At 43.0% G+C, this 72,089-nt stretch overlaps 2 protein-coding genes across 2 annotated transcripts; both read right to left on the reverse strand.

The window, feature by feature from the left end:
* Positions 1-4,087: 4,087 nt before the first annotated feature.
* LOC146831341 (uncharacterized) lies at positions 4,088-15,075 on the reverse strand. Its single transcript, XM_085603882.1, has 3 exons — positions 15,027-15,075; positions 14,149-14,366; positions 4,088-4,822 (listed from the first exon to the last, which is right to left on the reverse strand). Exons 1-3 carry the CDS (start codon positions 15,073-15,075, stop codon positions 4,361-4,363), a joined length of 729 nt encoding a protein of 242 aa, XP_085460008.1. The 3' UTR covers positions 4,088-4,360.
* A 3,200-nt stretch (positions 15,076-18,275) lies between these two features.
* Positions 18,276-58,166, reverse strand: MRPL15 (mitochondrial ribosomal protein L15). Its single transcript, XM_085605618.1, has 5 exons — positions 58,010-58,166; positions 44,250-44,407; positions 43,839-44,004; positions 25,847-25,970; positions 18,276-18,919 (listed from the first exon to the last, which is right to left on the reverse strand). The coding sequence occupies exons 1-5, from the start codon at positions 58,112-58,114 to the stop codon at positions 18,582-18,584; spliced, it is 891 nt and encodes a 296-aa protein (XP_085461744.1). The 5' UTR covers positions 58,115-58,166; the 3' UTR covers positions 18,276-18,581.
* Positions 58,167-72,089: the final 13,923 nt, after the last annotated feature.

Genomic DNA, 72,089 nt, shown 5'->3' on the forward strand with positions numbered 1-72,089 from the left:
CGACCAGTAGGGTGCAGGAGGCCATCGGCCTCAGAGATGACTTCACTGAAATTCAGGACTGAGGCTGAAAGATCAGGATCATAGCCTGAATGTTCTAGACTCTTTCAGAGGGTAAAGGCACAAATCCAAACCGCGTCTGGAATGGCTCTGATGAAGGGAAGCGTCAGAGAAGTAGTCTGGTGTCACTTTGACACACCGATAGTAAACCCCATGGATGACAAGAGGATCACTGTTGTGTGGAGGTGACTGATCACTGCATTGGACGAGCCTGCTTTCAACAGCCAGTTGTTGAGGTAGGGGAATACTGGCACCCCTGATCTCGAAAGATGGGCTGCCACCTCCGCCATCACTTCTGTGAACACCCAAGGGGCTCAGTGTAGACCAAAGGGAAGCACAGCAAACTGGAAATTCTCCTCGTCCACCAGGAACCACACGTAAAGCCGATGGGCTGGCGGGATTGGAATATGGAAATAGCCGTCCTGCACATCCAATGCCGCCATCCATTCTCTGGGGTCGAAAGCAGACAAGACCTGGGCCAGGGTAAGCATTTCAAACTTCCCCTTCCAGAAAAAGAGATTGAGAGGGTGCAGATCTAGGATAGGCCAAAGACCTCCATTCTTCTTGGGAACCAGAAAGTAGCAGTTGGGGGACTAAGTAAAACTGCTGGGCAGGGACATGCCACCTCATCTGAAGCCACGAAAGGAACTTTGAAAGTGATGCTGGTGAGACTTGGTGAAAGTCCCAGGGCGGGAGCATTAGCCCTACTCTCCTTGAAGTGTTTAAGGGTAGTATCAGCCTGGTTTCTAAACAGGCAAGATCCATCGAACATCATTCATCAGGGAGGACTGTGCATCACCCCAGAATCCAGTTGAACTTAGCCACGCATGGCACCAAACGGCAATACTGATGCCTGTAGACCACCCCGCGGAGTCAGTGGTGTTCAAGCCACAGTAAAGTGTGAGCTTGGACACACCGCAACTATCCTGAATGGCCTGTGACAGAACAGTGCCAAGAACTTCAGGAAAACCTGGGTGGATATGCATCATGGAGCGAGTATACAAGCCTAGGAAGAAAGCAGCATTAATGGACAGTAGGGCCAAACAGGCAGATGAGAAGAGGTGTTGTCTTCACTCGCTTCAAGTCCCCATCAGAGAAAGTGGTTTGAAGATTGTTGGGGTTAGTTTGGATAGTGGAGGCCTGCACCACAAGGCTCTTGGGAGAAGGGTGCTGCAACAAAAAGACCAGGTTGCCTGGAGCAGGGCAATGGCGTTTGGCAATTTGCCAGCTAACCATAGGGCCGGAATCAGGCTTAGTCTAAGCCCCTTGTAGGGTATCTCTCAAGGCCTCATTAAAAGTTAGGAGAGGCTCAGAATTAGTGTGACCAGGCTGCAGGACTTATAGCAGGCCATTGTTATTCACCTCCATAGTGGGGAAGAGAAGGTCGAGGACTTTGGCTGCCCTAAGCATACCCTTGGCATATGCAGATTATTCAGTGATCAAGCTAGGAAGGGAGAAACGGGCTGACTACGGGGAGGTGTCCATCCCAATTGCATCTTACAAGTTCTCATAGCAATTGTCATCATCATAGAACTGAGCGAACTCATAACCTTGGTCAGGATCGTTGTCAGAGTCTGTACCAAAAAGAGAATGTAAAGAGTGTTGCCTGCCTGATGGTAAGGCGAGAGCAGAAATGTCTGTCAGATTCGGTTGGGATTTGGAAGTACTGGGTTTTTCAGAACCCAGCGGTGCCAGGGAACACACCCTAAGACTTCGAGTCCTTCCTGTTTCAGACTACAGAAACACAGAGTCTTCTTGGTGAAGTCAAAGATTGTATTTATTGGCTGCAGCCAGTAACAGGTATCCTAGAAGTACAACACGGTGTATATTCTCAGGAGACTGCTCAACCTTACAAAGCCAGCCTTCTCTTTTTATACAAAATATTATGCTTTAGGCAAACATTCCTTATTTTACAGTTGACCATTCACATATTTTCACTACAAAGAAAAAGCAAAGTCAGGATGACAAGCCCATATTTCAGTTTGTTCAGCCCTCAATCAATTACCCGGCAAGGCTCAGTACTTTCATCAGATATCGCCGGACCCCCAATAAAAACGGCCACCTCCTCCTCGTAAAGCAAGTCATAAAAGAAGAAACAGGGACAGGTGTGTGTAAGATTAGGCATGGTTTGTGTGTGATGATGGGTTTTATGATATGTTGTGCCTTGATACTAATCTCTTTCGGCCACTGGGAAAGGAACTGGCCGAACAGGTTTGGCTTCAGGCAGTGGAGTCAGCTTGCCCAGGTCACAGAGGAGTCAGCAAAGGTGTATGTGTCCTTCAGACTCGTTTTTGGCCTTAGTCATTGGCCTATGTGAGGGCAATCACAAAATGGCTGCCGTTCAATGGAAACCGAGGGTTCAGGACGGAAACTCTGATTTCAGGGTGATTTCGTCACCCGAATATGACGAAAATGCTTGTGCATAGTATTCTGATCATTCTCGGTCTGCGGATACCAAAATCGTCATGATACGACAAGATTTATAACACGGGTCCAGAATTTTCAGTACCACAGACCCTCCTTTTGCCCTTACATAGGCAATAACCTATACTCACGTTAATCTGAGTCCAGGTCTATGTTCATAAAGTCGTTGAGATGTTGCTGTAGCATCATCCTATTACTTAGCTCGTCTTTTGATACAGGTTTCCTTACACACGATGTAGCACAGAGGCCACATATTGCAGGAGCACACTGTACACATAGAACAGGAAAAGAATGGCTAAGATCATCCCAATGACTATCAGAATTTTCCATCCCCAGGCGGATAGCAGTTCCCAAAACCACCCCATCAATGACCAATCTCCTTTATCCACGTGAATAGATTCGGAGATCTTATGCAGTTTGGAAATGGCCTGGTAAACTGTTGGAGCGTTATCTGGAATGAAAACACAGCAACTTGATTGGATCACTTTACACACCCCACCTCGGTCTGCAAGTATGACGTCTAATGCGACCCTGTTCTGAAGAGTCATAAGGCGATCCGACTGGAGCTCAGCAGTCAAATTACTAAGGGCACCGGCGGTTTCATCTACCGTGGATTCAACCACCCTTGTCAATTGCCTTATGTTCCTGCTGTTAACCATAGGCCCCCAAAACGGCAGAAAACCCTTTACGAAATCTCCAAGTTCTTGTCCTGTAGTGTCTTCTTTACTGATGACACCTCTAACTATCCTTGTCTTATGGTAATCTGCCGCGGCCGTGTAGGTGGGAGGCAACAGGAACGAAACAAAGCATGTGCCTGAGAAGTCAGGGGCCAACCATGTATAGGCTCTATTATGGCAGATGAAATAGGTACCCTTAGCTGCTAAGAATGAAGGGGAAGTCTGAGACGCAAAAACATATGTTTCAGTGCAGATACTTTTCCCTAACTGAGCTCTGGGATTCTTGCCATTACCTTGCAGACATAGGTGACCCTGATGGGGTACAATCCAAATCGGGGAGGATCTCTTTGCTCGCTGGTTCTCATTCAGAGTAACTCCATATCCTGTTATGTTCCATCCAATATATGCTAGTGTCTCATCTCTCGGGATAGTCTCATAGGAAATATCTTCCCTAATCATATCTACTATACCCTTAACTAGAGCACTATTCTTAGGATTATCTTTCACAGAAACGTAGGGGGTTGGCTTCATGAGCGTATATGAATATCGTTCTATATGCCCACACAGAACCATTATGGCTGAAAGGCAGGACCAGATAAGGGATACCTTTATCAGTAGTATGAGGCATAAGACCACACACCCAACAGTTAGTTGTGTTCACTACTAATTGGTGTTGGTGTAGAAGCTGAATGACTGAATTATTGACAAATTCTAATCTTCTAGCGGACTCTTGTTCAGGCAGAGGGTGAAAAGAATGCGAGGAAACAGCAGAAGGAGATATAGGCTGTGTAGTGGGTGCAAATGTCACTTGAAAAGAGAATAAAACATATCCTATTAAAAACGTCATTACACTAAGCAACATGAAAATACATAATATCAAAAATCGTTTCTTTGTCATCATTATAGACATTCTGGCTTTAAAGTCCATCTGTTTGGCAGGTCTCTCATTCTCGAAAAACTCCATCCTCTCTAATTGCTGCTCGTGGTGGTAGGGTGTTCTATGCTAAGGAATGCTTCTGTCAGTCCAGGGCAACTCCCTTAGACCGACCAGAACTGTCAACATAACGTCTTCAGCTGCACTCCAAAGACTTGGGCAACCACGACCCTAAGCTGAGCCCAGATGGCGGTTCGAAAAAACAAAAATAATAAAGTTTCTCAGATGAGAGAGCTGCACTTTCAAAAATAGCAAAGAAAAAGAATTTTTATTTGTCCATAGTTCTCGGCCTCAAATTGTAACGGCTTTTTCCAGGTACTGTCAGGTTCTGGAACAAGAGTTCAGGCTCTGTAGTGTTCAATTGAATTGACGGTGGCACAGCTTCTTGCAAAATATTGTCACTTTCTCGTTCAGAAAGTGTTCCTTTTACACGTGCATCACTAAAAGGCAGAAAACGAGGCACAGTCTCAATCTCAGAGTCAGCGATCCCCTCCTGGACCCACCGGTCGTACGGTAGAGGCAAAGGGACCCTCTTGCAGTATACGCCGTGGATCCAGTTCTTTTTCCCTTCCACTCGAACAGCTGATCTTGTTGAGAGAAGGACGAGGTGGGGGCCGGTCCAATGGGGCTGGTCATTCTTCGTCTGCTGGAAGTTTTTGACTAGCACCCATGATCCAGGATCGATAAGATGTCCTGGAGCTTTAGAGACCTGAGGCAGAGTATCGTGAACCTGTTGGTGTAAAACACGCAATTTAGCCGTCAATTCATACAAATAATCAAGCAGTACAGGGTGTTCGATCTCACTGAATTTTGTCGGCCTTGGCACTCCCCATATGTTGGCCGGGCGGCCGAACACAATTTCATAGGGACTAAGTCCCACTCGCGAATGCACAGTCATTCTTGTTGATAGGAGTGCTAAAGGCAGAGCGTCAGGCCATTTAAGACCAGAGCTCGCTTGTATTTTTGCCAATTTAAGTTTTAGTGTGCCATTATAGCACTCTACTAGTCCAGCTGATTGGGAGTGATTTGCAGCGTGGAATTTCTGCTGAATACCTAGCCCCTCACATACTTTTTTCGTCACTCGACCCACAAATTCACTCCCATTATCACTCCAGACCATTCTCGGCATTCCAAACCTAGGGAAGAATTCTTTGGCAAGGGCTTTAGCTATGGATAAGGCAGTGTTGTCTTTTAAGGGATATGCTTCTACCCATCTTGAAAAGGCACAAACAAAAACGAGTACGTATTTCAAATTGTTGCACCTTTCCATGTGGATGAACTCTAGCTGCAAAACCTCGAACGGATATGTTGGGGGCGCAAAATGACCAGCTGGAGTTGGGGTTCCCCTACCAGGATTGTATTTCAGACACACCATGCAATTCTTGACCACATTCTCTGCACATTTAGGAATTCCAGCATTTTGCCATACTGGAGCCAACAACTTACAAATCCCTTTCACACTGATATGGGCCATTCCATGAGCCATTGTCACCACTGCAAGCACATACGCATCGGGTAACAACCATCGCTGATGTTCTGACAAGTCAACCCAACAACCATTTTCATCCAATTTACCCGTACTTTCTCTCCACACGCTCAACTCTTTCTCTGAAGCTTCAGCTTGAAGAGACTTCACACTCTCTATCGTATCTTCACACATTCCAACGTCACCAACCCATTTTACAGGGCCTGCAACATACATTCGATTCATCACATCTTTTGCTGTTTCTTTTGCGATTTCGTCAGCAAATGCATTGCCACGACCAACATCATCAGTAACCTTCTTGTGTGCACTGCATTTCACAATCGCAACTTGTAGCGGCAAGGTCAGTGACTCAAGAAGCAAGCTCATTCACCAACTGACCATGCTGAATCTTAGCTCCATGCGAAGTCAGGAACCCACATTCTTTCCACAATCGTCCAAAACTATGAGCCACACCAAACGCATACTGGCTGTCGGTATATATGGTCACTTTCATTCCTTTCGATAACACACACGCTCTCGTAAGTGCAATCAACTCTGCTGCTTGAGCTGAATTATGTGGTATACGTGCAGCTTCAACAATCGTATGCAAAGTCGTGACAGCATATGCTGCAGTCGTATCACCATTCGGATGCTTGAAGCATGAACCATCCACCCATAAGGTACCATCACACTTTACAAGAGGAGTATCTTTAAGATCTACTCTCCCTTTCGTTTCTTCTTCTGTCCTGAGAAAACAATCATGCTGTTCAACATCATCTGTCTCTACTGAAATTGGCAATAACGTGGCTGGATTCAACGTATTGCATCTCTTTATGTGCACATGACTCGCTAACAGTGTTAACTCGTAACCTGACAATCGAGCACTAGTTAAGTGCGGTGTCTTGGTCCTGTTTAACAACGTGTCCACTGCATGTGGAACCATCACAATCAACATATTATTCATCACTAACCCAGCAGACTGTCGAATAGAAACAGCTGCTGCCGCTGTGGCTCTCAAGCAACTCGACAATGCTTTAGCTACCGGATCCAAAGTCGACGAAAAATACGCGCATGGACGCTGCTGGTCTCCAAAAGACTGTGTCAGCACTGACAATGCACAACCCTCTTTCTCATGGACATACAGTGTAAAGGGCTTACACAGGAGCCGAACACAATGCATTACGCAATTCGGAAAAACTTTTCTGACAATCTTCAGCCCACGGAACGGGATTCGGTGTATCTTTACAGGTCAATGCTACCAAAGGTTTGGCCAGCAAAGAAAAATTCGGTATCCACTGTCTGCAGTATGATGTAATGCCCAAGAAAGCACGTACTTCTCTCTGTGTCCTTGGCACACTCAATTTTGCAATTGCCTGAATTCTTTCTGGGGTCAGTTTCCTTCCCTCCTTCGATAAGAGATGACCTAAGTAGGTCACTTCTTGTCGACAATATTGCAGTTTTGAAAGAGACACTTTGTGATGTAAATCAGACAAATGACGCAACAACGACAAGGTAGCTTCTTTACAAATCTCCTCAGTATCTGCAGCGATTAGCAAATCATCGACGTACTGAATAAGGGTAGCGCCATCAGGTAAAACAATTGAATCAAGCTGTGTTTTTAAAGCCTGACTATATATTGATGGACTTTCACAGTAGCCTTGAGGAGCGCATTTGAAGCGGAAGCTTCGGCCTCCTAAACTGAAGTCAAAAATATCCCTGCTCTCCTCGGCAATCGGGATGCTAAAGAAAGCATTCTTCAAGTCAATCACCGAGAACCAGGTGGCGGAAGCTGGAATCATAGTCAATAGGGCAGTGATATCAGGAACAACTGGAAACTGTGGCACAACTATTTTATTGACCTCTCTAAGATCAATCACGAACCTGTAAACAGGTGGCTGAGAAGGGTCAGTACGTTTCAAAACAGGCAGAACAGGACTATTACAAACGTTGCCTCTTGTCTCTTCAATTACATCTTTTTCAATCAAATCATAAATGATCGCTAGCAACGCCTTTTCGCCTTCACTAGAGATCTTGTATTGGGGAATGCGTGGCAATTTAACATTGGCTTTCAATGTCACAACATATGGCGGTGTTTCCAAAAGACCCATATCATTAGGACCAGTAGCCCAAAGAATATCAGGAAGAAACGACAATTCTGTCGGAAGTTTATCCTTCGACAAATACATTGGAGAGATCACTTTCCTACCCAGTGTAAGTTGTACTCCCGAAGGAGAACAATATAATGTTGCATACAATCTTTTCAACAAATCCAATTTTAACAAGTTTTCACCACAACCTGTCATCAGAATAAGGGGTGCTTCCAATTCACAAGGTCCAACAGAAAGGGACATAGGGCTAGAAATCGGGTTCCTAACCGGGGCGCCAGAAAAACCTACTGAAACATTCATCTCGCCAGACAAAGGTGCGCCAGGGAGTTTTGAGTGCATAATAGAACTCTTTGTAGCACCAGTATCCAACAGAAAAGGCTCTGACACACCTGATGTAATCACCTTAACATAAGGTCCACTCTGATCTACTGGAACTGAAACAACTCCCTCTCTTTGTCTATGGCTGTCCTAGCAATCGTTACCTTCGATATTCTCATCTTCTGCATAGTAGTCGTCAGCGTAGTACTGAGCCGTCCTACCAGACGCGTTATTTTGCTGGTCAAAACTATTCATTGAATTCTGAAGCGGAAGGGAACGCGCGTTCTGGGGTAAACTTCCACGTGCTCTACCTCTAGGAGCTTGTGGAACACCTCGACCTCTTGCGCCAGAAGCACCATTCGTACGCTGTAACAAAATAGGAGAACTATACTTGAAATGACCCTCTTCTTTACAATATGAACACTGAGTGGGACCCACAGGAACACGTGGTTGAGAATACTCGAACCTTTGCGAGTTTCTCTGAAACTGTTGAGGTTGCTGATAGTTACTCTGACCACCACGTGGCGGATACGCCTGTTGTAAAAGAACCTTCGTCTTTAATTCTTTAGTTCTCTTGTCTGCTCTATCCTTCTCATCTTTATCCCTATTTTCGTAGTACTGTGCAGTAGCCAATATTTGTGCTGAAGAGGAAACGGCCCAAGAACTCTCTGAATCTTTCAATTTCTTACACAGCTCGGGAAGCAAATTGTGCACAAACTTGTCAACGAACAACCGTTGACCACCTTCTGTACTCATATCTTGAACGATGTGGTCGATAAACGTTTCCTCAAACCTGGTGAAGAAATCAGACACTGTTTCATCTTTCTTCTGCTTACACGCAGACAATTTATCCCAATTCACACGCATCGCAGGCATTAAAGTTTTCATGTAAGTAATGATCCTAGCAGGAAGTTCTGCTACCAAAGGCTCAGGCTTGGCACCACCAACTTGTCTATCATTTGCAGTACTAATATTAGTCCATGAGTCACCTAACTTGCGCTTGATCTGTATGGCGAATCAATCTCCACAAAGGCTGTGGAACAACATTCCCAAATAACATGTCTATGTCGGCTAAATTCATAATGCATGAGTCTGCAGTCTGTGATAATTCCTTATAATACCCTGCAGGGTTTTTACGGGGGTCAGGCAAAGTCTGCTTAAGTGCTAAAACTTCAGCTCGCTTCCAAGGAACATGTACTCAAACACGCTGAAAATGAGCTGGAACAGCATCAATTTGATTAGCGGCATCAGCCGCAACGGCATCCTTCCATACCGGAGGGACTTCTCTCATTGGGAACTGTCCCACTTTTTTCTTAACACAGGAGTCATGTTCAAACAGTGACTGAGAAGGATCCTTATTCCTAAAGGACAACAACGTCGCAACTGCTTTCTCAACATCGGAACCCACAATCGTGCCCTTTGAAAACTCAAACCGTACACGGCACAAATCAGGCAGACTTACTTCCAAATCATTATCCTCCAATTCCTCACAAAGGAAAGCACACATTTTTTCAAAAACGTATCTTTGTTTCGGTGCTTCCCATTGACGGAAGACATCCATAACAGACTCCACATCATATCTTAAAGGGTAAATAACCCATTTACGCGCCATACGGTCAAACATTTCTCTCTCTCGTGAATTAGACAGTTGACTACGCGACTGCTTACGCTCCGAATCAGGGGTCATACCAGATGACCCAAAGAGAGGAAATATAAGGCTAGCAACAGTATCAGTCATTCTCTGTCGGATAGAAGGAGAAGTTGACAAAAGAACAGGAGAAAAACCAGAGGGAGACAAGGCAGACGCAGATGCAGACATAGAGGCAGTATCAGGAAGAACACCAGAAGAGGAAGTCGATGTAGCAGACAAAGTCGTAGGCAGTACAGATGAAGCAGGTGGCAAAGTCGGCGGCCCTTGAGGGGGCTGCGCCATAGGAGTAGGAGCCAACTGAAGAGGAGCTGGCGGCTGTGGAAGAACCTGAGGCACAATAACCGGAGGTTGCACAACTAAAGGTTGCGGAGGTGCTGTAGCACTCTGCGCATAAGGGGTGGCGAACTCAACAAGTGTGACATTAAAGGATCTTTCTCAATTTCTTTTGCTGCATCTTGCTGAAGAAGCGGCAAAACTGGATAACATTTATCGATCACCATTTTACGTTGCCTGTGCAACTGCTCACTCATCTGTTCTTCTTCATTATCTTTAAACTGCATAGCAGCTTGCATTATCGAGGTACCCTTTTCCCTCTTATTTCTCTTTGCTAATTTAATTTCCTTCTGTTTGGCTTCCTTACGCCATAGGCGGAAAGAGTCAAACATCGCCGGCCGGGCTTTCTTCTTAAAAAGTTTAACCTCCAGATTATCCAGAATCTCTGTGTCAAAACTACCATATTGGGGCCATTTTAAAGCACCATCAGCTAAATTTAAACCAGCGTCGAGTCAGCGTCTGAAAGCACAATTGGGACCACTTTTTTAGGTGATCTAGTCTACTTACCTGGATTGGATATAGCCGCAGTTGGTACTAGAGCCAAGGGTCGAAGTGGCTCAGAGGATACAATTGGCATGGAAGGCAAGCCTATTGTTGGAAATCCAAGTGGTGGGCCTCTCAGCTCTGTGGAGACGAAAGACACCAGAGGAAGTCAGTAGAGATGCAAAGAGCATAAGTGAGGAAAAGTCTTTGATTTGGCACACCATGGTTGAAGGCCCCAGAAACTCTGGTTGTCCCAGAATCAGCTACAGTATCGGCTACGAGCAGAAACAGGACTGTTGATGCCACCCACACGTCTTCATAAGGGGAGTGGGAGTGGCACAAAGCATAATTCAGCTCCGACTTCTTATGCTTCTTGTGCTTACAGTTCGACAAGCAGTCTCCGCAGGTCTTGGAGTCATGGCTCGAACCAGACACCAAAGGCAAACCTGGTGGAGATCTGTCACAGGCATCTGTTTGCAACAGTCCTTACAGAGTATGAAACGTTTCATCTTAGGGGGAAAACATACCGTGCACACTGAAAATTTGAAAGGCAATATCTAACAAAAAGCAGTCTCTTGAGAGACGAGAAAAGCTTCAGATCCGCGTCAAGGCACTGAAAGAAAGGAACTGACGTCAGCAGACAGGACTTGCACCTTTAAGTGCCCCACACTTCACTTCCAGAGTGTGATGGCATGAGTGCGGAGCCACACAATGCCACCTTCTGGCACACTGCGGTACTTTGAAGCAAGTTTACGGATCTAGGCGGATGCCCGGGGAACAGTCAAAAGGGGAGGAATCTGTGGCTAAAAGTATCTATCCGAAACTACATAAATGGCAAGGAAAGCAAAATGTTACCTGTGGACTGCAGAACGCACTCTTCTATTCACTAAACTGACACACGAAGGCCTACCAAAGTAGGCCAGACATGTGCAGCTAAACAAATGCAGCCAGACCCCTCAAAAAACCCTCAACACAGGAAAAACCTTTTAAATTATTTAATGGCGTCCCAGGACGGCTTTGTAGCACACAAGGTAGGGTGCATGGTATTTAAAAGTGGGAAATGTAATGCTACCATGTCCCTGCAGTGACAAGCCCCCAAAAGCCTTTTTTCACTGAATAAGGATCTGGCTGTCCTATGAGAAAACTAGAGTACAGATTAAAATGTTAATTTTGGGTTTCAGACCAGCTAGAAAAATGATCCAACCACTATTTATGACATATTAAAAATCCAATCTAATGTTAATGTGAGACTTTTAATAAATGTTCAGGAAAAATAACTTTGATAAAGTTACCTTTTTCTGTGCCTGAAGCTCCTGGAGGTAAAAAAGTGATAACGAAGAAACATAGCATAGCAAGAGGTTAACATAAATAGAAAGAACCGATAGAGAGATGAATTAGTGAAGGACATACTAGGATAACTGAGAGGTTAGGTAGTAAGTGAAAGCTGGGAAATAGAGAGACGAGTTAGTGAGATGTGAGGAAGTCGGGTAGAGGGAAATGAGGGAGAGATGTAATGAAAAACATTTAAGTGAGGTGCAAGCAGACTCAGAAAGTTGAGGTAGAGACAGATTAGGTCACATAGATACAAGAAGAGAGACAGGAAGGTGGGATGGGAATATTCACTGGGAGTAGAGAGGGTGAGAAAGAGAGTGAAGGGGTAAAGAAACATGGAAATGGGCACACAGCAGTGGACAAAGATGAGGTTGTGAAAGAAAGAGGCAGAGAATGTGGGATAGAGATGGCATACTTGGGAGGGAGGTGACCAGACAGGTGAGGCATCAAGAGTTAAGATAAAGAGCAAGCAGATAAAGAGAGATGCACAGATAGGCAGAGGGCAAGGGAAAGAGAGAGCGAGGAAAGTACAAGAGGTGAGTTAGTTCGGGAGTGACTGGGCATGAAAGGGTGTGAGATGCAGAGTAGTTTGGAGGGAGCTAGACAGATGTAGAGACAGGTAAATAGGTGTAAGGTAGAGACAGGGATGGCATAGATTGTTAAGAGAATAAGAGTTATGGGTTGGCACACTGCTCTACAGCAGGGGATAGAATATCTTCAAAAAGGATCAGGGAAAAGAGCAGGCTGCTTCAACCTGCCTTGCTTTCTATGCACCCTGAAAGCTTGTGAATATTATTCACACTGTAAATATTGTGGGCTCCCATATGGATGCTTGCAATTCAGTTAATGCCCAATTCTGTACAGGGGTTACATTCAACAATACTGCATGGGCTTATCTGTGCACACTTAGGGAAGCTTCCACTGCTGACACCCAACCTCAATTTGTGCTGTGTGTTAGGGAAGCTCTTGCATTACTACTGCCTTACATGTATTAGTTTAGTGAGAGGGAAGATAGTGCTCCTGTTATCTGTGGTTTAAGGGTGCGCTTAAGAGAGACAAAGAAAGGACTGCACTCCTGTTGCCACTCTTTAGGAAATCTTGCATGGAGGTTTTGAGAAAGTGTCTCTTTTTGTGTGGTCATCCCCATTTTTTTGGGCTGATGCTTTTTTTTTTACGGGGGCTATGCTAACCAGGCTGCAGTGCATGGGCTCGGACTACATTTGACTTTTATAAAACGCCATAGAATATGCTTCCTAAAGTCATGGAAAGTTAAATATCACCTTTAGGAATACAGCACTACCGTACCATCCACTAGTGTGACCAGGCAAACAGGATTACAGGCCTACCACTGTAGCCTGGTTGCTTCAGTTTAAAACTTGCAGCCCAACCTTTCAAAATAACCCTTTTGACAGAAGTACGCCTTCCTTTTAAATACTAATAAGTCATCCCCATATTGGCCTAGTAACCCACAAGGGAAATGTTGCAAGTTAACACTCAAAAGCTATTCTCAAAAGCTATTTTCACTGTAGCAAAGCTGGCTGGCCCATTCAATACTTCTAAGCGATATTAAATATATTTTTTATCTCTGGCTAGCGAACTGCTAAGAAAATCAGTAAACAACAATTTTTAATATTTGGTAAAGGACCAGACTTAATGGTTAAGTTTGATTTTTAATAAATAATAAGGGAAAGTAACTTCTAGAAAGTTACCTTTTCCCTGCCTGAAGCTCCTGGAGGCCAATTTCCATTAGCTCTCTAACTGGAGCCCAGCCAGTGAATAGCCCCCGATGAGCTGTGAAAACTGCTCCCAGAGCAAAGAAAGGCTTGGGTGTGGGAGAGTATTTTTGTTCACCTGGCAGGATGACCATTTGGGGGTGGGCCCAGGAAACTTATTTACTTCTAAGAGCCATTCCCGGTCACAAGAAAATGGTGGTAGCACCTAAAAAGGCTTTTGTCCTTCTCGTCAGGCAGGCAGGCAGAAACCCGGTGGTGGGAAAGCGGTCCCAGAAATGGTAAGAAGTGACAAAGGAGGATGGGACTGCTCACTACCCTGACCACACCTCTGGGTGAGCACATAGATTCCAGACAAGGGAAGAAGGGTTTCTCCACCATGGGAGTTTGAGAGTGAAGGGCACTTTGTGATGGGTCAGTTGGCTGACCTCCTGTGTAAGCTACAGGGCCACAAGAAGCTGCAAGGAGCATTTTCCTGGATTTGCTCAGCTGATCAGAACTAACTGGGCCTGACCTGGACTTTGCTGAGAGCCTCGGCTGGAGTGAGTCTTGAACCCTAAGTGCTGTTCCTAAGTTCCTAGGACCATTGGATGTGTCAAACTGAGCTTCCTTTATCCCCTACGGGACAGAGCTCACCGGCCTATCCACCCAAGGTGTAACCTCGCTGGGGTGAAGAAACAGGTTTCTTTCGCTCCGAGCTTCTTTGCAGCAGGGAATCCGGTTCAGCGGGCCCTTGGCAGACTCAGCCTTGCCCACCTGCAGGATTCCGAGCACCGAAAAAGAGACTAAGTCTGAAGATGAGACTCTTGATAAGGCAAAGGCACCAAAAGAATTTGGTGGGCAAGACGACTTAGCTAGGTAAGAAATTCAAATTTTCCCTATTCAGAGCTTTTCCCACTAAAGCCAACGGCACCAGCAGGACCATGTCCAACACGGACGTGACTTTGTGAAGAATTCTTCAAAAACTGCCTTCGGCCTTACCTCGCTGAAGGATTCTGCCTTCCGTTTCAAAGGCTAAGTCTAAAGGCATAACCTCTGACTGTGTTGAACCTGGTTGGTGTATTTGGCCAGCCTGAAATCACGCCTAGGTCCCAGTCTACACCAAGCACGGACTACAATTTCTGCTTTGTGACACTATTTGTATTAAAATCTTTTAAAACCCATATCTACAGTTCCCCTTATAGGATTTTTGTTGTTTGGGTCATTAATTTATACTCAATTTTTCCAAACTGGAGTGGTATTTCTACAGTGTTGTGTTTTTTTACTTTTTTAGTATTTCTAAGTGCTTTACTCATATTGTCAAAGTTAACCCTGTCTGCTATGTGTCACAGCTACAAGGGGTTGAGCTCAGGTTTAAATTACTGAAATCTTTAACTAGACCTAACAAGATAGTGACGTTATTACTTGTGGTGGCCCTCATTTCACTTTCTTTCAGTGATTTATTGGACAATGGAGGAACTGGCAAGGTGGTAATGTGGTTATTTCCAAGCAGGTATAATTGAAATATCAGTTACCTGCAAGATCCATAAATTTAGAATGTGCAAGCACAGCAGACTTTGCCATCCTGGACCTTTGTGGTTCCACTATATTTTAAAAGAAGTTAATCAAATAAAATATTTCACGAGTTGCCCTTCAAAACAATGTAAAACCCACAACTGTATCCAATATTTTTGTAGAGGTTGCTGCAAAATTCAGTTACCCAAAATGTATCCGAAACACTTACTCCCAGATAAAATGCCCACATTCTCCATTGAAAGTAGACCATTGGTAAGACAAATGCCCTATTGCAATGTATACACTTAAATGCATAATTTGTATCCACTAATAAATATAAAATTATAAAAGTGGTAGCACTTGGCTATGAGTGAATAGTAAAGCAGGAAATATTTAGTGAGTAATACTTACAATTGAAGTGAATGGGCCAATTAGTGTGCATGGCTGCAAATCTGTTAAGAATTAAGTTCTCTTTTGGGGTAATATTGTTTTAGAAGCATTTTCCAATTTTTTAAAAATCTTACTCTACACAGCACAGCTTCCAAGCCCAGTAACAGAATTATTCAGGATTAAGAATTAAGACATTTAATTGCTCATGGAGTTTCAACAATCGGTTAATAAACATTCCTTTTCAAAATCGAACAAAATTTTCTAATCAAAACTAGCAGGGTTGTAAGGAAATGCCTCTTTTTTCCATGATCAGTGGCAAGTTTTTTGACCAATGGTTTTTCAGCTCTGAAGGTGCTTTGACCCTTGAAAGGTATATGCCAGATTAGTTCACCTACAATTGGCACAAGTTAAATTACTTTTGTCTTACTGATAAGTCCCTAGTATATAGTACCAGGGGTACCCAAGGTCTGTAAATTAAAGTGCATCTCCTGGATTGCAGCACTCACTGTGCCTGTACAAGTGGCCATTGCTGACTAGCAGAGCAGTTTTCAACTCCGCAATGCTCAATTTGAATGGGGCGACTAGTTAAATTTAATATAACTGTTGCACAAGTGGCAACTTCAGTTAGCAGTCACTTTGTTTCCTAAAGTTTTCCAGTGACCATTTATGGTTGCTGGCCATAAGACAGCTTCTGCCCTTCTGGGAGGAGGTGTGAACGACTCTCAGGAAGGAACACAAAGGGCCTGCCATTAGGAGAGTAGTGACTTCTGCCTAGCAGGAAGGCCAAACAGGGTGTGAGCCCATAAGGTGAGCTTCAAAGGGAAAGCCGACTTCGAAGAGCAAATGGTGGACACACACAAGAGCTACTACTCTTTTGTTCTTGCTGACAAGTTGGAGTGGAGGAACAAAATGGGGAAGCCCTTGTTAAACAGTTTTTTCTCGTGGGCATGTAGCCCCCAGGTAGCCACAGTTCTGGGGTGGGCTAAGAGCTTCAGAGACGATGAGATGGACTTTGTCTGTTGGGAGTGGGTAGAATAGTGTATTCTGCTATAGCAAGATGCTACACTTCACAGGAAGTCGTCATTAGGTGGGAGTGGACCGGGTAGCTCATTGGCTAGTAGTCGCCACATCTCCAGCAGACACAAACTGGCCATAAAAGTGGCAGTCCTAGCACCCAGGCCTCTGATCACATCTGTACTTAAGAGTAAACCGAAGAACTGCCCTGCTGTTCCCTAGACCCAGAAAAGACATGCTGCACTACGACTAGACTTCAGCTGCTGCTCCTTGGGCTAGCAAAGAGGACTGTGCCTGTTGTACCCTGCTTGAGGAAAAAGCGTCCTCAGATAGAAGAAGTGACTCCAAGAGTCAGCCGGCTGACTTCCAGTTACAGCTTTAGGGAAAAGTTGAAGAAGCCTGACTTGGAGAGTTGGGACCTGACCACCGCTGACAGCCAAAGTGCAGCCTGGAAGACCGAGATCCAACCAATAAAAGTTGCAACCCAGACCGCTGGGTCCAGAAGACTCGTCAGAATGCACTTTAATCGCCCAAAAAGGAAATTACCACCAGTTAAAGGGAACTGCTGGTTTCACTGTAACTGGAAACAAGTATGCCACTTACAAGTGTTTTTTGGATAGACTTAGAGGGACATGGGCCCCTGTAGTCAGTCTCCTCATCGTGTTTGTGGACTCAGTAGCCGCCCCAGGAATACCACCCGACCACCCCCGTCACCAGACAAACATCTTCAGCATCCTGTATCCTTTGCATCAGGACCACTCCACTATTGTCTATGACGGTTTTCCCACGAAGTCTTGAACTGGACTGGACTGGAGACTGCTTGTATGGCGATGTATCTGTCTAGCCAAGCTTCTTTGGCCTCTGTGACTCGTCCCCCTGCCGAAGTTGGTCACCCAAAGTGGGCTGGAGTAGTAGTTTACAACTTTATAAACGTTTTCCAAAGTTTAACTGTGAGCATGGTCCATTATAACAAAGTATTTCTTTGAATTGAGAAGCAGTGATTTATTGTTCATGTAAAAATTCAAATCTTCAGAACCCCCTGGATATTGATCACCGAGGTATCATTTGAAAGATAAAAATACAACCTATTTTCATAAATGTGTACTGGATTTTTATTAAGTCTTGTTTCTGTCATACTCAGCTGTTTCAGTTCTTCCTAATGTTTTGCACTTGTTCCTTTGGTAAACTCTGAGTGTGCAGTCATAGCTCTCCAGGTTGAACTAAGGTTTTTCAACCAAATCTGACTGGACCTAGTACAGGTGGAGTGTATTACACTGTGAGCTTTTACAACCACACCATACAATAAACCGCGTTGCTCACAAGTGCTCTTCACAAGTGCACAGTGGTAGGGTCACTGCTGATGGTGGGAGGGTAGTAGGTTCTCCTATTTTTATTTAAATTTAAGGATCTCTTTTTTGGGGATAGTGTGTTCATTTCATTTACGATACTGGGCGAGTATCCCTTTTTTCTGAAAAGTTCAATATTTATTTTTAATGCAAGTAATGATTAGGGGATTCTAGTGGCTCCTAGATGGGAGGATGGAGAGTTGTATGTGGTTTAAGTATCTCACCACCATGCCCTCTTTTTGAATTATTTTTATGCACTATCAAGTTATGTTAATAGATCTTTTCATAAATTAACCAACTTAGGTTAAAACATAAAAAAAACTTTAAAAAATTGCCTGTTTAATTACAAGACTTTTTGTTTTAAAATGTTTTCATTTATAAAGTAGCATCTCTATATGTCACTTCTATATTTTTCCATGTGGATCTGAGATAAGTGTGGAGGTAAAAACAGCCATTGTAGCGCACAGAAAATTAACTAGAGGCACGACTGATCATGTTGCATTAAACAACTAAAATATGTGTATTCATTGTAGTTTAATTATGTTACCATTGGTTGCTCCATAAATTTTTCAGCATAAATATTTACAAAAGCAGCAATATGATCACAAGCAGCAATATGATCACAAAGCACTATCAGATATTGCAGTGTGTCTCTCCTTAGTGCACTGGTATCATTTTCTCACTTTGGAATGACTAGAAAATTGTTACACTACAACATAAATTTAATATTTTACTAATAGAACTGAAAGAAATACAAAAAGGTGTCATTTATTCATTGAGATCCAGATTAATTCATAGTTTTTAAGTCTTCTCTGTAGCCAACACTCATGAACTGTAGTACTCCACTAATCGCTCATCTGTTGGCTTGAGGATTTTCTTTTCAGTCATATTTACCAACCATCCAGGAGCCAAGCCAAAGAAAATTTGACGAGGGTCTTTGCGCATGCTCAACATTTTATAGCGTTCATCTTTCGTAATGTCTGGTAAAACATAGCCATATTTCCTTGCAAGTGCAAGCCTGGCTTCTTGGATAGCTGCAGGATCAGCCAGGTAGCCGCGGTTTTTAGCATCAGTGTAGTAACGAACAAGGTCTTCTGGTGGGAGCATGCGTTTCGGTATAGGCTTCCCTTGCATGAAAAATGGCACTGGCTTGCAAAGAATCTCTGCAATAAAGGAATACAAATTAGTCAAGGCAAATCCAGAAGAAAAACATTTGAACTGTTCCAGTTGAAGCACACCATGGAATAATGTCTGCAACCCACTACTTTGGTAGATACTAAAACACACATTACTTTATCCTACTTACTCCCAAATAAATGAACTAATGAATGCATATTTAAGTTTAACTGTCGGCATAAACCCCAGGTATTGAGTATTAAAATCACAGCTTACAGAATACATTCAGTCCCCTGGAAAATCTACATGTAATAATAGATTTCCTTTGGAGATATGCTTGGGGTTCGGGAGGGTCAAGGCTGTTCCCAAGGCAAGTGGTAGGAGTGACAATATGGAGAGTCACTCCCTGGAAGACAGGAAAAAAAGTAAAATACATATTACCACTTACATTAGAGGAATAAATGTAGTGGATAGGATGCAATCACAGAAATCTACAACCCGTGTAAATTTATATGAGTTGGAAGCTTCCGATTCAACAATTAGAAATAAACATCAAATAAACAAGTTGTTCACTTCTTTAGGTTTGTGAATTTTCCCCTTTGTGTCTAGTAGTGTCGTAGCCCTGTTTTTTTTTTACATTTATTTCTAATGTCAATAGCTATTTAAAAAGTGCTCACACTTTTTTACTTATTGGGGCCTTTTTTAATGCTCTACTGGTCAGCTTTCAGTTTAGAGAGCTGCAAAAGATGACAAATACAGCATACGGTTGGTAACACAAGTAAGAGTCTAGCCTAGTAGGATGAATTGCCATGTCAGATGTTAATTGGTCACTACCCTGGTCTTGTTATGTTGATTACATGTACGTCTGAGTAGTTTGGTTTTGAACGGTTTCGTGAAAGTCTTGTAACTATGTTCATAATTCAAGATAGTGTTTATGGCATTTCAAAATGCTAAACCTAAATGGTGTCCTAAATTTAAGTTCATTGCTTAAGCAGGTGGGCAGGTCTCTGATAGAAGGCAATTATATGCCCATTGCTTCAAGTAAGAAGGGCCTTTGTGATACTATACTTTGTGAACAGTGCACAGCAGTTTAAATGTAAATCGCAACATCTACTGGAAGCCAATGGAGAGCTTGGAGGGAGAGTTTGATGTGGTCCTGCTTATAGAGTTAAAGGTATAGTCTGGCTGCCTGAATGTGAATTCTTTGGAGCAGTGATCTGAAACACTTTGAGAGGCAAAAATAGATGTTACAATAGAAAAGGCATGCAAGACAGAGGGCTATCAACAGCTCAACTCTTTGGTCGGTCTGGAGAAGTGGAAACTTGCTTACACCCTTTGTAATGATGAAGACTTGTGGGCCAAATATTATGAGATAGGGAGATTAGCGCCGAAAAGAATCCCCAGATTTCTTACCATCTTTGAGACAGAAAAGTGGGTTTCAAAGACTAAGGGTCCGCTAATGTAGTCTCTGCTTACTAGAATTTGTGTCTTCGCCATAGTCGTGCACAAGAAGCTCTTGTTCAGCCAGGGGAACACAGGCTTCAAGCATGTGGAGACAATAGTGTAGTAATTTCCCTTCTGGGCTCACGCTGGCTCTCCCTTAGTTTAGCGTATTAAGATAATTTAGCCTGCCTTTGCTTTGCACAGCCACACAGAACACTTTTTTTTTTATACGATTATTTTAGGAATACGCTGTACATGTTTGTTAGAAATTGGATTCCTGGCTGGTAAAGGAAGGCACCCAGGCGAGGCAGGAACCACCATTCTAGTCAGGGTAAGCTACATACACACTAAAAGATAAACTGTAGTCAGCCTTTGGTAGCTTGGCACAGAGCAGTCAGGCTTATCTAAAGAGGCAATGTGTAAAGTATTTGTGCAACACACACAACAAAAAGAATCCACACAGGTTTTGAAAAATAGAGAATATTTATCCGAGCAAAATAAGACCAAAACGGCAAAAATCCAATCAGTAGAAGTAGAGGTATGACTGTTTAAAGATTAAATGTAAAAACAGTTCTCAGAAGTCACTGCTGGTCAAAAGGTTACATGAGGACTGATCAACGGCAGGCCGGCTGCAAGACCCAGACAGGACCCGCTGCATCGACATCAAGGGGGGGCGCAAGTCGTCATCAAGCTCCGTTGAAGTGATTGCAATGTGTCGTCTCCGAGCTGCGCTAAGCATCATCAATGAGCTGTGCAGGCTGTGGATCTGCTGTTGCTCGGCAGTCTTTGCATCAGCGTCAAAGGGCGATGTGGCAGAATTTCACACAGTAGATGCAATGAGTCGGTTTTTGCAGAAATCAGCTGCAGAACCCACCTCAGAGGCCCCGAACTTGGAAGGGGCACCTCAAACAAAGGTAGGACTCAAAGAAGACAGAGTCCAGCAGCACCAGCAGAATTGCAGAAAGTCTTTAGTGTCCCAGAGACTTCAGAAAACAGGAGGCAAGCCAGTAAGCCCTTGGAGATCACTTGAAGGGAATGCAGAGTCCTCCCAGCAGAGTCAGGGAGCAGCGGGCACACGGGTACAAGCAGAAATTCAGTCCTTTCAGAAAATCAGTCCAGTTGAGTCCTCAAAGCAGCACAGCAGTGCTTCTGACAGAGGTTCAGTTCAGGATCCAGAAAGGTTGGATTTTAGGGGCTCAGAGACCCAGCAAGTGCCTTTGACCTAGAGGTTAACTTCAAAGCAGCACTCTAAAGTGCACAAGGATCCCTTTCAACTCAGTCTTGTCTGCCAGCCTACCTGTGCAGGGGTAGCCATTCCTTTGTGTGTGGACAGGACACTACCCATTGAAGTGCGTCAGCGCCTCAGATTCCTCCCTGCTCAGGAAGACCCATCAGAATGCAAAAGAGTGCTCAGAATGCAGATAAGCCTCACCTTCCTGTGTTGGCGGCTGTCTAGAGAGATTGCACAAAGTGTAGATGTTACCAAACCCAGACAAGAATTGGGGACAGGTTGTCGGGCAAAAAGAGCAAGTATAGAGAAATAACCACTTTCGAAAAGTGTCATTGCTAAAACAGCAATGTTAAATCCTCCTTACTGGTGAAGTTGGATATATCATTACCGTTCCAAACGTATCAAGCATGAAAAAGCTACTCCTCTCTGATCAGGAATTACAGCTTAAAAGTGTATTATGGAATTCCCAATGCTGGCATAGAGAGGGGTAAGCCGCAGCAGTGACAAACGAAATAGGCTGTTTGTCACTACCAGGACATGTAAGACATAAAGGTACATGTTCTACTTTTTAATTACATAGCACCCTGCCCTTAGGGATACTTAGGGCCTACCTCAGGGGTGACGTACATGTAATAAAAGGGGAGTTTGAGACTAGGCACGTGGTTTTAAAAGCCAAGTCGAAGTGTCAGTAATCTGCTCACACAGGCACTGGGGTGGCATGCATGAGGCAGGTTTTGAAAGGCTACTTGTATGGGTGGACAATGAGTGCGGCAGGCCCACTAGTAGCATTTGAAGAACAGGCACTGGGCATATGGTATACAACTTTACAAGGGACTTATCAGTGCAACAAATATGCAAGTCAGGTACACACCAATATCATCACGTTTTGGGGGAGAAGCACCTGCACTTTAGCACTGGTCAGCAGTGGCAAAGTGCTCAGAGTCCTAAGGCCACCAAAAAGAAACAACAAAAATAGAGGCAAAAAGTTGGTGGAAAGACCACCCTAAAGACGACAGCTATAACAATGTTAATTTGTTATTCATTGATTCTTCTCTGGAGTCAGTCTGCACATTTTGTACAAGGTTGACGGGCATAAATACCTTAATGAACTGTTTTCCTTCCCCAGTCAGCAACAACTACTAACATTTTCGGCATAACATGGTAGCACAGCTGCAGCTTTCCAACACAGTAGTTTTATCATATTAACTGTGTCTTCCAGCAAAGAGACCTGTCCTGTAACGAAAGCACGCAGAGCCTTACAAGCAGCCTTGTGTAAATTGAGTTTACACTCATGATGCAGACCACCTAACAATCACACCAGGAATGGGGTCGGTTGCTAATTCCAGGGATCACTAATATATCCCTTTGCTTACACAGTAGGAATAGCCATAGACCGATGATTTGTCATGGTGGGGTTGTTTATTGTATACAGCTTGCAAATAATGCTGATTACATTGCTTAGTTGTATTTGCCTACTTATCGCAGCACTTGTGCTTTCCTTTGTTTACCAAGGGCACGCATGAGTGAGAGATGAAAGGTGATGATCTGGTTCCACAATTCCCTTGGGGACTAGAGGGTCATGTTCTAAGTTCCCAAAATCACCTGCTACTTTGAGAAGGTTAGGAGAGGCACTGTGAGCTAGCCAGGATTTAGGCCTGCAGATACTGACATTGTAGAGAGACTCAGTCCCTACATTCTCATGTCCTGTCAAACTAAGCCACAGTTCTGCTTACCAGCAGAATCCCTGCGAAAATGACTGGGTTCTTTGGGATGTTTGCTAAGCAGACATTGATTTGTGTGCCGTCTGTGTTCATTAGAAGTCACCTGATGTTGTTCAGGAAGCTGTGACAAGAGCAGTATATGGCTATTGAAACGAGGATAATCCAGAGGATCTCTGCAGTTCATTATGCAAGTGAACCATTTGACTGAGACAATACTAACTTTGTGCCGGCTACTGGTGAGTAAAGACTAGACCCACTGCAGTGCAGATCGTGATTTACTTGCAAAGAATTGAAGACTTTCAAACAATAGATTATGGTCAACATTGTTGCAGGCCATGGATGAGTCAATAATATCAGAGAAAATATTTGATCTTCATCCAATGTGAGAAGGAGCTCTTCTCTCATACTGGCAAAGGTGGCTGATGTGACCATTTCAGATCTGAATTCAGATGGACATTTGCAAAGAAGGTGGCTAAGTTCAATGTATATTTAAAGTTAGCTCATCACCTCACTTTCCACAATTTTGCTGATAAAGGGGAAGTTGGATATAAACTGGTAGCTTTTGGGGTAGAAGGATGGAGTTTTCTACAGGAGTCTGATGATAGTGCTTTTCATAGTTTACACAGAGTAGTTAGGCATTGATCATGTTAGTTGAATCATCCATGAGAGGGTAGGGCAAAGAGGGATTGGAGATAAACAGCTGAGCAGGGATCAAGGACAATAAGATACTTTTATTCTGAGAATCGGGTTTAGGACTTCAGTTGATGCAAGAGGTTTAAAAGAGATGAACAAATATACCATGTGTAGGAGGTTCAATCTTAAAGTAAAATGGCACATCTGGAGTACTGATGATGAAATCATGTATTTTGGATTCGAAGAACTTTAGGTGGTCTTCACAAGGTTTGATACACGTAAAGGTTGCTTTTTATAGTTTCTGGGTTGGACAGTTCCGGACCTTGAAGATTTCCTCTGACTGATTAGGGCCTTGTGTGAGTGGTAGGCCATTGACGATGGAAGCCTTTTTGGCTTTCTTTATAGCTTTCTGCTTGCCTATCCTATGTCGCTTGTAGTAGGTTTTGTCCGAATTTTTTGATTTACACCATTGATGTTCCAATAGGAATGTTATACAAGATCAATGTGTTCAAGTTGCAATATATTTACGTTTTAGCTATAGAACGTCAAAGTCTGAGCAATCAAGGCAGGGGAACTCGAAGAATTATATATAAAAAGCACTTAGAGCTGCACTTAGAGCTGTAAAAGGCAATACAATAAATGGTAGAAGGACTTTAGAATATCTCATAACAAAAGAGATTAATTTCATTCACATGAATATATGTCCTTCATCAGAAAGGCTAGAAGGATCGTTCAAAGTACAACAAGCCTATCACTGGTGGGCAGAGTCTGAAAATCTGTGGAAGGCAGAGACGTCTGATCTGAAACTGGTGCACTTCCTTTACCAACACTCGACCTCCCTCACCGCCTTCCACTAAATCATGGTCCCTCTGCCCAGGCTGATGAATCTAGCTGAAAAGAGCTGCTGCTCTCTGTTCCACAAACAGACGTAGCTGGATTTGCCTCTTTTCTTAAGACCCCTGGAGAGGTCACATACTATTTAGTCAAATATAATAACTGACAGTCTCCCCACAAAGTGTCATGTAATTAAGTCTTCCATAGCATACTCAGTCAAACTTTTAGGATCATAGAATGCAGCGTAAGAACCGCCCCCATTTTTACATTCCGTGCACTGCTGCCTGTGAGAACATTGTGCGGTTATCACTCCCCTTACATCGCTTTCAGCACCTGTGTGGATTCTCCACCGAGCTTCACATTGCACACTCTCTTTTGTTTGCATTCCTTACCTTTGTACTCGGGAGTTCCTCCCCCTGCTCGTGCCCTCCCTTTTGCTTCACCCCTGTGCTCCTATTGCTCCACCCTTCTACTGCTTTGCTCCCCACCATCCTGTTGCTTCCCTTCCCTCCATGCTGCTTACTCCACTTCACTCCATTTTGTACCCCCCCCTTCGCTCTATGTTGCTTTCCCTGCCCCTTTGCAATTTGTCCCCCCCCCCCTCTCTGCTACTTTTTTCTTTATTTTTGTTTACATATCCAACTGGGATCGATAAACAAAAGGAAAAATTGCTTGCATCATTATATAGGCAAATGCATGTTTTGTGCGTGCACCAAAAAAATGACAAGGACGGCTGTGTCATAAGAATATTTTTCTTTTTAAAAGGGATGCTGTACAGCATGTCTGGAACCAATGGCAAATCCAATAGTTCCTAAAAGTGAGGCAGATTGGCTTTTGCAAATGTTTAAAAAAAGTTTAAAATAAATGATGAGCTATTTGCATAGCGTGCAGCTGTCAAAAAGACGTCCCAGCGGATTATTGTTCTTAATAGCAGCAATGGCCAGCTCTAATGTCCACTGCACTTCAATGTTAATTTTTGCAGCTAAAATATCAGTATTCTGGCAGTTTTAGATGTCTGGAGTACCGTTTTATCGTTACTGAATACTGTCAAATATTATGAGTGTCATTCCAGACAAAGCACCGTGTAATGAAATCATGCATGACGTACTCACCCAAGCATCTTGGATCATAGAATGAAGTTGTAATCACACCCCCGTTTTTCTCTATCGCAGCAATGGCCAGCTCTGATGCCCACTGCACTTCAATGTTAACTTTTGCAGCAAAAATGTCAGCTCCCTGAAAGTTTTAGAAGTCTGGAGGTTAGTAATGATATCAAACAGTTTAGAAATTCATTTATCTAGCAAAGGGCGATTTTTTTTAAATCAGATCCCATAATATAAATGATCACAAACAACTTGCAATGCTACAGAATCAAATGTCTGAAAGAGACATTACTCTTTTGAAATCAAGTTGTGAATTAACACAATTGAATTCCAAACATATGTTGAGCCAAGTTATCTATATAATTCACGTCAAGAAAACCGAGGACTGATGTCAAATTAAAAAAAAGATGCTGCATAGACATACTGCATTGTTATGTTCACAGCACTTGCAGGAGATTGAAGAGGCACAGTTCATTAAAGGCTGCATTTATTATAGTTGAAAATCACTAAATAGGTTTTATATGTAAATGCTGCCACCAAGTGGGCAGATTAAAGCTGCATAAATGACTACGTCTAAGAATAGTCAGAAGTCAAGACATTTAATATATTATAGGAATCAAACATTGTTGACGAGCTAAATTCTAACACAGACAAAGTTGGTGCTTTGGTTCCCACAGGAAGAAGTTTTATCAAATCAGTTAAGGTGTATGGTGCGGATAACATGAATCCTGATCTTTGTGCTGCTGTAACAATACGTGAATATGTTTATTAGTACACTCGCTCCAAATGACATGCTATTGGGTAACATTTAGTTTAGTATGTGTGGAATAAATCTCTATATTCAGTGACACAATGTTAGCGAAGGTTTTGCTAGAAGTAGACGGAAAATAAAACCCTGAAATAAGCTCAACTGTTGTGACGCAAAAACCTAAGTAACACTGGCAATTCCGATAGGTCTGGCTTATATTCAAAAGTGCCTCTTCAGTTACAAGTGAGCTTAGGTACTCAATACCTCATCATATAAGAACCTTGTTACTCAGCCCTGCACTAATGTATCCACTAAGATTCATTCTAACATTTATCCACTCACCAGCCACAATAAAACCCACACAAACTCAACAAGCATGTGCAACATAAATTAAAAGAATAGAAGCAGGATAAAGTAAAATGTTCCTGCAGAGACACATCGGTCAAGTGTCTGCAATTAAGAATAAGTAAAACATGAAGTATAAGAGTGAATGATATTATATAGTGACCTTACTGTACCAATCCAAGATGGCTGACCTGTCGGTTGGAGATGTGGCAGTTACCTTGGAACAGTAAACAATTCTAAATTATGGACAATACTCTTTAAGATGGCTGCCTAGTTTAGAATCAATGGCCATGTGGGGGTGCAGTGCACTTCAGATGAAATGAGCAGTAAATAAGAGCCCATCAGAATTGTAAAGGGAGCTCTGGGTGCAACAAGTTAAAAGAAAACAAACAAACTAGAAAATAATAAAATGGAAAACCTATAAAATGAAAAAATACAAAACTAGTGACAGGCACACCAGCACACTCAATTTCATCATGCTGTGATCAGGCAAAATGTTGGCTTGCAAACGGAGCCAAATGGCTATTGAGGGCTGACCTATTGCCGATCAAAGTATGTGACAAAACGTTTTGCAATTAACCAATCAGGTCTGTAGCCTTTATCATTGGTGTTTTACCATAACCAATACTGACCTACTGTACTAATCATAGGCTTTGAGATATTTATCACTTGGCAAAACAACAAACAACCTTTCCTAAGTGGCCCTGACCACGGTTCACACAGTGCAAACCTTCTACTATGAGTTTTTTTCAGAGGAGGCTACCCAACACCAAAAGTCTTACCTCCAAGGTAATCTGTGAGATTACATGTAACAAAATACTTCTATATGGGCTTTACCATGGCATATTAACAATCCACCCTAAAAGGCTTATTGGTTTTAACATATGCTTTCCATAATTAAAAAAAGTCAGACCTACTGCATTTGGAATAACATTTCTTAATGAACACAGCAATCCAATCAGGCATGTATACTTTATCATTGGATAATAACCATAGCCAACTCAGGCCTATTCTATGTCATAATAAACAGACCAGACGTATGCCATTGAGCATAACTTTTTCCAGTGAACCAATCAGGCACCTAGCATTTATCATTGACTTATCAAAATAGCCAACTTATGCCTACTGTATTGAGCACAAGCTTTCTTACAAAGCAACAGACTAAAATTACAAATTTGTACAAAGTTACAACTGGAAAAACAATATGAAAGTCCTCCTAAGAGGGTAGCAATGAATAACATCATGCAAATCCTCTACCCTCAGGATTTGTCAAAAGGGTAAACCAACAACATAATCCTTGTTTACTACCGTAATCTGAGAGATTCCCTGCAACAAAATACCTGTGTACAGACATTAGCACACTGTAATAACAATCCACCTTAAAATGCCTACTGATTTTAAAATATCCATTTCACAGTGAATATGTACGGTGTACTGCCTTTGCCGTAAATTATCATAATAGATCAAACCAATGTTGTCTACAAAATTGCAACATTGCAAAGTCTACTCTAAAATAAGCACTCTTTCACCAGAACCATAGGTTTGCACAAATACTGTAGATATGGGAAATCAACATGCAGGATGAGCTAAAACCCCTCTCCAGCAACACTTCTTAAACCGCTTTTGCTGTTGATCACGTAAGGTATGGGACAGCAGCTCTGTCACGTCAGACCTAAAAAACCCTGAAATTTGGCAGCTACACAACTGTGCAACTTTAAGACCCCCCCCATTAACTAAACAGGACCTCAAAAAAGCTACAGTGACATGACAAATCATCCCTGACATCAATGTACACCACGTCATCATTAACATCACTGATGACATCACTAAATCAGCTCAAGGAAACTGTGAACAAACTTTACTAGGACCGTACCAACTAGGCATTGGGCAAAGGGATTGTCTTATAACATTATTTTGCCACTGACTCTTTAAAATGTGCCAGTGTAGTTATGCCTTCATTCTGTCACTGCTCCTATGGGTAAAGAACGCCAGAGCCAACTTTGGCACTGCCTACATAACTCTGGGCAGAGGATATGACCTACAGTCAGGGCCCAAACACAATGCACAACCCCAAAAGAATACTTGGGTAATGCCTTTGACAGTGCCACTATGCTCAGACGTCAGAACCTGGCATTCAGTCATTCCTTACACTTAGGCCCTACTCACTGAGAAATAATCCACAAGACTCAAAAACTGTGCAGAATTTTGCTTTAAATATTTGTGGTTACCCAATATGTTTTAGGTCTCGGCTACAGATACTTTTGTAGGCAGAACTACTGTTTTCAGTACACATCTTATACCTAGCGTGGGCTTTGGCCCCTTCCTCAGGACAGGATGGCTATGTTGTCCATTTCAATTGTCTGTTTTTGCTGGATGGGTTTCATCCCTATTCTTAGGTCTGTCCCGATCAGGAGCATTTCGGTCTCACAGTGTTCTGATTGGATGCATTATATCCATCCAACACTGACTTGAGGGGAGTCTTTTTTATTATTTTGTATTCAGCACCTCCCCTCACTTCTCCCATTTTACTTTTTCCATCGGACCCCTGCACACGCCACGCCTGCTCCAGAGTTCTGCAACTCATCAGCACCATGCACACACACATTCTGTACGCCTCTTGGAAGCGCACAACTGTCCTCCCATCGCTAAAGAAATCCTCTGCAAACCCTTCAACACTCGCCAACTACAGACCGATCTCCCTGCTGCCATTCTCAGCCAAGGCCTTAAAGAAAATCATCAACAGATACCTCACTGAATAGCTCAATGACCACCAACTACTCTACACCACTCAGTCTGGGTTCAGACCCAACCACAGCACATAAGAAGCCCTTATCTCTGTACAAGATAACATTCATATGACTCTGGACGGAGTATTTGACATGGTCGCCCACCCCATCCGCATCCAACTCCTACACGACATCGGAATCAAGGGCACTCACTCGGATAGATCTGCTCCTTCCCGAATGGAAGGACCCAGTTCATCAGCCTGGCAAAGTACACTTCAGAAGCCCATGACCTCATCTGTGGGGTTCTGCAAGGAACTACCCTGTGCTTGACCGCCTTCAACACATACATAAGCCCAATAGCAAGCGGCTTCCTCTCTCACAGCACCAACATCATCTCCTACACCGAAGACACACATTCTTTCCCTCAGACAAGATGACCAGGATCAAGTTCAATGCCTGCATGACTGAAATTACCCATTGGATGAAGACCAACATTCAGAAGCTGAACACCAACAAGACCGCAATTGTGATCTTTGGGAAGAGCACTTCACAGTGGGACTAAACCTGGCATCCAACAGATCTAGGACTGATGCCCCGCCCCACCACCCACTTGAAGAACCTAGGGATTGTCATTAACAGCAAACTTAATATGAATGTCCATGTCCACGCTGCCACTGCCTAATGCTTCTATACGGAGGGCGTTTTTCAAATGGCTCCCAATCAGCACCCAAAAAACAGTTGAACGCCCTTGTCTTAAGCACTCTATGACGGGAAAATAATGTAAGACAACAGCAATAGGCAGTGTACCAAGCTGATGACACACACACAACTGATATCTCCCAAAACAAAAATTCAGCAATTTGAATATCACCCTCTGCCCAACGAGTGCCAACCTAAGTTAGGTCAAAACAAATAAAGCAAACAGAGGTGCACCACTACTACAAACATAATTCTGATTCCAGATATATCCACAATATTCCAGTAATAGCTGAAATTCTTCAGATAATTGTTTCAGCGTCAATGTATATCAAAAGAGTCAGCCCACGCGTTTCGTCCACATACACATGGACTTCTTCAAGGCACAAAGAGAAAAAGAAATATCAGTCCGCACATGTGAGAAGGAATTTTTTAGGTTCATTCATCTGTAGTCACTGGAAATATAGTGTGCGTTCTCAAAAAAGGGATTCATCCAATAAGCCCAGACCTTGGAGAGACAATCATGAGAATTTTGAAGTCCCCTGCTTATTAGGATACGTCTAGAAAGCCCTGTGTCTCATTTAGTAACCTGTATTTGCTTGTTCCTTAACGATCAATAGAAGAGGGGAAAGGATCCGCCCCTCATCCAACACTGCGACTGGTGTGGAACAAGCCAGCAAACGTGGCACTCCTAGTCAGTTTCAGAAGTGGCAACAGACCGCAATGCACCTGTTTCACATATTTCCAGGTCCTCAAAGTTTCATACTTACCCCTCCTTGACCGGGAGATAACGATATAAAGTCACAGTAATGCCCATCACCATACTCTACAATGACAGCCCACATCATACCATGCCATAGTCTACAGTGACAGCCCATGCCATACCATGGCCATACCATACAACAGGTAATGCTATACGACAAGCCATATGTAAGGAAATGCTCTTTTTGCATGATCACCCCCAAAGGTTTGGACTGATGCTGCTTCTTTTACAAATCTGAAAGTGCACTGAGGCCTGCTAACCGGACCTCAGTGCTAGCACCCTGACCCTTAAATATGTTTGTTTGATTGGCCTATTCCCAGTGCGACCCTCCACCCCCCAAATGAATACATTTTCGGCTTGACAGTTATGACTGGGGGCCCTCGGTCAGGTCTCCTATGTCTTTATAAGGCCAGGTCTATAACTCTTGAGTGAAACTTGATTGCCTTAGGTAGCAGCATTAATCCTAAAAGGCACATTGATGGGTCAAGCGGTAGCATCCAGTCTACCAATTTTCTAGTACTTTATAGCACCTCTGGCCAGTATTCCCCTATCACTGGGTAGTACCATACCATGTGGTAGAAACCTGCTAGTGTTGACTGACAGTGTAATGAGGTAACATGGTGGGTCATTAATACATTGTACAGCCTTGTTAAGGTTCTCCAAGCTAGTATTTGTGTAACAATCTATGGACCTGCAGCTTGTTGGGTTCCGATCCCTCTGGCCGCCATTTTTGTTGCAGCACCTCCACAATTGCATTATGTGTGATGAACTGTCGTGGTCCTAAGGGGAAGTCGTCTTGTATGTTTGGTATGTTTGAAGCATCCCATGTATGTATAGATTGTTCAACGTTGTTACTTCTGCTATTGACCACACCCTCATGTCATGTGTGTTGGAAGGGAGTAAAGAGGTGGAGTCGACCCACCTAATCTCCGATGCATATGGGTTTCTACCCAGTTGGTAGAGTTACATATCTAGCCCAGCAGTGTCTCACCATATCCGCTAATCTGTGAGAGTGTGGGAGCCTTGTTATCAGCAACATCAACCAGTATAAAATTTCAGGCAGTGAGGTGTCAACAAACGCTTCTGTCCGCTCCCGGTTTGGGTCAAGCCAGGAGACCAATTGTAGCTGGGCTGCAGCATAGTAGAGTTCATAGCCGGGCCGCCTAATCCCCCATTTTCCCTCGCCAATGGGAGCTGTAGCTTGCAAAGTCCGACCCTATTTCTACCCGGTGCCCAAATGAGTATGGTGGAAAGCCTATGAAAACCAGTGAACATCTTTGTTGGGAGTCGGATAGGAAGCACAAAGAAGAGATACAATAGCCACGGAAGTATCAGCATTTGGAGATGGCTAATCTGCCCATGGGGGATAGCGGCAGTGCTTTGCAGAATTTCAGTGACTGGTGCATGGCTGTGGGGAGCTTACATAGGTTGCCATCAATTAGGTCAGTATCAGAGTGGCGTACATGCACCGCCAGGTATTTAAACATCTTTGGTTTAAACTCCATGGGTAGGAATTGTGCATGTTGTTCTCCCGAAAGGGGTCGGAGCTAGTAAAAATAAGATTTCGTCCAGGTGATGCGCAGCCAGAGCAGGTTGCCAAACCCATCAAGGATGATCATCACCTTTGGAAGAGCTTCTATGCCATCTAGGGGGTAAATCAAAGCATCAACTGCATATAGCAAGATAATCAGCCAATGATCTTTCATTCAAATGCCCCAGTCCATAGCGTTCATTCACAAGAGACAAGCCAGGGCCTCCTATGGCGAAAATGAGTATGGACGTAGGAAACCTTGTCTGGTGCCCCTACTTATGGGGAACACTTCTGAAATCACTGGTCCTGTGCGGAGATATGCCACTGGGTTTGTGTATAGCAGTCAGAGCCATGGTCAGAAAATCCTGCCCGCCCCAAGCTCTTCCAGCACCGTTATCAGGTACAGCCATCCCAAGGTGTCAAAGGCCTTCTCTAGGCCATGGTGCAGAATCTCAGGCATTGTTAATCAGAATAAACAGGTACAAATCCATTTTGATCTGGGTGCACCAATGCATTTATCACAGGAGAGAGCCTGTTGGTCACTACTTTTCCCAGGATCTTATAATCTAATTGTATCATAGCTAGTGGGCAGTAGGATTGTACATCCAGTTAATCTCTGCCAGGCTTCAGCATGATCACTAGCAGTGCCTTGCCCATTGTGCATGGAAGCTCCCCCCAACTTCTTTTTGGCAGTTTAATAGACCTCAAATAGTTTCCGTGCTAATACGGTCATAAAGGATTTGTAGTATTCAGCAGGGAAGCTGTATGTGCCCTGAGTTTTATTTCCTGCCATTTAGTCAATCGCCAAATGAATCTCATGTAAGGCCAGGGGTTCCTCCAATGTCGATCATTAGAGCGGGTTAAGTCTGGATATACGTATGGATCAAAAATATTGCCTGCGTGCTGGTGGGTCCGGGCTCACCAGATACATGTGTAGCTCGCGAGAATACTCTTGAAATTTTGAGTTTAGCACATCTTGTGAGTTGACCAGCACAAGTTCTGATGGCTCTGATTGGCGACCTGTCCTGTTCTGCCTTGAGCAGACTGGCCAACAGGCGTCCGGATTTATCACCTTTTGTGTTTTGTTGTGTGGGTCGAATTCGATAGTCAGCAGTTCTCACTCGTGACACCAGATCCCTGCACTCTCTAATAAGGTCATGTAGAGAGTAAGAGGTCCACCCTTTAATTGCAAGTCTGGTCTCTTCATCACTAATCTCACTTTCAACTTGTGATAATTTACGGGAGCAGTCTATCTTAACTCTGTGTGTAGTTTAGAGGCATACTCCTGAGACAACCGCCTTGAACGCCTCTCATCCATTGTAGCATTACTGGCAGTGCCGCTATTCACTTCAAAGTATTCGATCATGACTTTTAGCACCTCTTTCTGGTATGGTGCATCAGAGAGTGCACTAGTGTGGAGATTCAAAGTGGGGAATAGGTGGTCTATACCTACCTCAGCTCAGAGGATTGTGATCCCACCACGTCCATCCCAAAAATTCCGTGTGTAGTATCTTACCTCCAATATCTTTAGTGTGGAAGTAGTAGCCTAAAAATGTGTGCAGTTCGTGTGGGGGTGGGTAGTAAGAAAACTCCTTGTCTGGTGGGTGCCAATTCCTCCAGGTGTCAGAGTTTCCAGGCTGCAACCCATCTTTGGAAGTGCGCTATTAGCCTGGGTCCCTGTGCATCTGGGTGCCCAAAACACAATTAAAATCTACACGAACAGGCACAATCTGCCACGACTGGAGTAGAGCAGGTGTGGGAGAGTCCATGAAGGTCGATTGTTGGCTGTTAGGGCATATACTGCCACCAAAGTCAACATTTTCTTCAAGTACTGTGTATCGCCCATCCAGGTTCACTCGCTTTATGAGGACCACAAATGGCGTTTCGGGTGCTATCCAAACAAACACCCCTCTGGCATATGTGGAGTAAGTGGTACCCGCTACTTGTCTCCTACATTTTCTGCTCAGCTTTGCTAGTTCTGTGGCGTCCATATGTGATACTTGTAAACATACTATGGCGTGGCATGGCGACGGCACAAATAGCTATATATTTTATGACATTTGGTGGTAGTGGCCCTACCGCGAAGGTGACACATCAGAATGTTATACATCAATGGTTTCAGTATTTGCCTCACAGCCATGGTGCAGTGGTTCTGGTGTCAGTCCGTCCAGTGAATGAGGCGGTGTGGGGGAGAAGTGGGTGATGCACAGTTGTATGGGTGATACAGTGCCTTATAATAGTGCGTGTGTGTTTGGTAGATGGAACGCAAGAAGAAACAGAAAAGCATGTGTAACTTGTAAGCACAAACAATCATATTAGTCTCAACTCCCGTACCCCCGGCTGGGTAGCAAGTGGCTACCAGCCAATAAAACTACCAAAGCAAGAGTACAGTTCTTAGTCCACACTTTCTTCTTTGACTTCCTGTCAGTGGGGGTGGAGGGGATGCATATTTCAGAATCATTTGTCTCCACAGTTTTTAGACTCCCATATAGGAGCATCTCAGGGTTGAACCTCCATGACGTAGTCGGGGAATACAGTGATCGGTGCGCCAGTGAATTACCAAGGGCCTTTTGTGCATGCGAGTTGTAGGATAAGATCCTGGTCCCAGCAAATTAGGAGGCATGCCACCACAAGAGAGAGCCAGTGGTGGTGTCATGGCATCCTGTGCGTCCTTTCCATGGAATATAACAATAGTCCTTTATCTGCAGGACAGTGCCCAGAATACATTTCTCCAGGAATAACTCCATGCAGGGTTACTCAGCTAATGAAGTTGGTCTCTATTTTTCTAAATTGGAATGGGATTTTTACTCTGAACTGTTCTGGTACATTTAAATGCTTTACATCTTTTCTCTAAGTGAAGCCTGCCAGCTCGGTGCCAAAGCTATCAGGGGTTGAGCATCGGATTAAATACTGGTACCTCCGACTGTGGTGGACACCAATCCAACCCAAATATTAAACCACTATCACAATGGCTAAATGCATGGTTTGTGGGCATGTTCATTTTTTAAAGTGGCCTTTGTCAGCATTTACTTGGGATTCCGATTTCATTATTTTATGGCAAACCCAGCATACACAATTTCTGCTGCATCATTGCACAAATTAACAAACTTACACTGCTCAGTGAAACAAAAAAAAAAAACCGGAAGCTATGAAAAGTACTTACAGTATAATTTAGCTGGTTGAGTTAAATGACCTGCGAGAGGCCCACAATACTTTACCTTACATTAGTATTAAAAATGTTAATTAATTGTCGCACCATGACCATATTATAACCCGGATGTCTGAGAAAGCCACCTCTTTTTGTATTTTCCAAGTTTCTTAGCTGCCACCTTTGTGAACATTTTTTAAATGCGACTGCCTTTAAAGTACCCATCCAGTGAACGATGTCTCAAAACCCTAAGCTGACTTCATCAAATAAACATTCTACAATGCCTACTTTTTAGGTCTCGCCTGACCCAGCGCATGCGCTGGTCTGGCGAGACTTATTGAGAGGGCTCCAAAAAGTGCTACCAGGCCAGCCTAGAGCTACAGTGCATGTGCGCGGGCTTTACAGCGATTACTTTCACGGCCGCTCTGATGTTTGATCGCGATCACTTTCACTTTTGCTGTCGCACGGCCGCTTGGCATAGCCAATAGGTCTCGCTTTTGGAACCTTATAAGTATTTAGTTATGCAACTGTTGCATGGCTAAACACTTATAAGGTCCCAAAGGCGAGACCTATTGGCTATGCCAATCCTTGTTCTGATTGTTAGTAAGGCAGGACAGGACAAAACGATTTTTTCTCTGTGTATGGCCCATAAATATCTTGCTTGTTTTATTAAATGGAGCAACACTGACTTCACCCTTACTGGACAGTTTACCTGTGCAGATTGGCCTGACATGTCATGTAATCTCACTTGCTTAGAAGAATTATTGAATGCATGAATGAAAGGTTAAATTCATGACTGAAAAAGGAAATTATTGATTGCAAGGATAAAGGCGCTTGAATGGACTAGTGAATTATTGACTTTATAAATGGATGGGTGAATTGATGTACATCCGAGCGAATGCTTGAATGCATGAATAAACAAATTCATGGATTAATGCTTGAATGGTTGAGTGAAATTTTGGGGGTCTATGTTAAATAATTGATTATTTTATTAAAAAATACATGATTATATATATCTCTAAGCAAAGATTGAATTAATCTACACAGTGCACATCTGCAAAGTCAGCCTCCTCATGGCAAGGCTGGCTTGATGGGCTTGGTGTACAATAGCAACAACATTGCTTCTGAGGGCAGTGATATCCTCCGTTGTCAGTCTTGGCTCCACCCGCACACCCTCCCTTTGTGTTATTTCAGCCTCGCCCTCACTCAATAAAATACAAGCATTGACAAAGCCAATAGGTTTCTGCAATTTGAGAGCTATTTGCTTTGTCAATGTATGTTAGCCATGTTGTATAGCAGTTTCATAGGGCTTTTTCCCCCTGACTTTCAGCCATGTTGCGAACATACAACATGGCTAAAAGACATTGACAAAACCAATAGCTTCCGCAATGCCACAACTTATTGGCTTTGCCAATGCTTGTTAAGAACGTCAGTAATCTATCGTTCTGCAGTCAAAAGCAACTAACATTTTATAGTAAAGGATTTGTAAGATAACGGTCCTCTATCCTCGCATGTATTACAGGTTAATATAAATTCATTTTTAAGGCTTTCGCCAATGGTCATAACGATGCCGTATTCATGTATGAGTTGTAATTCTAGGGCGTGTAGCCAATAATCCAGTTAGAAGGAATAATTCATGTCATGCTGGTTGGGCACTTCACCTAGGAGTACAACGTTTTGATTGGGAAGTGCTGCTACAGAAAACAAAGTAGCAACGACTATACGCATATAGGGCTGTCCAAATCAGCACATCACATTTGTATATAAAGCCGTCTTTTGTAAAATTAGCCATTCAGTGGGCACAGAAAAAGGAGCAATTATTATTATTTTTTAATTTCACACAGTACAGCTAAGCATACATTTTAAATAGAGTCAGAGATATAACCGAAAAGGTGGTGGTCAAGAAACACTGGAAAATGCAGTTCTCGCTGCTCACTAGTTGTCAGGAACTCAGTGGTGTACTAAGTGCTGGGATCATGCCTCCGCTCCTAGGAGCAGGGTGAGATTGTAGATTACCCAGATGCCATCACGACTTAAGTGCGTTTTATGGAATACGTTATTTTCTTTAAAACAACAGAAATTAATGTTTGCAAGTTTGCGAGCCACCATACTGAAGTGATTACAATTACTGGTTTGGGAATGTAGTGTTACAGGCCGCGAAAGAAGCCATTGTTTGATTGTTTTGTCTTTTGCTTATGATACCCAGTGTTTGCGAACCATGATTAGGGTAAAACATTTTTTTTTTTTTTTTAAAGGAAACTGTTTTGCACCTTTTTAAAAAAAACTGCATTTTGGTTTTGTATTAAGGAAGAGAGCCCTGATGCGCACTCAGAATGCTGTTTTTTTTTTTAACTACAATTAGGATATGTCCCTACAGTCCTTCTTACATCTTCTTTTTGGGAAACTTTGCCACTGGAGGGATGCCATACTCATGCAGGATTTATTTTATCTTCATACGAGTGGGACACCAGGGATGTAGTCAGCTGCCTGGTGTCCTCCTTCCTCCACATCTGTTGCTGGAAGAAAGGGAACTGGAGCTACTCTATTTATAAATGGCATAGTAGAAACACTGAATTCCACAAAAAGGGGAAGCAAGAGGAAAACCGGTCTTCAAATGAGTTATATCTTGGCCTCCTGTAACCTGAATCAGATTTCCCACAAAAGAATATTTAGCCCCAGTTCCCCATTGTTGAGACTTGGATTCTCCCATTAGGGTGGGTGGTCAGCATACCGTGTAGGGCTCCACATACATACTCTTGTAAAATGATACAATGCCGTCAGCCACACCAGGCAGCATGCTTCATTATCAGGGAGCTCTTTGTCATGGACACATGTCCAAGATGGGCCTTATTCAAGCTCTTAGCCACTGCCTAGATAAGCTCATATTGGAAATAGTTAGATTTAATGCATTACAGTGGGCTTTCATTTTAGTTCCTATCTCTACTACCTAGAAGATTAAAAATGGTATGGTTTAGTATGACCAGGGCTCCCAGTTTTATGCCATTTATTTTTTTGACATTTCCGTCTGTATTAATCCATATTTATTTTGTGCTAATTTTATCTGTATTTATTTTGGGTTTTGTGGAAAAATGAAGCTGAAATTAGTATATTTCCACATTTATTTAGCCGGTAAATATGCCCTCATGCTTGAATCCTACTAGGTTTCAATGCTGTAAACACCCGCAGAAGATAAATCAATGCGCTTATAAGAAAGTTCGCAAATTTCAGTATCAACCGTGTGAATATCTACTGCTGTTAAAGCCTCTTTATTTAAATTCCTTTATTTTTTTTAACCCCCTTACCTATCAATCCACACAGCCATGGCAGACAGTATGTAGAAATACTCAAAATTGCAACAAAATTTTAGTTTTTATCCACATTTTAAAAATAAATACAGGCAAGAAAATAAATGTTTGTCTGTATTTAGCTATAAAAATCAGTAAAAATGGAAAACAGGAAGCTTCAATTATGACCCTTACTATGAAATCAAGATAGTTAACATGTTTCGGACACAATGTATGTCTTAGAAGGTCAAGGGCTTCCTTCAGGACTGTAGCCCTAGAGTCAGTCTCTATTTCTACTACTCAATCACTTATGTATGAATGGTATGTAGTTACAAGGAATCAAAGAACCGCACATGCTATCAAGAAAATAGGTACCCTACTACAGGAGCAGTATAAGCACTGATCCCGTAGTTGGTGATTATGTTATGGGGTGGACAGGAGATGGACAAAAAAAAATATTAAGCCAGGACAGATGGGAATCCTAGCAAAAGATACGCCTCTCTTTCATATCTACTCGCCCATGAAGCAGATCAGGTGCGCAAACCCCGATCTGACTTCCTTAAAGGGACTACAGGTTGACTGAATTCCAAGGAGTTGTAACAGTCAAAAAATTGTAAACACCGTACTGAGTGGGGGCTCTTGATAGTTGACCCTTGCCTTCTCCTAAAAAATGAAACTGCAACGTTTTCTTTTTGAAATTCATTCTTTTTTTTTTTTAAACTGCTTTATTTAAAAAAAAAAAATCAGTCCTAGACATGGTGGTCTGCTGACCCCAGCATCCCACATCCCTTTCAGTGCCAGCCATTCCAAATTGGTAGCAAAGTGCGACCTGCTTCATGAATATTAATGAGGCATGTCCCTTGCGACCCATTTGGGAATCGCAAACAGTGTCTAAGGCACTGTTGTACATTCCATTTTGTGAGTCACACATTGTTTGTCGCAAAAAAATAATAATATTGCAATTTGCGAGTAGCAAAATGGAATGGTTGTACATCTGGTACAATGTATTTAATGTATGTGTTTTGGTTTGGAGTGTAGTGGATGTTTGAACAGAGACACAGCTTCAGAACGGCCTAGAGGACTCAATGAGGATTCACCAATCGGAGCAGAGAATCACCTAGCAGCAGGGCATTGAAGACTAAGAATGAGGAATTACCACTGAGAACAGAGACGTAGCTCCAGCACTGCCTACAGGACCTAAACATTAGGAACTACTGATGAGAAAAGAGACACAGCTGAAGCACTGTCTACAGGACTTAGAATGGAGGAATTACTGACAGGACCTACGAATCAGCTGCAGCACTGTGTAGAAGACTTAGAATAAGGAATTACTGATGATACCAGAGTAGCAGCTACCAGCACTGTTTAGAGGACATAGAGTGAGGAATTACCGACAGGAGCAATGAAGCAGCTAGCATCACTGCCTAGAGGACTAAGAAAGAGGAATTACCACTGGGAACAGAAACACGGCTGCAGCACTACCTAGAGGACTTAAAATGAGGAATTACCTCTGTGACCTGAGACACAGCTACAACACTGCCTAGAGGACTTAGAATGAGGAATTACTGATTAGACCAGAGTAGCAGCTAGCAGCGCTGCCTAGAAGACTTAGAATGAGGAAGTACCACTGGGACCAAAGAAGCAGCTGCAGCACCGTCTATAGGACTAAGAATGAGGAGTTACCGCGGGAACAGAGGTGCAGCTGCAGCACTACCTAGAGGACTTAGAATGAGAAATTAACACTGTTATCAGAGATACAGCTGCAGCACTGCCTAGAAGACTCAGAATGAGGAATTACTGACAGGATCAGAGAAGCACCTAGTGGCAGGGTCTAGAGGACCAAGAATGAGGAATTACCACTGGACCCAGCTGCAGCACTCTCTAGAGGACTTAGAAAGAAGGATTTACTGACAGGACCAAAGGAGCAGCTGCAGCACTATGTAGAGGACTTAGAAAGTAGAATTATCGATGAGACCAGAGTAGCAGCTAGCAGCACTGTCTAGAGCACTTAGAATGAAGAATTACCACTGGGACCAGAAAAGCAGCTGCTGCACTGTCTAAAGGACTAACAATGACGAATTACCACTGGGAGAAGAGAAGCAGCTAGCAGCAGTGGCTAGAGGACTGAGAATGAGTAATTACCACTAGGAACAGAGACACCAGCAGCACTGCCTAGAGGACTGAGAATGAGGACTTACCACTGGGAACAGAGAAACAGCTAGCAGCACTGCTTTGTGGACTAAGAAAGGGGAATTACCACTGGGAACCGAGACATAGCTGCCACATTTGTGAGCAGATAAGGAACAAGAATACAGCCCTGTTCAAAGGAAAGGAGCAACAGAGCTTCAAGTGAGTGGAGCACAATTAATGCTAAAAACAAAACTTTGGGTGAAAGGAAGCTAGAGAGTAAAGTCACATTTCTTACATTCTAACTTTCTAACTGCTCAACTTGATCTTTAGTGACCCAAACTCTGTAGATCATAAGTAAGGCTCCCAGGTTTCCGTTTTTACAGATTTTTACATATAAATACAGACATTAAGCAATGGGTTTGCTGTCTGTATTTAGTTTTAAAGTGGAAAAATACTGAAAATTATGCTTTTTGGGAAAGACTCTCCATACGGTCTTTCATGAATTCCAAGCAAAAGCTGAGCAGATAGACAGCATAAGGAGTTACAAAATAGGATCAGATTTTCTTAAAAACAGGAATAAGTTAACATATATTTGTAGTATAACACTAATATGTAGGTGTAGTTTTTTGTTGTGTAGTGTTAAGTGGCTGCTTAATTATCTAAAATGCGACAGGCATCCATGAATGAGTGCATGTCTAAGATAAATAAATGTGGAAATATACCATTTTACAATTTCATATATTGTGAAAACATAAAATAAGTATGGATAAATACCAATAAAATGGCCAACAAATACAGACAATAAATACCATAGAACCCAGAACCCTAATCATAAGTGAAAGCTAAGGTGCAAAGGGGAGAACACACAGAGAAACGGTGGGTGGGAGGAGAAAGCAGTAACACTGGTCAGCTGCTCTGTTTGCAACATTTCCAGAACACGAGGCAAGAAATCGGAAAAAAATGTGCGTGAAACCAACTGAAATGGACAGAAGCGAAATGAGCCCTGTAACAGGGCCAGGAGCTATGGGAGGGAATGTCAGACGAAAAGGAGGGACAAATGGGCATGATTTACCATTCAAAAGTAACGAATTTAGAAAGACACCCGGAACAAACAATGAAAAGGTGACAAGCGATGTGCAAGCCCATGCCCTGAACACATCATGCCTGCAGAACAGCGCATATGCGTTGCTAGGCTCGACCTAAAAGGGGGTGGCTTTCAGCAGTCTCCCCAGTTAAATAGATTCGAGATTCGAAAATAGTAACAGAAAAATAATTGTAGATGGCACAACACTGCCATCTCCAGACGAATACTAAATTAACAGCCGCAGAAGATGAGATTTGTCACCCGGTCTTTTTCTCATAACATTTTGAACAATCAGGATTCGAAATTAATTATTTGAAATTAATCTACCGAAAATAATCCCAAAATAAGTAATAAACCTGAAATAAACACATGGAATTGGTCGGCGTAACCCAGTTTGTTGTTATAAATAATACAATCATAAAGGTAACTCATTAAATTGAAATGTGTAAATTGCAATAGATAGAAATCATGACTGATCTGAAATGTCAAAGTAAAGCGGATTGGAGTTGCTGGACTGGGTTTGTTTAGTAAGGTTGGGGAAAGGGAGGTGTATCTACGGAGGTTTGTTGTGGTGGCCCTCTTCTTTCTGTAATGTTGGGGCAAATACATATATGATCCTCAGTCCTACGTCAGACAGAGATTTGTCAACATCACATTTATCAAATGTGGAAATGTACGTCCCAATAAAAAGCCCAGCGCATTGCAGTCGAAAATGATCAAGGATATAACAGGGTGAGTCACCAGTTCTGCTTGGTACGTTGGATGCAGTGAAACAGCTCTCGTTCTAGGGCACACAGACCCATTAGATGGAATACTTAAACAGTGATGGTTTTACATAAACTCTGCAGTGACATAAATACCTGTACAAAGTCATTCTGCTGCTTCTGTAACCAGGAATCGTGCAAGCAAATTCGATCAAGCCCGCATTACATACAGGTTTTGTCACTGGGGCAAAATAGACTAAATAAAATGTGGCGCCTATACCTATTAACAAATACGCCACACATATTTGCATATAAATGAATCTACATGTCTTAATTACTTGTACACCGAGCATAGTCAATGAATAATCGTTTCATAAAAAAAAAAAAAAAAGTATAGCAAACTGATTTTCAATGTCTTTGCTATTTCTGTGGAACAAATCTATTTGCCTCACAGTCCAATCTTCCACCTTGGAAAAAAGTGGGGGAAATGCGCTTTCTTTACATCTTGGAACATAAAAAGATAATGAAAGAAGCGAATACAAGTTTGCACCATGTTTGTACTCTTGCAAATATGGTTTACTTGATTTCCTCTTACAGAAGCAACAAAAGGTGCAAATGGATTTATCCTGTGTTTTTCCACCAATGCAGATTTTCTCTAATACAGGCGAAGGGGGGCTATATCTACATTTCCATCACAACAGATTTATAATATACAGTGAACTATTTAAATTAATTTCCAACATTTGAAACAGGTGTGCAAAGTAGAATGTCAGGAAAGAAACAGTAAACTTTTTTAGGTCACTTTTTTCATGCTTTGCAAATTGAAAATGGTGGAATGATACCTCTTCAACCAGCTGAGCACCATAATCTCGCTTTAGCGGCTGCACACTGATTCCTCGTGCATTGACGAGCTGCGTCAAGTCAATGGGCTGGGTAGGGTCCACTCGTCCCAAGTCAATCAGATACTGGAGCCTGTTGAGACTCAGGGGCTTGTACTGTCTCCTAAATCTGGGAAGAGAAAAAGAAACAGGACATTCCCACATCTGACCATAGGAATAAGGCGAGAGGAGAACATTTATTGCGTTTACAGTCTGCATAACGTGTGGTAAAGTAATCTGCCAAAACAGCATTAGTTACAATTATCTGCATGACTAAGAACAGGAACACCGGGAGCTCAAACGTCATGGTCCATTTTAAGATTGCAGAAAGGAGCATTCGTAGGCACTGAGAAGGAAGGTGAAATGAACACTTACGCGTGACCCTCGTTAAAGCCATATTTTGGAATCACCAGGTAAAATGGCGTCTGTCCTCCTTCGAAGCCTAGTCGTGGCCGGTTTCCACGCTGTCTTTCTCCCTTGTGACCTCGGCCACTTTTTCTGCCTCCGTGTATACCGCGGCCTCGTCTACGATCCTGAGGGCAGCAAGAAAGACATTGGGACCAAAAATTACGATGGTATCTGCAAAATTCATGTGCGGCAAAGCTTTGAAGCGACAGCGATTAACAGGGTTAAGCATATGTTACGATAATACAGCACTTCTTCCTATAGGGCGTACTGCCCCCGTAACCAATGACACAGGTAAAACTCAAGAGTGCACGGCGCAATAGACCAAATGTGCTGATGGGCAAAAACAGAGACTAACCTCAATTTACTGGCCATGCTTACATACTACTTGCCATCTTTCTCTGGGGTCAACCCAACCCATGAAGCAGCAATCCGCTCATAAAATCAACCAGCAAGCTGTTCTACCAGAAGGCACGAGATTCACCTCAAATCCTTTAGAGAACTCGTCCCCAAACAATCAAGGTATAAATGTAACTTGTCTACTCATGACTGGAAATCCGTCACCTAAAAGAAAAACCCACAAACTGGGATACAATAAGGAAGCAGAAAGCGAAGGTCTGCACTACAGTTTCTTTTTATATTTTTATGTGCTGGGCCAAGAATATGTTGTATGCAAATAATAACAGACATGCCATTCAGTCATGCGCAACACCTCAGCTGTGACAATCTGGACAGGGGCGCAACCAGACCACGCTTTGGAGAAAGGGAGTACTAGCACTTCAATAAATGGGGGGCAAAGCCATTTTCAAAGCCTTAATCGACCCAGGTGAAAAATAGGTGTTCCTGGGGAGGGGGGCGTTTTGGAACATTGTTGAATTTGTATTGTCAGCTTTTGGAAAATATTTGCTAAATTAATGACAGCAATGCAGTCTCAACCACATATGACGTGATATATCTGTCTTCATGTAATAGAACTTTTACACAGGTTGGTTAAAATGACTTTGGGGGGAAAAACAACATCGGTGCACAGAGAGAAGACGTGTTTTTATTTTTTATTTCATTTTGTTTTTTTCTTTGAATTGTTTGGTTACTTTACGAGTAATTCTTTTCAGGTTCATACACTCAATGTCAAAATACCGTTGCTATGACAGGAAGGGTGGGACAAAGACAAGTATCTTTTGTACAATCACCAGATTTTCAAATGTTGGGGAAAGGAGAGAGCAAAACAAAAATACAAGCATCTGCAATGCAATTGGTCTCGCATTTCCGCTGCAGCTTTAGGCTCGACCTAATAAGGAAGCTTTCTTTGTATCTTTAGGTTTTAGCAGGTGACAAATGTCTTAATGTTCCATTTGCGGTCGTATGCCAGACGGTGAAATGAATCACTAACAACTGGCTCTCTTAAGGTCGCTTTTTCTGCTAAAGTTTCTGCTTCAGTATATTTTTTCCCACCCACTTCTGGAAATTAGCAGGAGGTATTTTGGTTATACCGTACATTTTTATTAATTCATAAAGATCTCATAACACCTTTTGCTGCCAGTGTAGATATTCAGAAATTAATGGTGGTAAGAGCGGTTCACCGTTCAGTCTCCAATTTCCCTAGCCATCTTAAAAATATACAATAATGGCTGGTGTTATGTTAACACAGTCACTGCACCTTCAACATTTACTACGATGTTATAAAAAGCATTAAAATCCGGTGACTGTATTAGCAAGGTACCTCCCAAACATAGCCTGGAAAACAAAATGAGCATTAACTATTCTAGAAACAGTATGAATTTTAAATTGGTAAAAACACTACCCAAGCCAACCTGGACCACTTTAAATGCAAATGCTGACGCATGTGTTGCTCTCATCAGCATTCACGAGTGGAGTATATCATAGCTGAACCCTAACACAAGTACAGCATCCAGAAGTGCTAAAATCAAAACACTCAAGTGTAGGGGGATTTCCTTCATAAAAATTTGAAAACTTAATTAGACTGAAGGAGTTCCAAGACTCTGCCATTTTAAGCGGCCAGCATTCCAACTGCAATGCACCAACTTTGATTAGCTACATCATATGGGTATTTTAGAGGAAGAAAATCTGGGTGGCACAACGACTTCGGAACTGTACCGTAATAGGAGTTTTTAACAGTAAAACAAAGAAGATCTGAAGGTTCAAAAATATCCCTAGCAGTAACTCAGTTGCAGGGAGTCAATGTGAAAAACAAAGTAAATTAACAATGAAAATCAGTCAGTCAGACGCTGACCTCTTGTGGCAGCTTCTAAAATACACTCTACAATATACAAACTATGAAGAACGTAAATGCAGAAAAGGGATATTATTTCAAATAAACTTTTTATGCAAGTGTCAACAAAATTGTCTTCATTACTTTTATATTTAAAAATATATGCGCATTATTTGGGATGACAATATTTAAACCAAGAAATTATTTTCGTGACACTACTTTTTACTCTCTTGCAAAGGGGGTCAATAAATATTCTCAGATCAGAAGTTTATCTGGAACATTGGTGTCTCCGATGGATTGATGTAGATGTAACCTACATTTCAACCCCATACCATGCAAACCATGTGCTCCAACAGGAACTTTGGCAAACAACTAATCTCCTTCACATCCTGCATAGCTTGCACAATAGATTTCAGAAAGGCCTTCAAATAGTCTGGTGACTTCTGTGGCTCAAATCAAACTAGTGGTCATGTTGTAGAACTCCCGTGAAATGTTTGCTCATGTGTGTATAGCAACACTACTGCAGCCTCAGATGTGTGTTGTGGTGTGCACCCAGGAGTGTTTCTAAACTAAAACCGTGCCATAAATCCAAACAGCTACCTTGCACTTACCAGGGTCATTGGAATTATGCGATTCTGCGGGTCCGGACATTTAATTATGGATTTGCCGTGTTTGACATATGATCCAGCATCTGGTGCATAATTGCAGATTTTAACCCAAAAAAACTGTTTATATCTCAAGCCATCAAAAGTTACTACAATTCCGGCGATGCGTGTTGCTGCCAGGGATGACACTTCCCAAAGGTTTACTACCTTTCATTTGGTTGTTCAAGTAGTACTAATAAGTTGACACCTTTCTCTACAGTGTTAACATGTATAAACTAATGAACTTGTACTATCACAAAATGTGACGCATTATGTCGCATAATTTACATTTAATTGCAGCGTAATTTAGTAAACTCTGCCACATAATTTGGTCCTTCCTTGCTGCATAATTCCAGTGGCCCTGTACGTACTACTCGACTTGCATTGCCTTGAGGACAAAGACTACATTTGTTTACCAGTACATCCTAATTCAGCAGGGCCTTCAGAACTGATCACATCAGGATAAAAGAAATGATGGCACAAAACATGGGCTTTTGAGGAATTTTCATATGTTGTTTTGCCTCGTTCTTCACCCAAAAAAATCCTCCTTCACCAACAAATAACAAGATAAAGGGACATTATCATGTAGTGTCTCCATGGTTAGATTTGATCTTCTGCCTTGTTTAATCTGTGAATGGAAACCTCAAGGACCGAGGTGTTTCTGTACACTAACATGTCAATGACACTCTATAACTAAAATGACCACTCCATGCACCTACGCTTTGCAAGACTACAGAACTGGATGTCTGAGGATTTCCTTATGTTAAATAGTTTAAAAACGGTTCCTCGTCCTCGTGTTGTCTCACAGGAACACACTTCTAGACAATTTGAAACTTGAGGTTCTCTTCTCTGCACTATTTTGTATGTTAAAATCTCTTAACGCTAGCCCTTGCCCGTACTCGTATCTCATTCATCAACAAATAGCAAAAAGCAGACAATTGTATCTTCATGCATTTAAAAAACAGACTGCAAGACTGCCTACCCCTATGGCTTCATGCATGATATAGCCCAACATGTAAATACGATGTGATGTACTTTGACCCTGCTCTACTGGTAGAAGTGTATTCACCCACTTTTCCAATGCATTTAATCTTAGATGATACATCAAGCACAGGATTTAATGTTAAATGCGACTGGATATTGATGGCTTCCTTTTTTTAAAATAGAGCATTTTAGTGAACCCGTCCAACTTTTAGGATTCACATTTGATGCAACTATAGGAATAAACAATGGGCAAAGAAACAATCTAAAGTATGATTTATCATATACACCACACTTTGGATTCCATCCAATCCAGATACTTCACTCGGCTTAAAGTACTTAATAGCTTCCTCGACCAAGATACTGGTGAAAATCCCTTACAAATGCACCTAATGCCTCAGACCATTGGGAAACCGCAGTATATAACCTAGTTATCGCCACACAGAATTCAGATACTATCACAGGCTACCTCCAGTGTCCACTGCACTGGTCAAAGCAGCACAACGAACGGCAAGGCTTGTCACAACTGTAGACAAATTTGATCAAAGAAGCTCCGCCCCTCCAAAAGCATGATCTCCACTGGCTACATTCCAATTCAATCTTTGGTACATGGCTTACAAAGGCATCCACTAGAACAGGTGTCTCCAACCAGTCGATCACAAGCTACCAGTAGATCGCAGAAGCCTTCAGAGCAGCTCCCGGCCTTCAGTTTCTTTTTAAATAAGAACAGCAATAAATAAGTCTTGAGTCTTCCTTTTAAAATTAAGGAAAGGCTATATTTATTTTATATTATTATCAGGCTGCATATAGCAAAGCCTGACAATGAGCAGTGCTCAACTTAGAGTTATAACCCATGAGGATCACAGAGGTTTATAACCAAAGCACTGAGATATTTAACTCTTAAATAAAAGTAGTTCTCAACTCAATATTGGAGCATGAGATCAAATAGATATTTTTGAATTCTTTTAAATGAGAGAAAATTAGAATCAAGTTAACTTAATAATTAGGTTAACTCTTCATATTAATTTTCTCCCTTTTCAAAGTGTCACATTTACAAACAGCAGGCATCTTGCTGCCAGTGGCTGGTAGACACAGTGCCACATTTATAACTGAAAAATATAGTCATTTTCTTTTAAATTTGGGAAATTTAAAGTACAGAAAAATGTTTCTTATTAGGAAAATGTTTGAAGAACATGTTTCTGCACTTAAATTTCACCCATTCAAAAATAAAATGGTTGTATGTTTGTGTTGTATGGGGTAATGGTGCCACATATGGCCAAAGGTATGTCTTGTGCCATAAGTACATAAAACGCAAGTTCAGTCACCCATAAACAAATATCCCATTCAGTAACACACATGTTCATACATCCCAACTGACCATGCACTCACTGATGCACATGGCAGCCCCACCATAGTACCCCTAGTCATAGTATTTTGTTCAAAACATAGTATAGGGCTCCATTGTCATTAGGTTTAAAGTCAAGGATGCTAGGTGAGGTGCTGTCTGGTAACAATGTGCAAGTTACTTGGCCTTCAGTAACTCATGATGATTTTCACTGATGAGAAGTAGCCCTCATTACAGAAAAGGTTGGCGACCACTGCACTAGAACAACCTCTTCTTATTTAGCTAAAATGCTTTCCATTTTTGGTAGCCCGAGAGCCTGCAGAACGAGAAGTACCACCCATCTTCAGATATGTCATTTCAAAACAAATCTAAAGAAATCCTACAGGGTTGCCAAAACTACCACTTGGCAATCCCTCTTCCTGAAATTAGTAAGAAACACGCAGTTCATGCTTACAGAAAAATCTTAAGGGTCATACCATCTGCCAAATCCTAATGCCTTCAAAGTCTCAATTAAAACACCTATTACAGACCTTTTTGTTGCTGTAGTCTTTCATAAAAAAACAAGCTGCCTTGCAGTGGTTCTTAAACTACGGCCCGAATATCCCAAGGGGGGCCACAAAGCCTACTCAGGGGATCGATGACTGCTTAGAAAACTAAACATTATTAACAGATTAATAAAGTGTATATAAATGAAGAAGCAAAATGTACAATTTAAAACGTTCTGGTTCTGTTAATGTGAAGGAATTTGGAATTGGAGGATACAAATTAAGTTACAACATTAAAAGAGTTTCTGTTTTATAGTTGCAGGATCGTTGATGAGAATCAGCTAACTAGCGTATGAACTCAGCAGAGTTGTGCAAGTCCTATTGTTGAAGAAATAAAGAGGCATGGAGCAGAGAGGACATTTTGTTCCCACTGTAAATCACAGTTAATGAAAGGGATAACGTAGCTGCTCAGGGCAGACCTGAGGGAGCCCAGTTAATTACCGCTCCACTGGAATGAACATTATCCACGTCCCAGAGTAATTGCTGTGACTCAATATATGCCAAAACTATTATGAACAAACATGTGAATCTGATATCTAAAAAAATAACTCACTTTTTAAATCAACTAAAATGCCCACCTCTAAAGGATGAAATGAATGCCTGATCAGTTACCAGAAAGAAAATTGTAGTACTGAAGCTAGATATAGGCCTAACTCCTTATCTGATTCCTCTATAAACAGGTTTTCTTGCGCTAATGCTTACAGTTCAGTTAAGAGCCTCAACTGTATTTAGTAACAGATTAAAAGTCTACGTATGCAAAAATTATATATTTTTTTAAGATAAATGTTGAGACAGCATTTGAAGAAATCAGTAAGTATTTTTTGTCTCCTCTAAAGACTCCAAATGGCTAATCACTTATAGTTGAAAGGCATGATAACACACACTATGCATGTGCCTAGAAATCAACTGCTCTCAAAATCAGAGATGTTCCCCATAAAAAAAACACAATTAAAGAACCTCATAAAGCATTTTTTGTTAATTCTCGCATAACCGGGATAAAATGTTAAAGGCAATTCAAAAGAGCAGTTCGATAATTGATTGCCAAGTCTCTAGGGGCCAAGAAGGGAAGTGATAACATTTTCACCATTCCGAAGAAGTGGAATGATTAAGTTTATAAGTCATTTGGCAAGCATCAGCTAGAAGATTCGACTATGATCCAGCAAACTCCATTTTACAAAAAAAAAAAAAAAAAAAAAAAAAAAACACGGAGTTGGTAATTACAGCTATGAAAAACTCCATGAAATCAGGCCCAGGTGGCTGGACAGCGCGGCATTAAAAGAACTGCCTAGCTCAGCGGTTCTTACCTTTTTGTCTCTGGAGACCCTCACTTAATATACCGGAACCCATGGACCCCGCTGAATCTTTATTGTAATCTGGGGACCCCACCGAGTCATTACTCGAAGCCTGTGACCCCGGACTAAGCAATTTCAATGATTTGAACCGCAAAATACCCAAATATTTTATTTAATTCACAAACATTTTTTTTAAATCGAAATTGAGTTTTAATGGGATGGTTGGCGCTTTTCTAAATTCAACTGAGGCCACCGATCGTCTGTATTTTATTCTTCTTGATGAGCTTGTACTGACTGCTCACACAAATCAATCTGAGCACACAATCTGAATTTTTAGCCTCCAATTTAAAATTCCTTCACATTTACAGAACGTTTTAGAATTCTCAATTTTACACTTAGCTTCTTTATTACTAATCTGTTAATATTATTACATTTTGTAAGCAGCCACAAACCCCCAGAGGAGGCTTCGAGGACCCTAAGGAGTCCACGGACCACATGCTAAAAACCACTGGTCTAGATGGTGGATATCTGTCCTCGAGTCTGTGTGCAGTGCTATCATTGGCACAAGTGTTGTTCTAAACTGATGGACAGGCTTGTTACGGGATAGGGAAGCTGCTGTATGTGGTGAAGCTGGAAAGCATAGAACTACCAGTTTCATTGTTGAAAAGTGTGCAGTTGCTATTTACCAATACATTTGCTGCAAAATGGTCCAAATGACAGCGAATTTGTCCCCGGCAAGGTTGTTTTTTGCTGTGGAATTAAGCATGGGTGCACATCAACTCATCTGCTGATCAATATTTTCAAAGCAGATATAGAAATTATACTACAGTGGGTAAACAGCTTACTCCCAAAAATTGACCCAATACTCATTGATTAAACGCCTACAACATTTGTAATTATACTTGACAAATATTGCACTAAAACTCAACTAATAGTGAACCTAACAAAAACAAAAGTAATGTTTGGTGAAAAAAGGTCGAGGTTGTTGGATTAAACAAACAAATATTTAGAGATTCTCAGAGAGTACTTTTTTACTTCCAAGTATTAACTGACGATTGACTTTCAAGGGAACTCAGAATGCATAGAAACAACAAGGCAAATTTAACATAGAAGGCTTGAAATAGTTTTAATAAAAAATCTGGAAAGCTAACAATGCAAGCACTATTGAAAGCATTTAGCATATAGTGCTAGTTTTAAACCGCTAGTGACACATGCCATCGCAGTCTAGTGAGTCCAACTTAATAAATATATGGATGCATTAAAGGTCCGATTTGGGGACAGACCAAATTGGTTTCTATCCAAGTGAACAAGTTCGAAATTCTTCAGGAATCCAGAAAAGGCAGCTGTGCTATATGCGGTTATATTATAAATCTTACATAATGCATGTTAGTATGCCTTGCAGACTTTTTACCTTAAGACCTATAAATTCAGCAGGTTGTCTCCCTAAACTCTTAACAAAGGTGGAAACTATCAGGCGCATGTTTAAAGAAACTAGGGAAAATAAAGATGATGTACTGGTTTTACTAACAGGGTTTGCTATACACACATACAAAGAAATACTATAAAATGCAGATGGTCTTCTTGAAGATGGGTAATTTCATAAATATTTCCTTGATGGTCGCACAATGGAAGACATACATCTTCTTCCGGTTAGAGGAATTACCATACTTGAGATTGCTTTGACAAGGGGTTAAGTCTCCTTAAGGAGAAAATGGTTATTATGGACGATTTCACAGTGTGTCTGACATGAGTTTTCTTACAGGAGTTTGAGTCACTCCAAATCCTGAGGGATTTGACTTCTTGGGCAAGAGAAGGAGATACATTTTGGTCTGAGGTTGACAAAGCCATGTTGAATTTAAATTTGGGTAATCTTCTTGTGAAAGGAGAATCAATTCCAAATTCTTAAAATTTTCTGTTGATACTACAAGGTATTCAAGTCAATTTGAGGCCTGGTACTACCTTGGAATTGACCACACTGAATAACATTAGCAGCAGATCTACGCTGTTAATATTACTTAATAAAAGCAAACTGTTGCAGCACCAGGAGTGTACTCAAGAAGGTAGGTATCATATGTAATTATAAAAGAACAAGGCTGCAAACTATACCGTTAGTTTTTTTTACACTGCAAGTTCTCTTCTCAACACATAAAGGGCAAGGAGAACAGTTTTAAAATTCAATGTGCTTCTCCACAGGAACTCGTTACCAAGCCATCAATATCAGAGGTCGGTGAGGCTACACATTAATTAGGAAAGCTGTGCCATGGATCTGCTTTGGCTCGAAGAGCCCGTGCGTGAGCCGAACCATGAAATGTTTGCAAAGTAATCTATGCAAAAAATATGTAAACATATAATTAGGTCTCTTAAAAAATACAAATGTATTTTCTAACATGCAAAAGTGCTTCTCCTTAGTAAATTACATGGTATTACTGCATTAAAAGTGATAGTTTCTAAATATGAACTTACATTCATGGCCCTCGCCTTGAAAACAATGCTATTAGGGAATGAAGAGGCAAAACAGTGGTCATGTGTATCGTAGACGTGGCCTAGATTTCTATTATGCATGGAGCAGCATTATAGTCCATTTAAACATTTACAAGAAATGTTTGCACATCGCACATATTGAAGTTACATATTTAAAGGTGCTCTCATGTAATAAGAAAGCAAAAGGAGGCTCAGTGAAATAACAAATTTGCCTAGGATCACACAATTTGGTCAAGTGGGGAAGCTGTGATTGATCAGAATTTTTCTGGTTTCATGTTGGGAAATTCAACCACTAGATAGGTGTCTCTTTCTCTCAATTAAGCTAAATAATAATGCTTTGCCTTTAATTATTGGTGCATGAGTTAAGAGTGTGGGTGGACGGCAGAAGCCAAACAAAAGCTCTGCTCGAGAGTCCAAGCAGATCTCAAGCTGAGCCAAAAGCAGGGATCTGGCTCAAGCTTTCATTGCCTCACCCATCTCTAATAAATGTTAATCACTGTCCTGCTGTGTGGAAGGATTAAAGGCAGTGCTTTAAATGAGCATGTACTCTCTGGTGCAGAGTATCTGCAATCTTTGATTTGAAAGGGTTAGTATCTGCACTTCTCAGCAAAGCTGCAATACATTTAATAGTAGAGTACCAGCACTAATCAGGAGCAAACAGGCACTCTAAAGTTTGAGTACCTGCACTTCTATGTTTCCATTTAAAGCATTGATTTAGGGTTATCAAAACCAACATTTCAAAAGTTCAGGGTGCATAAATACACAAGTGTTGCTGGGCACCAGGTGAAACGCAAACACAGGGACACACACCAGACTATGAGCACCACTATTAAACTAGAAATAGATTCCAGTACAATGCCAGTATCGTACAATGGACCCTCGCTGCTTAAATTGTTAAATAATAATTCCAAAGTTATGCTCAGAAGCCCACGACCTGTGATATCAGACGTTGGGGGTGCCGAATACCAGGGCTTCCTAGTAGAGATTCCACCGTATGCCACTTTCATTTGATACTAGGCAGTCTCTATCCCTTTTTAGGTCTTGCCTGGCGTTAGCAGCGCACATGCGCTGCTCTCGCCATGCGAGGGCTTTTTGGAATCGATACGATTCCAGAAGTCGTGTCGCTGCTCCGCCTGCAATTTTGATTGGTGCGTGTCATTTTGCGTCATGGATGATGCAAAACACAGTGTAATGATTGCACTTGAAGCAATCATTACACTGAGGGTTGCCAAGCTTTCCGCTTTTGGCCCAGCCCACCGGGATTGGATCGTTTACTTGCAGGGGGACACGGCCTCCTTCAATTACTCTGTAAGCACTCTTTTATTGTCATTTTCAGCGCGGTCTCTTTCAGTTTCGCGGCCACGTTTATTTTCGTTTCTAAGTTTCAAGCTGCATTGCTCTTTAAATCATTTGCTTGTGTGGTTTCAGCACGGCACTAAATGACAGTGCGGTCGCTTTCAGTTTCGCTCTTTTATTTTCATTTTCAGCGCAGTACTAATGACAGTGCGGTCGCTTTCAGTTTCACGGCCACGTTTTTTTTCCATTTCTGTTTGTGGCATTTTTACTTACCCAGTGCCTTTACTTTCAGGTAGTATAAACTCTTTATTTTACAGGCCCAGTCAAGGCCAACCTTTTACTTTTTGTCATTTATTGTCGACTACTTAAACCCTGCAATTAGATCAACAAATGCCTCTGCAGGGTGTTGTCCGCAAGGGCGCTTTCCCTGTAAATCCGTCAAGCTCGGGAGGGCTTTTTTAAAATGGTCGAAGTCTTGGTTAAATGTACCTTTAACTTTTGGGGTTTTTTTCACCTGGGCTCGTGACAACCATCTGACCTGCTTGCATTCCACCAGCCGCCCGTGAGATAAGGAACGCTCGCAAGCCGGGTGAAGCACTGCGACGTGACATTTCTTGTCCTCGTATGAGATGCTGCAAACAGAGCTTGCTCAAGCCAGCTGTCAGCATCGCGAGGACACGTGAAATGGAAATTAATTTAAACAAGAAATGTGGTTATTAAAGTCAGTGTCCGTTCAGGGAGGTTCTTACACTGCTTTTGTTACTGAATATGTTTGCGTGGCCCAAATTATTTATCTTACTTATTAGCAGGGCTTTAAGTGGGATGAAAAAACTGGGGGAGGGTCTCTCAACGGGGCGTGACCTATGTAATTAATGGCGTGGCTTGAAAGCACCTAACCTAAAAACCTGTGCTTAGCTTAGTGCGCCGCCTGACTTTATTTTGCTGTGTTTGTTATTGCATCCAGATATATAATACAGGAAGTAACATTACATCTCCAACCAGCCAGGACTATTGGCTTTGCCAATGGTTGTTAATTGCATAAGATAAATAAGCAACGACGATGGCTTCTTCACCTTGGTATCTTGGCACTAAACCCAGTAACCGGGAAATAAAAACAAGGGGATAGCAAGATGCGGACCGCAAAACAGATATACAGGGCTGGAAATATTTAGTCTAGATACGAATACCGTCTAAGGTACAGGGAATAGATATGAATACAGCCTAAGGTACAGGGAAATAAAGGTTTTACCCGTAATTAGACGATTGTTTTTCCACATGGTCAATACTGGGCGCAGCCCGCAAGGTCCATAGTTCGGGAGTTGGCCACTAACCCACATCTCTCTCTCTCTATTCCTGGCACTCCCTCCATTGCTTTTTGCAGCACTCCCCAGCGCCTGGCCCTCTGTCCATCTCTCCCACCTCCTCTACATCCGTCCTCCCTGCCCTGTCCCCTCGATCCCAGTGTCTTTGTTTCCTTTGGAGTCCTATCGCCTCAGTGCTATTCCCCCCTCTCTTTCGTCCTCTCTGCCCCCCATTCCCTCCCTCCCACTTGCTCTCTCTTCTTCCTTCATCTCTCCCTACTTCTCGGTCTCTTTCCCCTCTGGTTCTCTCTCTCACTTCCCACCGTATCCGTCTCACCGACCCCCACAAAGTATTCCTCTGTCTCCTCTCTCTCTCTTCTTCCTCCTCATCTCGGGCGGTGATAAGGAGCTCCGAGGCCCTCTCTGAAAATGCGAGGGGACGTTAAGTGTGAAAGCACCAAGGTGTGAACCGAGAGAAGGGGTGGGCAGCAGGTAGAGTGTCGAAGGGGGCACTGGCTCTCAGAGGTGAGAAGGGGCGGGGAGCAGTCTGAGCACAAAAACAACACCAGAGCAAGAGGCAGTCGCTCCGCGGGTGCCTGGTGTAAACTGAAGAAACGTACACTTCTTAGCACTACAAAGCAGCCGAAGAGCACCTTTCACTAGAGCCAACAAGCGGCTGCCATTGCCGGCTTAACAGACGGGGATTAAAGAAAAGAAAAAAAAAAAAGATGCACACTTTCACTTTAAAAATACCGACCGCCCCATACACTTCTTAGCACTACAAAGCAGCCGAAGTGCACCTTTCCCTAGAGCCAACAAGCAGCTGCCATTGCTGGCTTAACAGACGGGGAGCAAAGAACTAAAAACAAGCATTGAAAATGCAATAGGTCTCGCCTTTGATTAAGTTAAAGCCATTTGCTTTGGTAATGGTATTGTATAGCAAAGCAAATGGCTTTAACTTAATCAAAGTCGAGACCTATTGCATTTTTAATGCTTGTTGTTACTCTTGCAGACTCCTTTTGACCGTTCTTCTTCGTTTCTCACTGTTCCCCACATTTCTCTACAGTCTCTTTTCCCTTTGTATGATTTTCACTCTTTTACTGTGGGTCAGTGACTAGTGAAGAAAAAGAAGTGTTAGGCCCCAAGATAAGTGCCAGTGGGCCCCACCACTTCAAATTAATCAATGAACACCCGAAGGAAGTAACAACGCTCACATCCTAACGTTACACACATCCCTTATGAATAACTAAAAAGACAGCCCACATATGACCTCAACGTCTCGGAGTCCAGAAGCCCTGGAGGGGATCTTCTGGTAAGCTTACACACTTTAAAGGGCCAAAGTGTTAGGAAGTACCCTAAGGCATACGATGCAAGGCAACGAAGAATAAGCCTGGGGAAGGAACAGAATGCCAACAAAATTCAACGGGGGCTGCGTTGCATTTTCTCAACACAATCGGAAATCTTAATCTAGGGAACCTTGAGAAATTAGAATTTAGTGCCCAAGCTGATGTGCTCTGCATCCTTTTTAAGTGGCCCTGTCATGATATTTATGTATTCGTAAACAAAGCTAAATTAAACACTGCACGTATCGATTCTCTCTGTTTCCGTATCTCACCCTCTTTCTAGCACCCGGGTTGGGCCTCAGATTAGCTAGGGTCACTCTGGGGAGGCTCCGCAGCAGCTGCCAACCCTTGTCGCCTGCGCCCCCTGATGCTGCCATGCTTCTTCTAAACCAAGGACACTGCAACGATGTGCTGAAGTCAGAGACATAGAAGAGCGACTAAAGAATGAGTCAAACACCATTTCAGACACGGTACCGCGCGGTTTGAACAAGACACGTCCTAACGGCGGCCATATTAGGTGTGGAGAAGACATACGAGAGCGCAATGGCAGACTATAGACTTCCCGCTGACCATTATGGCATTGGTATGTAGGCTTAGAAACGCCCGAAAAGATCACTGTCCTGAGCGCCGTTTCTCCTCTCAGTGTGAATTACTGTCTGATCTTTAAAAGATAACTCGTAAGAACCGTCTAGTGCAATATATGATTCAGTTTCCTATTATGGAAATGACATTGAAATAGAAGACGGTAAGGGCTTCTTTCCATGTTTCCTCCAAAACAAATCGGCCATGTTCCAGTGATTACAAGTATTATTTACTTTCTGCAAGTTTATATACTGCGAACTCGCCCGGAAGGCATTTGAGCGGGGGAGGGTGTGCTATTTGCAGAGGAGCACAGGATGTTTAGCCGACGCCGAGGTTCGAACCTGATTTCCTATTTCCAAAGTCATTAACTTTGTATTTTATCTGTGTTAGTATTGGAAGTTGTGAGAGCTGTTTTCTTTTGTTTTCTTTAAATACTTTAGAAACCAAGCTTATGGTAACATAACTGTGTTTACATTGTTCTCTGTCTTGAATTGATGTAATAAAAATGTTATGTCGCAGGGTCGCGGAACTTCTCCCGACCCTGCCGGGGCAATGTGGGACCTGTGAAGGGGCTAACACATTAATAATCACAGGAGCCTGGTTACTGCTTGTGCTGCTGTCGCTGTCGTACGCCCTACTGGCGATACGTACGCGCTAAGCCGTTTATCGCGACAGGGGTCATATGACCCAACGTGGCGTGCCGGTTATGTCACAGACACGACATAACATCCCTCCCCAACAAACATCAAAACATAATCACAGTCACAACCATAGCTCCTGGCGGCTCGGGCAGTCAACGCCGGCAACAGATGGGCACTTTTAACAGCGCTCAACGATAAAAATAAGAACAGTCTTGCGTGAAATAATCTCACAACCTGCGAGTCGGCTCCGGATTTTCTCGAAGCGATATCGGGAACAGCTACGCCCAGTTGTCTGGCTTGCTTCAATACCAGATGGCATACTCACTTGATCATCCAGAAGACCATCAGGCTCATCCCCACACACCTCCTTAGCAGGCCCGTTTTCCGAACCGGGAGCACTGTCCGGGAGTTCCACCCGTGCCCCGTCTCGTGAGGTAGCTGGTCTCGGTCCCCCATTCACTTCCACCGAAGCCCTGGTCCCCAGAGAGGTGCCCAATGTGTTGGGTTCCGGAGATGATGAAGCTGGGTGAAATCTCTTGAAATACGACACATTTCTGGTTATGGTTTCTCTTCCTCGGGTCACTATGATGCGGGTACCCTTTACGTTCACAATGGTCCACGGACTTCTTTCATAGGGCAACCGAAACTTGCCACTGGTGATCCTGTTCTTGAATAACACCAGGTCCGCTCTTGTAAAATTCACGGGTTGTGCCCGCCGTCGGTGACTTACTCGATTGTAGGCCCTCAGCCTTTGGGCATCCACCTGGGCATCATCAAGTACCTCAGGACGCCACTCAGGGTGGTGGGGAATAGAGTCAGCAACGATCCTCCCCATCAGCAGATGGGCTGGGGCTACACCAGTGGTGGTGTGGGGTGTCTGGCGATAACTTCGCAGAAATGTGAAGATGGCAAGTTCCACTGACTGACCCTTGTCATGAGCAAGGCGTAATCACTTTATTCAGAGTTCGCATGAACCTCTCGACCTCCCCATTTGCCTGGGGCCACCTTGGTGTAATTCTCCGGTGTCGGATGCCCAACGCAGTGAGGAAAGCAGCCAATTCTTTCCCCTGATAAGGGGGTCCATTGTCCGTACACAGCTCCTGAATAAGGCCGTGAGTTGCCATAATCTTCTCCAACTTTGGGATCACTTCAGTAGCACTGGGCGATGCTATGATCTCGACCTCGGGATACTTCGAATGATCATCAATGGCTACGAACATGTGTCGGCCATCCGGCAGACTGCCAAAATCCAAGCTAACGCAGGACCACGGTGTTTGGGGTCTTGGTTCAACAATTATGGGAGCCGGACGAGGGGAATCTCCAGTTACCTGGCACGATTGGCAAGAACGGACAGTAGCTTCCACTAGCTCATCCATGAGGGGGAACCATACCTTGGTCCTGAGCCGTGACTTTGTCTTGACCATCCCCTGATGTCCAATGTGGGCCAGCTGAATGACCCGGGCTGTTAGGGCCGTGGGGATTACCAGGCAATGTCCCCTTAGTAGACACCCACTAGCGTCCCCAGTGAGTTCTTCCCGGACATTGTACAAACTGTCCATGATGCTCTGAGCTTCTCCAGTCAGAATCTTCCACTCCGCCTTTGCTCTGTGCCATTTGTCTTGTCGCAGGGCCACCTTCGCCCATTACAGACACTCATCCTTGCTCGTTTCATCCCGTAGATCATCAATGGGCAGAGTAATGGGGCTGGACCGAGTCATGACACATCTGACGTATTCCTCCGTATCAGCGGCATCTTCCTTTTCCTGTTCAGTGGCCTCTCGAGGGTGACGCGACAGGTAATCAGCCGGATTTCTCGATCCCGGCTTGTATTCCACTCTGCAGTTATAGTTTTGCAGCTGCAGCATCCATTTTTCGATCCGGGGTGGTGGCTTGGTGGACATCCCTTAAAACAGAGCCACCAGGGGTTTGTGGTCGGTGGCTACGACCAACGGCTTTCCATATACATAGAGATGAAAGTGACGGCATCCCCAATGTATCGCAATGGCCTCTTTCTCTATTTGTGAGTATCTCTGCTCCGTGTCTGTGAGGGCGCGACTGGCAAAGGCTACAGGAGCCCAGTCTTCTTCAGGGCGTTGTCGTTGTAGCAGCACTGCTCCCAGACCTGTGGGACTTGCATCCACCGCAATCAGTGTGATTTTCCTAGGATCAAAAAATGCTAAGGTGGGCGCCTCCGAGAGAGCGTCCTTGATGTCCCTGAAGGCTTTGTCTTGTTCCTTATTCCATTTCCAGGGTACAGAGTCCTTCGTGAGCTCCCTCAGGGGCTGAGTGAGCATCGTGAGGTCACAAATGAAACGTCCACAGTAGCTCACCATCCTGAGGAAGCTGCGGACTTCGGTGACGTTGGTAGGAGCAGCGGCATCCGTGATGTCACGGACCTTGTCGGAGTCGGGATTGACTCCGCCAGCAGAGAAGGTATAGCCAAAAAACGGCAGTTTCTTTTGTAGGAATTCACATTTCTCCCGGTGGAAAGTGAGTCCAGCCTCCTGTATGCGGCAGAGCACCATAGTTAGGCGAGAGTTGTGTTCCTGGATTGTCTTGGCATGCACCATGATGTCATCGCTGACATTGATGACTCCTGGTATGTCCATGATCAGCTCATGTATAACGTTTTGAAACACTTCCGCCGCACTGGAAATTCCGAAACTCAGGCGAGTGTATCTCCGCAACCCAACATGAGTCGAGAAGGTGGTGATGTTGCGGGACGCTTCATCCAGTACCAGTTGATGGTACCCCGATCTCAAATCTAACTTGGAGAACCAACAGACTCTGGCCATTTCTCCAATTAGGTCATCTATTGTGGGTGTAATGTGACATTCCCTCTTAATTGCTGCATTCGGCAGCCTCATGTCCACACAGATTCTGACAGCCCCCGGTTGCTTGGGCTTCCGTGTGATGACGAATGGGGACACCCACGGGGTGGGCCCAGTCACCTTCTCGATGATGCCTGGCCACTTCCAACTTTTTTAGTTCTTCTTCCACTAAGGGACGCAGGTGAAATGCCACTCTCCGATGGTGCAGGGCTACCGGTTGCACAGTGGGGTCGATGTGGAGATGCACTTCTTTGCCTTTAAATCTTCTGATCCCTTCAAATACCTTCGAAAACTCCTCCAAACGGTGTTGAATAGACTCCTGATGCACGTCGAATGCGAACATTATGACCCCCAGATCTTCCGCCGCCCGGCAGCCTAATAGCATGCCTTGTCCATCTTCCGTCACGTATATGTTGGTGGTGATGGAATGTGTACTGTGTGAGTTCACTGTCTTGAATTTGCCTCTTATTCTCTGTGCGTGTCTTGACCATAAGCAAACACGGTGATCGCCGTGGGGTGCAGCGTTGGCATCGGATTCAGGGTCTCATACAGGCCAGTGGCCATGAGGTTGATCGTGGCACCCGTGTCCACTACTGCCATGATGTCATGGGAGCCCACTTGGATGTTGCACTGGGGCAGTCGCTGCGCCTTCCGGGTAGTCGTTGCTATCATGTGCACCTTGTGTAGCACCCTCTCTTTTCGTCGTCATCATCCATGTCACTGGGCTCTCCCTCCTTCCGGTACCATGTTACCACTTGTCGGGGCTTCCGATATCTCTTCGACCGGCAGACTCTTTCGAAGTGATTGAAGCGCCCACATCCTGAGCATCTCTTGCACTTCGCAGGACAGTCCCCTGCTTTGTGAGGTGGGCATCCGCAGTACCCACAGGATCTCGCCTGCCCTGGGGACGCGGGCCCAGTGTCTTTTTTGGTCGACCACGCCACTGGTTTGGTCGTTACCGCATTTATCGGCTCTACCTTCACTGGAGACTGCAGGGGAGCCGCCATGTGGGCCGCCCGGGCCTTGGATAATTCCTTGGTACGACCAAGTGTTAGTATGTCCATCAGTGGCTTTCCCGACTCCTCAAGGATTCTTTCATGGAGCTTGGCCGATGCGCACCCTTGAATTATCTGTCCCCTCATCTCTTCCGTTTCATCTCTGAATCCGCATGTTACCGCTAAGTTCATGAGCCGAGCGTGGAATGTATCTAGTGATTCTTCAGGGAGTTGGCGCGCCTGCCGGAATATGAACCTTTCGTAATCTTGGTTCGCCATTGGCTCAAAGTATCCATTAAGAGCATTTATCAGGGTATTGTGGGTCTTGGGGGTGGCTTCTGCGAGAGTCTTGGTGATATTATGGATGTCTTTGCCCCCTAGGTGTAACAACATAGCTCATTTTTGGTCCCTGTGCACCTTGGTAGCCTCAAAGAAAATGAGCAGGCGTTCAACCCAGTCTTTCCACTTTAGGGCCAGGGTCGATGGGGACCCCTCCACTATGAATGGTTCTATAGGAGGGATGGTAGACATGATGATGATTTGCAAATTTAGCAGGGTCTTTATTACTGTCTCGCAGTTATTCGCTATGATCCTGCTTCTGACGCGCTGTGCACCTTACCCTTTTTTTTTTTTAGCACTGCTGCATATCCCTGACACTTTGTCCACCTCTTTGTGCCCTCTTTGCACCTCTTTGTGCCCTCTTCGTGTCCCTGAATGTTTTTTTCACCACTTGGGGGCGTTTTCCAGCCCTCTGCTGCTCACTGCTCTGTTCCTTGTCCTTTCCTCTCACACGGACACGATGCTGTGAGGAGACAAGGTGCTGGGCTGGCTGCCACTCACCACCTTGTGCGTGCAGCGCACATGTGAGCCGAGATCAGGCACACACACGCAGGTGCCCACACTTGCAGGGAGCGCGCGCCCGCCTGCTGATGCGGTCGCGCGATTGTTGGCTTCACACGCAGCAGGGCAATTACAGCGTCGCAGTCGCTCACCGGCCTGACGTGACGGTCATTAATCAGCACCCTTCCAGGCGTCAGCGCACCATGGCACGAGCACCGCAAGGTCGATGGCCGTACCTTCGCGGCCACCACACGGTGCGCGCTCGGGGTAATCCCACCCTCGTCAGCCAGTTGTTATGTCGCAGGGTCGCGAAACTTCTCCCGACCCTTCCGTGGCAATGTGTGACCTGTGAAGGAGCTAACACATTAATAATCACAGGAGCCTGGTTACTGCTTGTGCTGCTGTCGCTGTCGTACGCCCTACTGGCAATACGTACGCGCACAGCCGTTTATTGCGACAGGGGTCACATGACCCAACGTTGCGTGCCGGTTACGTCACCGGCACGAAATAACAATAAAACACCGCATGGCGACTTCTGCTGTTGTTCCTTGTTCTAATGAAGAGTTGCAAGCTTTACATAATTAAAGAGTGTTCCTAGAGGCTTTTCCCCCCAGTGCCATACCTAACCCAGCATTTGCAATGCATTAGGTCTTGCATTAAGGAGAGTTTGAGCTATTGGCATTGTAAATGACAATGCTGTTTATTTATGTGTTGTTTTTCAAATAGATAAATAAAAGGCATTGTCATTTACAATGTCAAAAGCTTAAACTCTCACAAATACGAGACCTATTGCATTGCAAATGCACGCTATACATTTTTTTAAAAAGCGTTCGGAGCAGGGGCGGCTTGCCGAGGGAGTGCTGCGGGCGGTGAGGCGGGGCTGGGGAGGGGCAGGGTGGGGCGGTAGTGGACTCGGCCAAATGACAGGGAGAACTCAGAGTAAGGCTTACTCTGAGTTCTGTCCGTCGTGTGTCCGAGTCTGCTACCCCCCACCCAGCCCTTCCCCCGCCCCACCGCCTGCAGCACTCCCTCGGCAAGCCACCACTGGTTCGAAGAGAGCATGTCCAACAGCAGGCAGGACAAAGGTATTTGAAAAAATAGTGCTTGCAGGCTGTAATTAAAGCCTACTGAGTGACAACACACGTAACCGGGGGTGTCGCCATGGGATGTAACAAAATGAGACAAGGTGGTACTATGGAGGGATTACTAAGACTTTTGTCCAATGTACAGCCACAGTTTACAGTGGACAATGACACAAGCCAATGAAAAATATGGGCGGAGAGTCCCTACCTCAATACAGCATATCTCGCAGAGTAGCGCTTGCGCTGCCCAGGCTCGACCTAATAAGTATAGGATGCCATCTGGCCACTACGTCATGACCTGGACACCCAATCCTACTGCTCTGTAGTTGTTGTTTCCTCTTCAATAAGACAGGATGCTGCTAGAAGGTTTCAAGTATTTTACTTCAGTAAACAGGCCCACAAGATGAGTACAGTGAATACATCATCCAGCAGGAGCAGAAAACGAAAAGCCTTCAAACATTCCAACCCCTCCCATAAATACCCACAGCAACGTTCCACATCTCATTATGACAGATTGATTCAAAATCCAACATCTACTTGCCCACCAACTAGGAACAGGAATGTTCATAAATACCCATCAATGCAACACCTCCTTTCTTTAAAAAATAAAATAAATCAAGTCATAACCCATAATGATCACATATTGCAGGAAGAACCATTTTTCTTTTCCTACAAATAACTCTGTTGTCATTTACGCTTTGTAAATTGTCAAAAGTACTTTGTTTGATCATCAGTTTTGGCATTCAGCTCAATTTGAATAGAATCACAAATATCACTGTTACCAAACACATCTGAAACATGTTCTGCAAGTTCCTTTTCATTGTTATTGTCTTCTTGCACATTATGTAAGACTTTATTACTTCCTCCGAAATCATGAAAAGTATTTTTGTTTAGATCTATAGTCTTGTTCTTAAAAAACATTTCTTGTCCTGGTTTGAGTAAGATCACCACACTTTTGTTCCACCAGACTCTCCTTTTTGCACTCTCATAGGTTTCCTGACTAAAACCCAATCCTCCACACATTTTCTTTTGCATTTTGTTCTTTGGCACTTGTCATGGTAAATCTCATACTTAACCTCAATTTTATTTTTAACCTGCAACTTCTCATCTTAATTTTATTGCAAGACCGGAGGCTCCTATTATGCTTCTCTTTCTTTAATCCATTTAAATAGCAGCAGTCAAGAACTGCAACTCCCATGAGGCTTAAGAAACACTAGCCAATGGGAGAAAAACTTAACATGAATGACAACCAGTGGTATCCCAGCTAAAGAAACTGAACATTTTAATGAAAAATGTACCACATAATAATATAGAAATGTGTTAAAATTGTTAACATAGAAATTCATAATAAAGTAGACGTTAGGAAACGTGCTTTTATTAAACGTGCAAAAATGGAAATGCTGCTTAACTTTGTAGAAAGCATTCATTACTATCGTTCTCCAACTGCTATGCTGCACTATTAATTTATTCTTCTCTATCCCTTTAACAAAAATAAAATCCTTTCATAGATAATGATTTAACGTTATAACTGAATTATAGAGCCTGACATTTATGTGAAATATGCTGTTTCATGCAAACTGTATTTCTCTTCTTCTCACTCCATATGACTTCATTGTATTTAGGTTTTTTTGCTACTTACAATGATCAAGTGTTTTCATGAAAAGAAGATGCTTAATGCAGCTTACATTAAGTGATCTAACCAGGACATACCAGAATTCAAATGTTTCATTCCATTGAGCAGCTCATTATTACACAATGGGACACCATACAGCTAATAGAGTAGGCTTGCAAAAGGTTCCCATGAGAACCTTCGTAGATGTAACTGTTTATAGTCCATTGTAGCTACCTTTATATAACTCCATGTCAACATGGGCGTTTACCTTGGGAATCGAGGCTGTAGACAACACACCATCGGAAGATCTTCCTCTGTTGAATGCTGATGACATATTCACCTGTTTTTGCAACATGTTTAGTGACCTTTCTATATAGTACGTGTTGCTAGCTAGAGAGTCATCGAAATGGGGGTCTCTAGTTAGCAGAGGTATGAACCTTGTCCAAGTAGGGACCCTTGCTTCTAGTCAGGGTAAAGGGATTACACATTTTAAATAGCCCCTGCTCACTCCGTGTGGTATCTTGCCACGAGTAGATCCGCTTATCCCAAAGGCAATGTGTAAAGTATTTGCACCCACACACTCAGTAACACAGTGAAAACACTACAAATGGACACCACACCAGTATAGAAAAATAAAGTATCCTTCTTTAAACCACACAAGACAAAACAACAGAAATCCAATATACACAATTCAAAATATGACTTTTAAAAGGTTTCAAGCAATTCACTCCATGGAAATCTATGGATGCGTGATTTTACACAATGTACCTTTAGATGCGTCAAAATTCACATGGCAAAACAGACGCAGAGAAGGCCAGCATCAAAAAACACAGCGATGCATCAGTTCCTGAATCCTTGGGGTGGCGATGCGACAGTTCTGCTGCACGCAGAATCCAGACTGTAGGGAGAAGTTATGCATCTATTCCAAGGCGGTTGTGATCTGCGGGTGATGCATTGGAAAACTTGCCATACAGGTGCGACTCGTGGAAATCTGGGATGCACTGGAGGTCGATGTGGAGGTGCTTCGTTGTTTTCCTCAACCGCGGTCCCATGATGCGTCGATTATTTCAGCCCTATAGCAAGGCCTGTTTTGGAGTCGGAGTGGTCTGTGTGCTGTTCTGCCCCTCCCGCCTGACCTCCATTGTCCATTATGCTGCCCGTGTCCCTCCACTTGCTCTCCCTGGTCAGCTTGCTACTCATTGCCCTCCCTCTTTACATCTGTTGTCTGTGGTTTGCCCTTGCCTTCACGCTTGCCCTTCATTGCCCATTGTGTTGCCTCTGCCTTCTGTGGTCAGCATGCTGCCTCTGTCTCTGCCCCTCCCATCTGCTTCTGTTGTTCGTATGCTGCCCCTGTCCCTCCCCCTGCATTCTGTCATCTATGTGCTGCCCTTGCCCCTTCTGTCTTGCCTCCACCTGTCCTGGAATGTCCATTGTGCTGCTCTTCCACCTGCTGTCCATGGTCGACTTCCTGCCCCTGCCCCACATGCCTGCTCTCCATTGTCCGTGGCCCTGCCCCTGCACTTCCAGCCTGCACTTCATGATCAGCTTGCTGCCCATGTGCCTCCCACCTGCCTTCTGTGTCCTATGTGCTTCCCCTTCCCCTCATGCCTGACCTGTGTGTTGCTCCTGCTCCTTCCATCGGCTCTGTATTAGGTTGATTAACATTTAATGTAAAGTTTCATTTAAACTTGTCAAACAGCACCAAAATTATTAATGAAACAAAAACACTCTTCCAATGAAAGCTCCGATATATATCCACAGCCCGGCTTGATTTCTGGAATTGTGGCTAGGGCGTAGGGGACTCGGGGAGCCCATGGACACTTGAATACTGGGCGTTCCCAAAACATTAACCCCCCTCGTTTGTTTGACACAGCAGTGCTCATTGCGAGTTGAAATCTGTCCCGCTGGTGGCACTTACCAGAATATTGCATGGTGGACATTGAAGTCTTCATTGTAGGACCACAGCAAAAGCAACCAGGCGGGACGAGTCGTACTCCCACCAATGGGAGAGCCAATGAACATTCAAAAGGATGGTGGTGGGTTAACCCTGTGCTACCGGCATCTGAATAAGACGAATTACGCCGAAATGCATCAAGCGGTCGTTATGTGGTGTATATATATATATATATATATGTGTGTGTGTGTTTCACCAAATTCCCACAGCTGCTGGCTGATACACGGAAAACGGACACCAGTTGAGTGCATAGATTCTTTTTTATTTGCTGACGCTTTGCATGGCAGATGACGCGTTTTGCCCACCAAGTGGGCTTGATCACATGACAAGATTACAGTCTGTCATCGCTTTTAAGCACCCTCACCATGCATACATCACGTGATATATTGAACATGGAAAAAAGACTCCCCTTGAATTGACTTCATGGGGACTTTTGTAATTAATTAAATATAGCAGCAGGGTTTCTAAACGTTTAAAAAACTGTTTTAGGTTAAATCCATTGGATAACATAAAGTGCAAAATGCAAACGAATACATGACAGTTCTAATGCTCGTTCAGGGTATAATGTATTGAAAGTTTCGGCAATAGGACCGTATAATACTCATTTACTGAGTACAATTGTCAGATATAAAAATACAAAGTGTCATAAACCTGATCACATGTAAAGTGAATCCATTGATTCAATTAGTATTTACTTGTTTCTATTAATTCATCAGGTCGTTCCTATAACTCCAACAATATGATCAGGTATAAAAATCATGAAAGAACTCAATAAAATTCGGCCTATGTTCAAAACCAACTCCTAATCATTATACCGATGACATCTTTACAAGTGCTTCATTGTGAACCGCACTTTCCCAAAACTAGCTGCTGGGTAGTCCAAAACTATAGAGGAGTTAAAGTGCAAGTAAGTGCATTTAAAGTGACGGTGAACAAACCAAAAAATGTTTCTTAAAGCTTAAGTATTTAGAGAATGGGAGGTGGAGTCCTTACATTCTAATGAATCAGTTTATATAATGGACACGATCAGATGATCTAAACAAGTATGTTGAGAGCATATATACAGAAGTCAGGAAATATCATGTGGCCAAAATATTCATCCCTTGATTCTCAAATTCTTTTTCCAAAATGTATTTAAAAATGCTGGAACCAAACCTTCATAGATAAAAAACACACACATTAAAATTGGAAATATTAGATAGAAGACATAAACGAGGTAGAAAACATTCATATAAATAATCCATAAATATCCATAAATAGCTATAAATATTCATAATTAATCATAAAAAGTTATACAATTCTTCCCCATTGGTCAATCCATTTGGTGTTCGTGTGTCCAGTTCTAGTATAAATTTAGCCTCCAGCAGTCTCAAAACCTTTTCCTTGTCACCCTCCCTTCTCATTGTTGCCACTGCAGCTATGACAAAATATCTTAAATCTTCTAGTTTGTTTTGATGTACAGCCTTAAAATGCCTGGCCACCGGATATGTCATATCTAAATTAACGATGGCTCTAAGATGCTGTAAAATACGCACATGAACTTGCAGCTTCGTGCTGCCCACGTATTGTAGCCCGCAAGTGCAGTTCAATACGTAGACAGCATATTCAGTGCGGCAGCTATATCTGGCTTGCATTTTACTTGAGCTGGGGCCACACTGGTGTATTGAGAAGTGTTAACCCCAAACTTACATGCTCTGCATGTATTGCATTTAATGAACCCATTACGTGGTGCAACCACATGGTGCTGGATTGGGCTGTACTAGTGATTAACTCCGGACTCGACTTTACAAGAGCAATGTGCATAGACTTAGATTTTCTAAAGGTCAGTGTCGGGGGGCAGGGAATAGTTGAGTTAAGACCAAATCAGTTTGTATAATTGGCCGATGTTTGTTAATTATGGTTTTTGTGTTGGCTGCTGAAAGTAGTAATACATCTCATTTCAATGGTAGCCTCTTCTGAACTCAAATTGGCAACATTGTCAAGGTTGAGTGAGGTCTCCTTAGTCTTAAATAGATCCTCTCGGGATTTGGCTCTAACTTTATTGAGTGCTTGGTTAATAGTTTTCTCCTTATAGCCTCTAGCCTGAAATCTGAGACTACTTTCCTTGATACACTTCTCGAAAGTGACTTCAGTACTGCAAATTCTATGTAACCTCAGGAACTCCCCATAGGGGATGCTCCTGATCAAATGCGCCGGGTGGAAACCCGACGCATGGAGCGTCGAGTTTCCACCCGTACTCTTTCTGTGCAGTGTTGTCTCAATACTGTGATTGTCAATGAACACTTGAACATCTAAAAATTTGATGGAAGTCTTATTGACTGAGGCTGTGAATTGTAGGTTTAGGTCCTTCGCTTTCAAAGTTTTAATAAAAGCATCAGCCATTTCCTTAGTACTTTTCCAAATAAAAAAGATGTCATCGATGAAACGCATCCAACAAATGATGTGTTCATCCCAGACATCCCTGTATTTCACCTTGAGAACCTGCTCCTCCCACCAGCCCACATGCAGGCATGCATAGCTGGGGAAGTAGCAGGCTCCCACAGCAACTCCTCGGATTTGATGATATATATCTTTATTAAACAAGAAATAGTTGTTGTTGAGGCAAAATGATATATCTACAATCATTTTTCCATGTTGATATGTTTCTATGGGTCTGTTTTTTTCTAAGAAAAACCTTACTGCATTGATACCATCTGCCTGAATTATACTGATATACAGTGCACAAATATCCATTGTAACTAACATGTAATCTTCAGCCCAAGAAATACCCCTGATTCTTTCCAAAAAATGATTAGTGTCTTTTATGTAAGAAGATAGAACAGTAACTAGATCTTGTAAATAAAAGTCGACATATTCAGATATTTTTTCCAAACGTCCCCCTCTCGCACTAATGATGGATCTTCCTGGGACTGGGGTGGTCATTTTATGTATTTTAGGTATAATATACATTATGGGGATGAACGGGAATTCCGTTAGAAGATAATTACATTTGTCAATTGTATATATCTCGAACAGCGATGGGCTCCTGCTTCGCCCCCAGCTATGCAAACTTGTTCGTAGGTTGGTGGGAGGAGCAGATGGCCTGGACAAAAGACAATCAGATTTGGTCGGATCACATTGTAACATGGTACCGTTACATTGATGATCTCGTCATAATATGGAGGGCATCATCACAGTCAGCTCATGTTTAATTTGATGTACTAAATATTAACAATGTCAATTTGAAGTTTACAGGAGGGGTCAGTAAGACGTCGATACATTTCTTGGATCTTGAAATTTATGTTTCAGAAGGTGCCTTAGGGACGAAACTCTATAGAAAGCCCACTGTGGGCAATTCTATATTGAACACAACCAGTAACCATCCCCACAAGCTTATCAGCAGCATACCATATGGTGAGCTTTGGAGGATCAAACGTAACAACACGAAAGACAGTGACTTCCAACAGGCAGCTAGAGAAAGCATAGCCAGATTTAAGGAGAGAGGGTATAACAATCGGACTCTGGAAGAAGCCTTCAAAAGGGTAAATTTGACTTCCAGAGTGTATATGTAAAAACTACCCTCATAAACAGAAAATAAAAAGTTGGATTCAGAATGATAACCACTTTTTCGGAAAATGCATAAGAGATTCATAGGATAAGGTGGAAAAACTGGCATATACTTAAGACAGATCAGGTCATCAGCCAAGACATTCTAGCTTATCCTGTACTGACTTTTAGAAAAGCAAGGTCACTGTGCAATGATTTGGTACACAGTCACTTAGAAAAAGAGGCTATAGCTCCTCTAAACACACTAAGGTGATTTTATCCTCGCGGTA

Source organism: Triturus cristatus, chromosome 5_1 (assembly GCF_964204655.1).
Source record: "Triturus cristatus chromosome 5_1, aTriCri1.1, whole genome shotgun sequence".
Classification (NCBI taxonomy): Eukaryota; Metazoa; Chordata; class Amphibia; order Caudata; family Salamandridae; genus Triturus; species Triturus cristatus.

What these genes read in the sequence shown, in the direction of transcription:
- LOC146831341 (XM_085603882.1), bottom strand. Translation starts at nt 15,075, where the DNA reads ATGGCAAAGTCTGCTGTGCTTGCACATTCTAAATTTATGGATCTTGCA. An exon ending in TAAATTTATGGATCTTGCAG is followed by an intron (nt 14,367 to 15,026) that starts GTAACTGATATT and finishes TTTCTTACCTAG; the next exon opens with CTAAGTCGTCTTGCCCACCA. An exon ending in CACCTTGGGTGGATAGGCCG is followed by an intron (nt 4,823 to 14,148) that starts GTGAGCTCTGTC and finishes TTACACCAACAG; the next exon opens with GTTCACGATACTCTGCCTCA.
- MRPL15 (XM_085605618.1), bottom strand. Translation starts at nt 58,114, where the DNA reads ATGGCAGCATCAGGGGGCGCAGGCGACAAGGGTTGGCAGCTGCTGCGG. An exon ending in ACCCGGGTGCTAGAAAGAGG is followed by an intron (nt 44,408 to 58,009) that starts GTGAGATACGGA and finishes TGCTGCCCTCAG; the next exon opens with GATCGTAGACGAGGCCGCGG. An exon ending in GTGCTCAGCTGGTTGAAGAG is followed by an intron (nt 25,971 to 43,838) that starts GTATCATTCCAC and finishes TAAAACTTTCAG; the next exon opens with GGAGCTGACATTTTTGCTGC.